The following is a 72,089-nucleotide window of genomic DNA, read 5'->3' on the forward strand; positions in this document are numbered from 1 at the left end:
GCTAGTCCTCCTGTCATGCAGAATCTTAAGGTCCTAGCTCATGTCCAAGGCAATAAAGCCAGCTAAAAAATAAATAATCAGTACCTAAAACTTGAATTGTACTACTTCTTACTGGCTACTACATCATCTTAGAAGCTTCTTCTGTGTTCTACTATGGTGCTTTTAGTGTCTCCGCATACCGCAGCACGTGACAAAGCTTTCCAGACGATAAGTACAACCGTTTCAGAAAGAAGAGCAGCCAATGTGACGATCTGGCTTTAAGTCGATTCGGTAACAAATGACGAAAACGGACGGATTTCTCAGGTTTTTACTACATATGAACACTTTTCACATTGTCCCGTTCAACTCGGCTGCTAGTCCGCTTTTGATGCAGAATCTTAAGGTCCTAGCTCATGTCCAAGGCACCAAAGCCAGCTAAAAAATCAATAATCGATACCTAAAACTTGTACTACTTCTTACTGGCTATTACATCAACTTAGAAGCTTCATCTGTGTTCTACTATGGTGCTTTTAGTGTCTCCGCATACCGCAGCACGCGACATAGCTTTAAAGACGATAAGTACAACCGTTTCAGGGAGAAGAGCAGCCAATGTGACGATCTGGCTTTAAGTCGATTCGGTAACAAATGACGAAAACGGACGGATTTCTCAGGTTTTTACTACATATGAACACATTTCACATTCTCCCGTGCAACGCGGCTGCTAGTCCTCCTTTCATGCAGAATCTTAAGGTCCTAGCTAATGTCCAAGGCTCCAAAGACAGCTAAAAAGTCAATAATCAGTACCTAAAACTTGAATTGTACTACTTCTTACTGGCTATTACATCAACTTAGAAGCTTCATCTGTGTTCTACTATGGTGCTTTTAGTGTCTCCGCATACCGCAGCACGCGACATAGCTTTGCAGACGATAAGTACAGCCGTTTCAGAGAGAAGAGCGGCCAAGTGACGATCTGGCTTTAAGTCGATTCGATAACAAATGACGAAAACGGACGGATTTCTCAGGTTTTTACTACATATGAACACTTTTCATATTGTCCCGTGCAACTCGGCTGCTAGTCCTCCTTTCATGCAGAATCTTAACATCCTAGCTCATGTCCAAGGCACCAAATCCATCTAAGAAGTCAATAATCGATACCTAAAACTTGAATTGTACTACTTCTTACTGGCTATTACATCGACTTAGAAGCTTCATCTGTGTTCTACTATGGTGATTTTATTGTCTCCGCATACCGCAGCACGCGACATAGCTTTGCAGACGATAAGTACAACCGTTTCAGAGAGAAGAGCGGCCATTGTGACGATCTGGCTTTAAGTCGATTCGATAACAAATGACGAAAACGGACGGATTTCTCAGGTTTTTACTACATATGAACACTTTTCACATTCTCCCGTGCAACTCGGCTGCTAGTCCTCCTTTCATGCAGAATCTTAAGGTCCTAGCTCATGTCCAAGGCACCAAAGCCAGCTAAAAAGTAAATAATCAGTACCTAAAACTTGAATTGTACTACTTCTTACTGGCTATTACATCAACTTAGAAGCTTCTTCTGTGTTCTACTATGGTGCTTTTAGTGTCTCCGCATACCGCAGCACGCGACATAGCTTTGCAGACGATAAGTAGAACCGTTTCAGAGAGAAGAGCGGCCAATGTGACGATCTGGCTTTAAGTCGATTCGATAACAAATGACGAAAACGGACGGATTTCTCAGGTTTTTACTACATATGAACACTTTTCACATTCTCCCGTGCAACTCGGCTGCTAGTCCTCCTTTCATGCAGAATCTTAAGGTCCTAGCTCATGTCCAAGGCACCAAAGCCAGCTAAAAAGTCAATAATCGATACCTAAAACTTGAATTGTACTACTTCTTACTGGCTATTACATCATCTTAGAAGCTTCATCTGTGTTCTACTATGGTGCTTTCAGTGTCTCCGCATACCGCAGCACGCGACAAAGCTTTCCAGACGATAAGTACAACCGTTTCAGAGAGAAGAGCAGCCAATGTGACGATCTGGCTTTAAGTCGATTCGATAACAAATGACGAAAACGGACGTATTTCTCAGGATTTTACTACATATGAACACATTTCACATTCTCCCGTACAACGCGGCTGCTAGTTCTCCTTTCATGCAGAATCTTAAGGTCCTAGCTCATGTCCAAGGCACCAAAGCCAGCTAAAAAGTCAATAATCGATACCTAAAACTTGAATTGTACTACTTCTTACTGGCTATTACATCAACTTAGAAGCTTCATCTGTGTTCTACTATGGTGCTTTTAGTGTTTCCGCATACCGCATCACGCGACATAGCTTTGCAGGCGATAAGTACAACCGTTTCAGAGAGAAGAGCGGCCAATGTGACGATCGGGCTTTAAGTCGATTCGATAACAAATGACGAAAACGGACGGATTTCTCAGGTTTTTACTACATATGAACACATTTCACATTCTCCCGTGCAACGCGGCTGCTAGTCCTCCTTTCATGCAGAATCTTAAGGTCCTAGCTCATGTCCAAGGCTCCAAAGCCAGCTAAAAAGTAAATAATCAGTACCTAAAACTTGAATTGTACTACTTCTTACTGGCTATTACATCGACTTAGAAGCTTCATCTGTGTTCTACTATGGTGATTTTATTGTCTCCGCATACCGCAGCACGCGACATAGCTTTGCAGACGATAAGTACAACCGTTTCAGAGAGAAGAGCGGCCAATGTGACGATCTGGCTTTAAGTCGATTCTATAACAAATGACGAAAACGGACGGATTTCTCAGGTTTTTACTACATTTGAACACTTTTCACATTCTCCCGTGCAACTCGGCTGCTAGTCCTCCTTTTATGCAGAATCTTAAGGTCCTAGCTCATGTCAAAGGCACCAAAGCCAGCTAAAAAGTAAATAATCAGTACCTAAAACTTGAATTGTACTACTTCTTACTGGCTATTACATCATCTTAGAAGCTTCTTCTGTGTTCTACTATGGTGCTTTTAGTGTCTCCGCATACCGCAGCACGCGACAAAGCTTTCCAGACGATAAGTACAACCGTTTCAGAGAGAAGAGCAGCCAATGTGACGATCTGGCGTTAAGTCGATTCGGTAAGAAATGACGAAAACGGACGGATTTCTCAGGTTTTTACTACATATGAACACTTTTCACATTCTCCCGTGCAACTCGGCTGCTAGTCCGCCTTTTGATGCAGAATCTTAAGGTCCTAGCTCATGTCCAAGGCACCAAAGCCAGCTAAAAAATCAATAATCGATACCTAAAACTTGAAATGTACTACTTCTTACTGGCTATTACATCAACTTAGAAGCTTCATCTGTGTTCTACTATGGTGCTTTTAGTGTCTCCGCATACCGCAGCACGCGACATAGCTTTAAAGACGATAAGTACAACCGTTTCAGAGAGAAGAGCAGCCAATGTGACGATCTGGCTTTAAGTCGATTCGGTAACAAATGACGAAAACGGACGGATTTCTCAGGTTTTTACTACATATGAACACATTTCACATTCTCCCGTGCAACGCGGCTGCTAGTCCTCCTTTCATGCAGAATCTTAAGGTACTAGCTCATGTCCAAGGCTCCAAAGCCAGCTAAAAAGTAAATAATCAGTACCTAAAACTTGAATTGTACTACTTCTTACTGGCTATTACATCAACTTAGAAGCTTCATCTGTGTTCTACTAAGGTGCTTTTAGAGTCTCCGCATACCGCAGCACGCGACATAGCTTTGCAGACGATAAGTACAACCGTTTCAGAGAGAAGAGCGGCCAATGTGACGATCTGGCTTTAAGTCGATTCGATAACAAATGACGAAAACGGACGGATTTCTCAGGTTTTTACTACATATGAACACTTTTCACATTCTTCCCAGCAACTCGGCTGCTAGTCCTCCTTTCATGCAGATTCTTAAGGTCCTAGCTCATGTCCAAGGCATCAAAGCCAGCTAAAAAGTCAATAATCGATACCTAAAACCTGAATTGTACTACTTCTTACTGGCTATTACATCAAATCATAAGCTTCATCTGTGTTCTACTGTGGTGGTTTCAGTGTCTCCGCCTACCGCAGCATACGACATAGCTTTGCAGACGATAAGTACAACCGTTTCAGAGAGAAGAGCGGCCAATGTGACGATCTGGCTTTAAGTCGATTCGATAACAAATGACGAAAACGGACGGATTTCTCAGGTTTTTACTACATATGAACACTTTTCATATTGTCCCAAGCAACTCGGCTGCTAGTCCTCCTTTCATGCAGAATCTTAAGGTCCTAGCTCATGTCCAAGGCACCAAAGCCAGCTAAAAAGTCAATAATCGATACCTAAAACTTGAATTATACTACTTCTTACTGGCTATTACATCAACTTAGAAGCTTCATCTGTGTTCTACTATGGTGCTTTTAGTGTCTCCGCATACCGCATCACGCGACATAGCTTTGCAGGCGATAAGTACAACCGTTTCAGAGAGAAGAGCGGCCAATGTGACGATCTGGCTTTAAGTCGATTCGATAACAAATGACGAAAACGGACAGATTTCTCAGGTTTTTACTACATATGAACACTATTCACATTCTCCCATCCAACGCGGATGCTAGTCCTCCTTTCATGCAGAATCTTAAGGTCCTAGCTCATGTTTAAGGCACCAAAGCCAGCTAAAAAGTCAATAATCGATACCTAAAACTCTAATTTTACTACTTCTTACTGGCTATTACATCATCTTAGAAGCTTCATCTGTGTTCTACTATGGTGCTTTTAGTGTCTCCGCATACCGCAGCACGCGACAAAGCTTTCCAGACGATAAGTACAACCGTTTCAGAGAGAAGAGCAGCCAATGTGACGATCTGGCTTTAAGTCGATTCGATAACAAATGACGAAAACGGACGGATTTCTCATTTTTTTACTACATATGAACACTTTTCATATTGTCCCGTGCAACTCGGCTGCTAGTCCTCCTTTCATGCAGAATCTTAACTTCCTAGCTCATGTCCAAGGCACCAAATCCATCTAAGAAGTGAATAATCGATACCTAAAACTTGAATTGTACTACTTCTTACTGGCTATTACATCGACTTAGAAGCTTCATCTGTGTTCTACTATGTTGATTTTATTGTCTCCGCATACCGCAGCACGCGACATAGCTTTGCAGACGATATGTCCAACCGTTTCAGAGAGAAGAGCGGCCAATGTGACGATCTGGCTTTAAGTCGATTCGATAACAAATGACGAAAACGGACGGATTTCTCAGGTTTTTACTACATATGAACACTTTTCACATTCTCCCGTGCAACTCGGCTGCTAGTCCTCCTTTCATGCAGAATCTTAAGGTCCTAGCTCATGTCCAAGGCACCAAAGCCAGCTAAAATGTAAATAATCAGTACCTAAAACTTGAATTGTACAACTTCTTACTGGCTATTACATCAACTTAGAAGCTTCATCTGTCTTCTACTATGGTGCTTTTAGTGTCTCCGTATACCGCAGCACGCGACATAGCTTTGCAGACGATAAGTAGAACCGTTTCAGAGAGAAGAGCGGCCAATGTGACGATCTGGCTTTAAGTCGATTCGATAACAAATGACGAAAACGGACGGATTTCTCAGGTTTTTACTACATATGAACACTTTTCACATTGTCCCGTGCAACTCGGCTGCTAGTCCTCCTTTCATGCAGAATCTTAAGGTCCTAGCTCATGTCCAAGGCACCAAAGCCAGCTAAGAAGTCAATAATCGATACCTAAAACTTGAATTGTACTACTTCTTACTGGCTATTACATCAACTTAGAAGCTTCATCTGTGTTCTACTATGGTGCTTTTAGTGTCTCCGCATACCGCAGCACGCGACATAGCTTTGAAGACGATAAGTACAACCGTTTCAGAGAGAAGAGCGGCCAATGTGACGATCTGGCTTTAAGTCGATTCGATAACAAATGACGAAAACGGACGGATTTCTCAGGTTTTTACTACATATGAACACTTTTCACATTCTCCCCTGCAACTCGGCTGCTAGTCCTCCTTTCATGCAGAATCTTAACATCCTAGCTCATGTCCAAGGCACCAAAGCCAGCTAAAAAGTCAATAATCGATACCTAAAACTTGAATTGTACTACTTCTTACTGGCTATTACATCAACTTAGAAGCTTCAACTGTGTTCTACTATGGTGCTTTTAGTGTCTCCGCATACCGCAGCACACGACATAGCTTTGCAGACGATAAGTACAGCCGTTTCAGAGAGAAGAGCGGCCAAGTGACGATCTGGCTTTAAGGCGATTCGATAACAAATGACGAAAACGGACGGATTTCTCATTTTTTTACTACATATGAACACTTTTCATATTGTCCCGTGCAACTCGGCTGCTAGTCCTCCTTTCATGCAGAATCTTAACTTCCTAGCTCATGTCCAAGGCACCAAATCCATCTAAGAAGTCAATAATCGATACCTAAAACTTGAATTGTACTACTTCTTACTGGCTATTACATCGACTTAGAAGCTTCATCTGTGTTCTACTATGGTGATTTTATTGTCTCCGCATACCGCAGCACGCGACATAGCTTTGCAGACGATAAGTACAACCGTTTCAGAGAGAAGAGCGGCCAATGTGACGATCTGGCTTTAAGTCGATTCGATAACAAATGACGAAAACGGACGGATTTCTCAGGTTTTTACTACATATGAACACTTTTCACATTCTCCCGTGCAACTCGGCTGCTAGTCCTCCTTTTATGCAGAATCTTAACATCCTAGCTCATGTCAAAGGCACCAAAGCCAGCTAAAAAGTAAATAATCAGTACCTAAAACTTGAATTGTACTACTTCTTACTGGCTATTACATCATCTTAGAAGCTTCTTCTGTGTTCTACTATGGTGCTTTTAGTGTCTCCGCATACCGCAGCACGCGACAAAGCTTTCCAGACGATAAGTACAACCGTTTCAGAGAGAAGAGCAGCCAATGTGACGATCTGGCTTTAAGTCGATTCGGTAACAAATGACGAAAACGGACGGATTTCTCAGGTTTTTACTACATATGAACTATTTTCACATTCTCCCGTGCAACTCGGCTGCTAGTCCGCCTTTTGATGCAGAATCTTAAGGTCCTAGCTCATGTCCAAGGCACCAAAGCCAGCTAAAAAATCAATAATCGATACCTAAAACTTGAATTGTACTACTTCTTTCTGGCTATTACATCAACTTAGAAGCTTCATCTGTGTTCTACTATGGTGCTTTTAGTGTCTCCGCATACCGCAGCACGCGACATAGCTTTAAAGACGATAAGTACAACCGTTTCAGAGAGAAGAGCAGCCAATGTGACGATCTGGCTTTAAGTCGATTCGGTAACAAATGACGAAAACGGACGGATTTCTCAGGTTTTTACTACATATGAACACATTTCACATTCTCCCGTGCAACGCGGCTGCTAGTCCTCCTTTCATGCAGAATCTTAAGGTCCTAGCTCATGTCCAAGGCTCCAAAGCCAGCTAAAAATAAATAATCAGTACCTAAAACTTGAATTGTACTACTTCTTACTGGCTATTACATCAACTTAGAAGCTTCATCTGTGTTCTACTAAGGTGCTTTTAGAGTCTCCGCATACCGCAGCACGCGACATAGCTTTGCAGACGATAAGTACAACCGTTTCAGAGAGAAGAGCGGCCAATGTGACGATCTGGCTTTAAGTCGATTCGATAACAAATGACGAAAACGGACGGATTTCTCAGGTTTTTACTACATATGAACACTTTTCACATTCTTCCCAGCAACTCGGCTGCTAGTCCTCCTTTCATGCAGATTCTTAAGGTCCTAGCTCATGTCCAAGGCATCAAAGCCAGCTAAAAAGTCAATAATCGATACCTAAAACCTGAATTGTACTACTTCTTACTGGCTATTACATCAAATTATAAGCTTCATCTGTGTTCTACTGTGGTGGTTTCAGTGTCTCCGCCTACCGCAGCATACGACATAGCTTTGCAGACGATAAGTACAACCGTTTCAGAGAGAAGAGCGGCCAATGTGACGATCTGGCTTTAAGTCGATTCGATAACAAATGACGAAAACGGACGGATTTCTCAGGTTTTTACTACATATGAACACTATTCACATTCTCCCATCCAACGCGGCTGCTAGTCCTCTTTTCATGCAGAATCTTAAGGTCCTAGCTCATGTCCAAGGCACCAAAGCCAGCTAAAAAGTCAATAATCGATACCTAAAACTTTAATTGTACTACTTCTTACTGGCTATTACATCATCTTAGAAGCTTCATCTGTGTTCTACTATGGTGCTTTTAGTGTCTCCGCATACCGCAGCACGCGACAAAGCTTTCCAGACGATAAGTACAACCGTTTCAGAGAGAAGAGCAGCCAATGTGACGATCTGGCTTTAAGTCGATTCGATAACAAATGACGAAAACGGACGGATTTCTCATTTTTTTACTACATATGAACACTTTTCATATTGTCCCGTGCAACTCGGCTGCTAGTCCTCCTTTCATGCAGAATCTTAACTTCCTAGCTCATGTCCAAGGCACCAAATCCATCTAAGAAGTGAATAATCGATACCTAAAACTTGAATTGTACTACTTCTTACTGGCTATTACATCGACTTAGAAGCTTCATCTGTGTTCTACTATGTTGATTTTATTGTCTCCGCATACCGCAGCACGCGACATAGCTTTGCAGACGATAAGTACAACCGTTTCAGAGAGAGGAGCGGCCAATGTGACGATCTGGCTTTAAGTCGATTCGATAACAAATGACGAAAACGGACGGATTTCTCAGGTTTTTACTACATATGAACACTTTTCACATTCTCCCGTGCAACTCGGCTGCTAGTCCTCCTTTCATGCAGAATCTTAAGGTCCTAGCTCATGTCCAAGGCACCAAAGCCAGCTAGGAAGTCAATAATCGATACCTAAAACTTGAATTGTACTACTTCTTACTGGCTATTACATCAACTTAGAAGCTTCATCTGTGTTCTACTATGGTGCTTTTAGTTTCTCCGCATACCGCAGCACGCGACATAGCTTTGAAGACGATAAGTACAACCGTTTCAGAGAGAAGAGCGGCCAATGTGACGATCTGGCTTTAAGTCGATTCGATAACAAATGACGAAAACGGACGGATTTCTCAGGTTTTTACTACATATGAACACTTTTCACATTCTTCCCAGCAACTCGGCTGCTAGTCCTCCTTTCATGCAGATTCTTAAGGTCCTAGCTCATGTCCAAGGCATCAAAGCCAGCTAAAAAGTCAATAATCGATACCTAAAACCTGAATTGTACTACTTCTTACTGGCTATTACATCAAATTATAAGCTTCATCTGTGTTCTACTGTGGTGGTTTCAGTGTCTCCGCCTACCGCAGCATACGACATAGCTTTGCAGACGATACGTACAACCGTTTCAGAGAGAAGAGCGGCCAATGTGACGATCTGGCTTTAAGTCGATTCGATAACAAATGACGAAAACGGACGGATTTCTCAGGTTTTTACTACATATGAACACTTTTCATATTGTCCCGTGCAACTCGGCTGCTAGTCCTCCTTTCATGCAGAATCTTAAGGTCCTAGCTCATGTCCAAGGCACCAAAGCCAGCTAAAAAGTCAATAATCGATACCTAAAACTTGAATTATACTACTTCTTACTGGCTATTACATCAACTTAGAAGCTTCATCTGTGTTCTACTATGGTGCTTTTAGTGTCTCCGCATACCGCATCACGCGACATAGCTTTGCAGGCGATAAGTACAACCGTTTCAGAGAGAAGAGCGGCCAATGTGACGATCTGGCTTTAAGTCGATTCGATAACAAATGACGAAAACGGACGGATTTCTCAGGTTTTTACTACATATGAACACTATTCACATTCTCCCATCCAACGCGGCTGCTAGTCCTCCTTTCATGCAGTATCTTAAGGTCCTAGCTCATGTCCAAGGCACCAAAGCCAGCTAAAAAGTCAATAATCGATACCTAAAACTTTAATTGTACTACTTCTTACTGGCTACTACATCATCTTAGAAGCTTCATCTGTGTTCTACTATGGTGCTTTTAGTGTCTCCGCATACCGCAGCACGCGACAAAGCTTTCCAGACGATAAGTACAACCGTTTCAGAGAGAAGAGCAGCCAATGTGACGATCTGGCTTTAAGTCGATTCGATAACAAATGACGAAAACGGACGGATTTCTCATTTTTTTACTACATATGAACACTTTTCATATTGTCCCGTGCAACTCGGCTGCTAGTCCTCCTTTCATGCAGAATCTTAACTTCCTAGCTCATGTCCAAGGCACCAAATCCATCTAAGAAGTGAATAATCGATACCTAAAACTTGAATTGTACTACTTCTTACTGGCTATTACATCAACTTAGAAACTTCATCTGTGTTCTACTATGGTGCTTTTAGTGTCTCCGCATACCGCAGCACGCGACATAGCTTTGAAGACGATAAGTACAACCGTTTCAGAGAGAAGAGCGGCCAATGTGACGATCTGGCTTTAAGTCGATTCGATAACAAATGACGAAAACGGACGGATTTCTCAGGTTTTTACTACATATGAACACTTTTCACATTCTCCCCTGCAACTCGGCTGCTAGTCCTCCTTTCATGCAGAATCTTAACATCCTAGCTCATGTCCAAGGCACCAAATCCATCTAAGAAGTCAATAATCGATACCTAAAACTTGAATTGTACTACTTCTTACTGGCTATTACATCGACTTAGAAGCTTCATCTGTGTTCTACTATGGTGATTTTATTGTCTCCGCATACCGCAGCAAGCGACATAGCTTTGCAGACGATAAGTAGAACCGTTTCAGAGAGAAGAGCGGCAAATGTGACGATCTGGCTTTAAGTCGATTCGATAACAAATGACGAAAACGGACGGATTTCTCAGGTTTTTACTACATATGAACACTTTTCACATTCTCACGTGCAACTCGGCTGCTTATCCTCCTTTCATGCAGAATCTTAAGGTCCTAGCTCATGTCCAAGGCACCAAAGCCAGCTAAAAAGTAAATAATCAGTACCTAAAACTTGAATTGTACTACTTCTTACTGGCTATTACATCAACTTAGAAGCTTCATCTGTGTTCTACTATGGTGCTTTTAGTGTCTCCGCATACCGCAGCATGCTACATAGCTTTGCAGACGATAAGTAGAACCGTTTCAGAGAGAAGAGCGGCAAATGTGACGATCTGGCTTTAAGTCGATTCGATAACAAATGACGAAAACGGACGGATTTCTCAGGTTTTTACTACATATGAACACTTTTCACATTCTCCCGTGCAACTCGGCTGCTAGTCCTCCTTTCATGCAGAATCTTAAGGTCCTAGCTCATGTCTAAGGCACCAAAGCCAGCTAAAAAGTCAATAATCGATACCTAAAACTTGAATTGTACTACTTCTTACTGGCTATTTCATCATCTTAGAAGCTTCATCTGTGTTCTACTAAGGTGCTTTTAGTGTCTCCGCATACCGCATCACGCGACATAGCTTTGCAGGCGATAAGTACAACCGTTTCAGAGAGAAGAGCGGCCAATGTGACGATCTGGCTTTAAGTCGATTCGATAACAAATGACGAAAACGGACGGATTTCTCAGGTTTTTACTACATATGAACACTATTCACATTCTCCCATCCAACGCGGCTGCTAGTCCTCCTTTCATGCAGAATCTTAAGGTCCTAGCTCATGTCCAAGGCACCAAAGCCAGCTAAAAAGTCAATAATCGATACCTAAAACTTGAATTGTACTACTTCTTACTGGCTATTACATCATCTTAGAAGCTTCATCTGTGTTCTACTATGGTGCTTTTAGTGTCTCCGCATACCGCAGCACGCGACAAAGCTTTCCAGACGATAAGTACAACCGTTTCAGAGAGAAGAGCAGCCAATGTGACGATCTGGCTTTAAGTCGATTCGATAACAAATGACGAAAACGGACGGATTTCTCATTTTTTTACTACATATGAACACTTTTCATATTGTCCCGTGCAACTCGGCTGCTAGTCCTCCTTTCATGCAGAATCTTAACTTCCTAGCTCATGTCCAAGGCACCAAATCCATCTAAGAAGTGAATAATCGATACCTAAAACTTGAATTGTACTACTTCTTACTGGCTATTACATCAACTTAGAAGCTTCATCTGTGTTCTACTATGGTGCTTTTAGTGTCTCCGCATACCGCAGCACGCGACATAGCTTTGAAGACGATAAGTACAACCGTTTCAGAGAGAAGAGCGGCCAATGTGACGATCTGGCTTTAAGTCGATTCGATAACAAATGACGAAAACGGACGGATTTCTCAGGTTTTTACTACATATGAACACTTTTCACATTCTCCCGTGCAACTCGGCTGCTAGTCCTCCTTTCATGCAGAATCTTAAGGTCCTAGCTCATGTCCAAGGCACCAAAGCCAGCTAAAAAGTAAATAATCAGTACCTAATACTTGAATAGTACTACTTCTTACTGGCTATTACATCAACTTAGAAGCTTCATCTGTCTTCTACTATGGTGCTTTTAGTGTCTCCGTATACCGCAGCACGCGACATAGCTTTGCAGACGATAAGTAGAACCGTTTCAGAGAGAAGAGCGGCCAATGTGACGATCTGGCTTTAAGTCGATTCGATAACAAATGACGAAAACGAACGGATTTCTCAGGTTTTTACTACATATGAACACTTTTCACATTGTCCCGTGCAAACTCGGCTGCTAGTCCTCCTTTCATGCAGAATCTTAAGGTCCTAGCTCATGTCCAAGGCACCAAAGCCAGCTAGGAAGTCAATAATCGATACCTAAAACTTGAATTGTACTACTTCTTACTGGCTATTACATCAACTTAGAAGCTTCATCTGTGTTCTACTATGGTGCTTTTAGTGTCTCCGCATACCGCAGCACGCGACATAGCTTTGAAGACGATAAGTACAACCGTTTCAGAGAGAAGAGCGGCCAATGTGACGATCTGGCTTTAAGTCGATTCGATAACAAATGACGAAAACGGACGGATTTCTCAGGTTTTTACTACATATGAACACTTTTCACATTCTTCCCAGCAACTCGGCTGCTAGTCCTCCTTTCATGCAGATTCTTAAGGTCCTAGCTCATGTCCAAGGCATCAAAGCCAGCTAAAAAGTCAATAATCGATACCTAAAACCTGAATTGTACTACTTCTTACTGGCTATTACATCAAATTATAAGCTTCATCTGTGTTCTACTGTGGTGGTTTCAGTGTCTCCGCCTACCGCAGCATACGACATAGCTTTGCAGACGATACGTACAACCGTTTCAGAGAGAAGAGCGGCCAATGTGACGATCTGGCTTTAAGTCGATTCGATAACAAATGACGAAAACGGACGGATTTCTCAGGTTTTTACTACATATGAACACTTTTCATATTGTCCCGTGCAACTCGGCTGCTAGTCCTCCTTTCATGCAGAATCTTAAGGTCCTAGCTCATGTCCAAGGCACCAAAGCCAGCTAAAAAGTCAATAATCGATACCTAAAACTTGAATTATACTACTTCTTACTGGCTATTACATCAACTTAGAAGCTTCATCTGTGTTCTACTATGGTGCTTTTAGTGTCTCCGCATACCGCATCACGCGACATAGCTTTGCAGGCGATAAGTACAACCGTTTCAGAGAGAAGAGCGGCCAATGTGACGATCTGGCTTTAAGTCGATTCGATAACAAATGACGAAAACGGACGGATTTCTCAGGTTTTTACTACATATGAACACTATTCACATTCTAACATCCAACGCGGCTGCTAGTCCTCCTTTCATGCAGAATCTTAAGGTCCTAGCTCATGTCCAAGGCACCAAAGCCAGCTAAAAAGTCAATAATCGATACCTAAAACTTTAATTGTACTACTTCTTACTGGCTATTACATCATCTTAGAAGCTTCATCTGTGTTCTACTATGGTGCTTTTAGTGTCTCCGCATACTGCAGCACGCGACAAAGCTTTCCAGACGATAAGTACAACCGTTTCAGAGAGAAGAGCAGCCAATGTGACGATCTGGCTTTAAGTCGATTCGATAACAAATGACGAAAACGGACGGATTTCTCATTTTTTTACTACATATGAACACTTTTCATATTGTCCCGTGCAACTCGGCTGCTAGTCCTCCTTTCATGCAGAATCTTAACTTCCTAGCTCATGTCCAAGGCACCAAATCCATCTAAGAAGTGAATAATCGATACCTAAAACTTGAATTGTACTACTTCTTACTGGCTATTACATCAACTTAGAAGCTTCATCTGTGTTCTACTATGGTGCTTTTAGTGTCTCCGCATACCGCAGCACGCGACATAGCTTTGAAGACGATAAGTACAACCGTTTAAGAGAGAAGAGCGGCCAATGTGACGATCTGGCTTTAAGTCGATTCGATAACAAATGACGAAAACGGACGGATTTCTCAGGTTTTTACTACATATGAACACTTTTCACATTCTCCCCTGCAACTCGGCTGCTAGTCCTCCTTTCATGCAGAATCTTAACATCCTAGCTCATGTCCAAGGCACCAAATCCATCTAAGAAGTCAATAATCGATACCTAAAACTTGAATTGTACTACTTCTTACTGGCTATTACATCGACTTAGAAGCTTCATCTGTGTTCTACTATGGTGATTTTATTGTCTCCGCATACCGCAGCAAGCGACATAGCTTTGCAGACGATAAGTACAACCGTTTCAGAGAGAAGAGCGGCCAATGTGACGATCTGCCTTTAAGTCGATTCGATAACAAATGACGAAAACGGACGGATTTCTCAGGTTTTTACTACATATGAACACTTTTCACATTCTCACGTGCAACTCGGCTGCTTATCCTCCTTTCATGCAGAATCTTAAGGTCCTAGCTCATGTCCAAGGCACCAAAGCCAGCTAAAAAGTAAATAATCAGTACCTAAAACTTTAATTGTACTACTTCTTACTGGCTATTACATCATCTTAGAAGCTTCATCTGTGTTCTACTATGGTGCTTTTAGTGTCTCCGCATACCGCAGCACGCGACAAAGCTTTCCAGACGATAAGTACAACCGTTTCAGAGAGAAGAGCAGCCAATGTGACGATCTGGCTTTAAGTCGATTCGATAACAAATGACGAAAACGGACGGATTTCTCATTTTTTTACTACATATGAACACTTTTCATATTGTCCCGTGCAACTCGGCTGCTAGTCCTCCTTTCATGCAGAATCTTAACTTCCTAGCTCATGTCCAAGGCACCAAATCCATCTAAGAAGTGAATAATCGATACCTAAAACTTGAATTGTACTACTTCTTACTGGCTATTACATCAACTTAGAAGCTTCATCTGTGTTCTACTATGGTGCTTTTAGTGTCTCCGCATACCGCAGCACGCGACATAGCTTTGCAGACGATAAGTAGAACCGTTTCAGAGAGAAGAGCGGCCAATGTGACGATCTGGCTTTAAGTCGATTCGATAACAAATGACGAAAACGGACGGATTTCTCAGGTTTTTACTACATATGAACACTTTTCACATTCTCCCCTGCAACTCGGCTGCTAGTCCTCCTTTCATGCAGAATCTTAACATCCTAGCTCATGTCCAAGGCACCAAATCCATCTAAGAAGTCAATAATCGATACCTAAAACTTGAATTGTACTACTTCTTACTGGCTATTACATCGACTTAGAAGCTTCATCTGTGTTCTACTATGGTGATTTTATTGTCTCCGCATACCGCAGCAAGCGACATAGCTTTGCAGACGATAAGTACAACCGTTTCAGAGAGAAGAGCGGCCAATGTGACGATCTGCCTTTAAGTCGATTCGATAACAAATGACGAAAACGGACGGATTTCTCAGGTTTTTACTACATATGAACACTTTTCACATTTTCACGTGCAACTCGGCTGCTTATCCTCCTTTCATGCAGAATCTTAAGGTCCTAGCTCATGTCCAAGGCACCAAAGCCAGCTAAAAAGTAAATAATCAGTACCTAAAACTTGAATTGTACTGCTTCTTACTGGCTATTACATCAACTTAGAAGCTTCATCTGTGTTCTACTATGGTGCTTTTAGTGTCTCCGCATACCGCAGCATGCTACATAGCTTTGCAGGCGATAAGTACAACCGTTTCAGAGAGAAGAGCGGCCAATGTGACGATCTGGCTTTAAGTCGATTCGATAACAAATGACGAAAACGGACGGATTTCTCAGGTTTTTACTACATATGAACACTTTTCACATTCTCCCGTGCAACTCGGCTGCTAGTCCTCCTTTCATGCAGAATCTTAAGGTCCTAGCTCATGTCCAAGGCACCAAAGCCAGCTAAAAAGTCAATAATCGATACCTAAAACTTGAATTGTACTACTTCTTACTGGCTATTTCATCATCTTAGAAGCTTCATCTGTGTCCTACTATGGTGCTTTCAGTGTCTCCGCATACCGCAGCACGCGACAAAGCTTTCCAGACGATAAGTACAACCGTTTCAGAGAGAAGAGCAGCCAATGTGACGATCTGGCTTTAAGTCGATTCGATAACAAATGACGAAAACGGACGTATTTTTCAGGATTTTACTACATATGAACACATTTCACATTCTCCCGTACAACGCGGCTGCTAGTCCTCCTTTCATGCAGAATCTTAAGGTCCTAGCTCATGTCCAAGGCACCAAAGCCAGCTAAAAAGTCAATAATCAGTACCTAAAACTTGAAATGTACTACTTCTTACTGGCTATTACATCAACTTAGAAGCTTCATCTGTGTTCTACTATGGTGCTTTTAGTGTCTCCGCATACCGCAGCATGCGACATAGCTTTGCAGACGATAAGTAGAACCGTTTCAGAGAGAAGAGCGGCCAATGTGACGATCTGGCTTTAAGTCGATTCGATAACAAATGACGAAAACGGACGGATTTCTCAGGTTTTTACTACATATGAACACTTTTCACATTCTCCCGTGCAACTCGGCTGCTAGTCCTCCTTTCATGCAGAATCTTAAGGTCCTAGCTCATGTCCAAGGCACCAAAGCCAGCTAAAAAGTCAATAATCGATACCTAAAACTTGAATTGTACTACTTCTTACTGGCTATTTCATCATCTTAGAAGCTTCATCTGTGTCCTACTATGGTGCTTTCAGTGTCTCCGCATACCGCAGCACGCGACAAAGCTTTCCAGACGATAAGTACAACCGTTTCAGAGAGAAGAGCAGCCAATGTGACGATCTGGCTTTAAGTCGATTCGATAACAAATGACGAAAACGGACGTATTTCTCAGGATTTTACTACATATGAACACATTTCACATTCTCCCGTACAACGCGGCTGCTAGTCCTCCTTTCATGCAGAATCTTAAGGTCCTAGCTCATGTCCAAGGCACCAAAGCCAGCTAAAAAGTCAATAATCGATACCTAAAACTTGAATTGTACTACTTCTTACAGGCTATTACATCAACTTAGAAGCTTCATCTGTGTTCTACTATGGTGCTTTTAGTGTCTCCGCATACCGCATCACGCGACATAGCTTTGCAGGCGATAAGTACAACCGTTTCAGAGAGAAGAGTGGCCAATGTGACGATCGGGCTTTAAGTCGATTCGATAACAAATGACGAAACCGGACGGATTTCTCAGGTTTTTACTACATATGAACACTTTTCACATTCTTCCCTGCAACTCGGCTGCTAGTCCTCCTTTCATGCAGATTCTTAAGGTCCTAGCTCATGTCCAAGGCATCAAAGCTAGCTAAAAAGTCAATAATCGATACCTAAAACTTGAATTGTACTACATGTTACTGGCTATTACATCAAATTATAAGCTTCATCTGTGTTCTACTGTGGTGGATTCAGTGTCTCCGCCTACCGCAGCATACGACATAGCTTTGCAGACGATAAGTACAACCGTTTCAGAGAGAAGAGCGGCCAATGTGACGATCTGGCTTTAAGTCGATTCGATAACAAATGACGAAAACGGACGGATTTCTCAGGTTTTTACTACATATGAACACTTTTCACATTCTCCCGTGCAACTCGGCTGCTAGTCCTCCTTTCATGCAGAATCTTAAGGTCCTAGCTCATGTCCAAGGCACCAAAGCCAGCTAAAAAGTCAATAATCGATACCTAAAACTTGAATTATACTACTTCTTACTGGCTATTACATCAACTTAGATGCTTCATCTGTGTTCTACTATGGTGCTTTTAGTGTCTCCGCATACCGCATCACGCGACATAGCTTTGCAGGCGATAAGTACAATCCTTTCAGAGAGAAGAGCGGCCAATGTGACGATCTGGCTTTAAGTCGATTCGATAACAAATGACGAAAACGGACGGATTTCTCAGGTTTTTACTACATATGAACACTATTCACATTCTCCCATACAACGCGGCTGCTAGTCCTCCTTCCATGCAGAATCTTAAGTTCCTAGCTCATGTCCAAGGCACCAAAGGAAGCTAAGAAGTCAATAATCGATACCTAAAACTTGAATTGTACTACTTCTTACTGGCTATTACATCAACTTAGAAGCTTCAACTGTGTTCTACTATGGTGCTTTTAGTGTCTCCGCATACCGCAGCACGCGACATAGCTTTCCAGACGATAAGTACAGCCGTTTCAGAGAGAAGAGCGGCCAAGTGACGATCTGGCTTTAAGGCGATTCGATAACAAATGACGAAAACGGACGGATTTCTCATTTTTTTACTACATATGAACACTTTTCATATTGTCCCGTGCAACTCGGCTGCTAGTCCGCCTTTTGATGCAGAATCTTAAGGTCCTAGCTCATGTCCAAGGCACCAAAGCCAGCTAAAAAATCAATAATCGATACCTAAAACTTGAATTGTACTACTTCTTACTGGCTATTACATCAACTTAGAAGCTTCATCTGTGTTCTACTATGGTGCTTTTAGTGTCTCCGCATACCGCAGCACGCGACATAGCTTTAAAGACGATAAGTACAACCGTTTCAGAGAGAAGAGCAGCCAATGTGACGATCTGGCTTTAAGTCGATTCGGTAACAAATGACGAAAACGGACGGATTTCTCAGGTTTTTACTACATATGAACACATTTCACATTCTCCCGTGCAACGCGGCTGCTAGTCCTCCTTTCATGCAGAATCTTAAGGTTCTAGCTCATGTCCAAGGCTCCAAACCCAGCTAAAAAGTAAATAATCAGTACCTAAAACTTGAATTGTACTACTTCTTACTGGCTATTACATCAACTTAGAAGCTTCATCTGTGTTCTACTATGGTGCTTTTAGAGTCTCCGCATACCGCAGCACGCGACATAGCTTTGCAGGCGATAAGTACAACCGTTTCAGAGAGAAGAGCGGCCAATGTGACGATCTGGCTTTAAGTCGATTCGATAACAAATGACGAAAACGGACGGATTTCTCAGGTTTTTACTACATATGAACACTTTTCACATTCTTCCCAGCAACTCGGCTGCTAGTCCTCCTTTCATGCAGATTCTTAAGGTCCTAGCTCATGTCCAAGGCACCAAAGCCAGCTAAAAAGTCAATAATCGATACCTAAAACTTGAATTGTACTACTTCTTACTGGCTATTACATCATCTTAGAAGCTTCATCTGTGTTCTACTATGGTGCTTTTAGTGTCTCCGCATACCGCAGCACGCGACAAAGCTTTTCAGACGATAAGTACAACCGTTTCAGAGAGAAGAGCAGCCAATGTGACGATCTGGCTTTAAGTCGATTCGATAACAAATGACGAAAACGGACGGATTTCTCATTTTTTTACTACATATGAACACTTTTCATATTGTCCCGTGCAACTCGGCTGCTAGTCCTCCTTTCATGCAGAATCTTAACTTCCTAGCTCATGTCCAAGGCACCAAATCCATCTAAGAAGTCAATAATCGATACCTAAAACTTGAATTGTACTACTTCTTACTGGCTATTACATCGACTTAGAAGCTTCATCTGTGTTCTACTATGGTGATTTTATTGTCTCCGCATACCGCAGCACGCGACATAGCTTTGCAGACGATAAGTAGAACCGTTTCAGAGAGAAGAGCGGCCAATGTGACGATCTGGCTTTAAGTCGATTCGATAACAAATGACGAAAACGGACGGATTTCTCAGGTTTTTACTACATATGAACACTTTTCACATTCTCCCGTGCAACTCGGCTGCTAGTCCTCCTTTCATGCAGAATCTTAAGGTCCTAGCTCATGTCCAAGGCACCAAAGCCAGCTAAGAAGTCAATAATCGATACGTAAAACTTGAATTGTACTACTTCTTACTGGCTATTACATCAGCTTAGAAGCTTCATCTGTGATCTACTATGGTGCTTTTAGTGTCTCCGCATACCGCAGCATGCGACATAGCTTTGAAGACGATAAGTACAACCGTTTCAGAGAGAAGAGCAGCCAATGTGACGATCTGGCTTTAAGTCGATTCGATAACAAATGACGAAAACGGACGGATTTCTCATTTTTTTACTACATATGAACACTTTTCATATTGTCCCGTGCAACTCGGCGGCTAGTCCTCCTTTCATGCAGAATCTTAACTTCCTAGCTCATGTCCAAGGCACCAAAGCCATCTAAGAAGTCAATAATCGATACCTAAAACTTGAATTGTACTACTTCTTACTGGCTATTACATCGACTTAGAAGCTTCATCTGTGTTCTACTATGGTTATTTTATTGTCTCCGCATACCGCAGCACGCGACATAGCTTTGCAGACGATAAGTACAACCGTTTCAGAGAGAAGAGCGGCCAATGTGACGATCTGGCTTTAAGTCGATTCGATAACAAATGACGAAAACGGACGGATTTCTCAGGTTTTTACTACATATGAACACTTTTCACATTCTCCCGTGCAACTCGGCTGCTAATCCTCCTTTCATGCAGAATCTTAAGGTCCTAGCTCATGTCCAAGGCACCAAAGCCAGCTAAAAAGTAAATAATCAGTACCTAAAACTTGAATTGTACTACTTCTTACTGGCTATTACATCAACTTAGAAGCTTCATATGTCTTCTACTATGGTGCTTTTAGTGTCTCCGCATACCGCAGCACGCGACATAGCTTTGCAGACGATAAGTAGAACCGTTTCAGAGAGAAGAGCGGCCAATGTGACGATCTGGCTTTAAGTCGATTCGATAACAAATGACGAAAACGGACGGATTTCTCAGGTTTTTACTACATATGAACACTTTTCACATTCTCCCGTGCAACTCGGCTGCTAGTCCTCCTTTCATGCAGAATCTTAAGGTCCTAGCTCATGTCCAAGGCACCAAAGCCACCTAAGAAGTCAATAAACGATACCTAAAACTTGAATTGTACTACTTCTTACTGGCTATTACATCAACTTAGAAGCTTCATCTGTGTTCTACTATGGTGCTTTTAGTGTCTCCGCATACCGCAGCACGCGACATAGCTTTGAAGACGATAAGTACCACCGTTTCAGAGAGAAGAGCGGCCAATGTGACGATCTGGCTTTAAGTCGATTCGATAACAAATGACGAAAACGGACGGATTTCTCAGGTTTTTACTACATATGAACACTTTTCACATTCTCCCGTGCAACTCGGCTGCTAGTCCTCCTTTCATGCAGAATCTTAAGGTCCTAGCTCATGTCCAAGGCACCAAAGCCAGCTAAAAAGTCAATAATCGATACCTAAAACTTGAATTGTACTACTTCTTACTGGCTATTTCATCATCTTAGAAGCTTCATCTGTGTTCTACTATGGTGCTTTCAGTGTCTCCGCATACCGCAGCACGCGACAAAGCTTTCCAGACGATAAGTACAACCGTTTCAGAGAGAAGAGCAGCCAATGTGACGATCTGGCTTTAAGTCGATTCGATAACAAATGACGAAAACGGACGTATTTCTCAGGATTTTACTACATATGAACACATTTCACATTCTCCCGTACAACGCGGCTGCTAGTCCTCCTTTCATGCAGAATCTTAACTTCCTAGCTCATGTCCAAGGCACCAAAGCCAGCTAAAAAGTCAATAATCGATACCTAAAACTTGAATTGTACTACTTCTTACTGGCTATTACATCAACTTAGAAGCTTCATCTGTGTTCTACTATGGTGGTTTTAGTGTCTCCGCATACCGCATCACGCGACATAGCTTTGCAGGCGATAAGTACAACCGTTTCAGAGAGAAGAGCGTCCAATGTGACGATCTGGCTTTAAGTCGATTCGATAACAAATGACGAAAACGGACGGATTTCTCAGGTTTTTACTACATATGAACACATTTCACATTCTCCCGTGCAACGCGGCTGCTAGTCCTCCTTTCATGCAGAATCTTAAGGTCGTAGCTCATGTCCAAGGCTCCAAAGCCAGCTAAAAAGTAAATAATCAGTACCTACAACTTGAATTGTACTACTTCTTACTGGCTATTACATCAACTTAGAAGCTTCATCTGTGTTCTACTATGGTGCTTTTAGAGTCTCCGCATACCGCAGCACACGACATAGCTTTGCAGACGATAAGTACAACCGTTTCAGAGAGAAGAGCGGCCAATGTAACGATCTGGCTTTAAGTCGATTCGATAACAAATGACGAAAACGGACGGATTTCTCAGGTTTTTACTACATATGAACACTTTTCACATTCTTCCCTGCAACTCGGCTGCTAGTCCTCCATTCATGCAGATTCTTAAGGTCCTAGCTCATGTCCAAGGCATCAAAGCCAGCTAAAAAGTCAATAATCGATACCTAAAACCTGAATTGTACTACATCTTACTGGCTATTACATCAAATTATAAGCTTCATCTGTGTTCTACTGTGGTGGTTTCAGTGTCTCCGCCTACCGCAGCATACGACATAGCTTTGCAGACGATAAGTACAACCGTTTCAGAGAGAAGAGCGGCCAATGTGACGATCTGGCTTTAAGTCGATTCGATAACAAATGACGAAAACGGACGGATTTCTCAGGTTTTTACTACATATGAACACTTTTCACATTCTCCCGTGCAACTCGGCTGCTGGTCCTCCTTTCATGCAGAATCTTAAGGTCCTAGCTCATGTCCAAGGCACCAAAGCCAGCTAAAAAGTCAATAATCGATACCTAAAACTTGAATTATACTACTTCTTACTGGCTATTACATCAACTTAGAAGCTTCATCTGTGTTCTACTATGGTGCTTTTAGTGTCTCCGCATACCGCATCACGCGGCATAGCTTTGCAGGCGATAAGTACAATCGTTTCAGAGAGAAGAGCGGCCAATGTGACGATCTGGCTTTAAGTCGATTCGATAACAAATGACGAAAACGGACGGATTTCTCAGGTTTTTACTACATATGAACACTTTTCACATTCTCCCGTGCAACTCGGCTGCTAGTCCTCCTTTCATGCAGAATCTTAAGGTCCTAGCTCATGTCCAAGGCTCCAAAGCCAGCTAAGAAGTCAATAATCGATACCTAAAACTTGAATTGTACTACTTCTTACTGGCTATTACATCAACTTAGAAGCTTCATCTGTGTTCTACTATGGTGCTTTTAGTGTCTCCGCATACCGCAGCACGCGACATAGCTTTGAAGACGATAAGTACAACCGTTTCAGAGAGAAGAGCGGCCAATGTGACGATCTGGCTTTAAGTCGATTCGATAACAAATGACGAAAACGGACGGATTTCTCAGGTTTTTACTACATATGAACACTTTTCACATTCTCCCGTGCAACTCGGCTGCTGGTCCTCCTTTCATGCAGAATCTTAAGGTCCTAGCTCATGTCCAAGGCACCAAAGCCAGCTAAAAAGTCAATAATCGATACCTAAAACTTGAATTATACTACTTCTTACTGGCTATTACATCAACTTAGAAGCTTCATCTGTGTTCTACTATGGTGCTTTTAGTGTCTCCGCATACCGCATCACGCGGCATAGCTTTGCAGGGGATAAGTACAATCGTTTCAGAGAGAAGAGCGGCCAATGTGACGATCTGGCTTTAAGTCGATTCGATAACAAATGACGAAAACGGACGGATTTCTCAGGTTTTTACTACATATGAACACTTTTCACATTCTCCCCTGCAACTCGGCTGCTAGTCCTCCATTCATGCAGATTCTTAAGGTCCTAGCTCATGTCCAAGGCATCAAAGCCAGCTAAAAAGTCAATAATCGATACCTAAAACCTGAATTGTACTACATCTTACTGGCTATTACATCAAATTATAAGCTTCATCTGTGTTCTACTGTGGTGGTTTCAGTGTCTCCGCCTACCGCAGCATACGACATAGCTTTGCAGACGATAAGTACAACCGTTTCAGAGAGAAGAGCGGCCAATGTGACGATCTGGCTTTAAGTCGATTCGATAACAAATGACGAAAACGGACGGATTTCTCAGGTTTTTACTACATATGAACACTTTTCACATTCTCCCGTGCAACTCGGCTGCTGGTCCTCCTTTCATGCAGAATCTTAAGGTCCTAGCTCATGTCCAAGGCACCAAAGCCAGCTAAAAAGTCAATAATCGATACCTAAAACTTGAATTATACTACTTCTTACTGGCTATTACATCAACTTAGAAGCTTCATCTGTGTTCTACTATGGTGCTTTTAGTGTCTCCGCATACCGCATCACGCGGCATAGCTTTGCAGGCGATAAGTACAATCGTTTCAGAGAGAAGAGCGGCCAATGTGACGATCTGGCTTTAAGTCGATTCGATAACAAATGACGAAAACGGACGGATTTCTCAGGTTTTTACTACATATGAACACTTTTCACATTCTCCCGTGCAACTCGGCTGCTAGTCCTCCTTTCATGCAGAATCTTAAGGTCCTAGCTCATGTCCAAGGCTCCAAAGCCAGCTAAGAAGTCAATAATCGATACCTAAAACTTGAATTGTACTACTTCTTACTGGCTATTACATCAACTTAGAAGCTTCATCTGTGTTCTACTATGGTGCTTTTAGTGTCTCCGCATACCGCAGCACGCGACATAGCTTTGAAGACGATAAGTACAACCGTTTCAGAGAGAAGAGCGGCCAATGTGACGATCTGGCTTTAAGTCGATTCGATAACAAATGACGAAAACGGACGGATTTCTCAGGTTTTTACTACATATGAACACTTTTCACATTCTCCCCTGCAACTCGGCTGCTAGTCCTCCTTTCATGCAGAATCTTAACATCCTAGCTCATGTCCAAGGCACCAAATCCATCTAAGAAGTCACTAATCGATACCTAAAACTTGAATTGTACTACTTCTTACTGGCTATTACATCGACTTAGAAGCTTCATCTGTGTTCTACTATGGTGATTTTATTGTCTCCGCATACCGCAGCACGCGACATAGCTTTGCAGACGATAAGTACAACCGTTTCAGAGAGAAGAGCGGCCAATGTGACGATCTGCCTTTAAGTCGATTCGATAACAAATGACGAAAACGGACGGATTTCTTAGGTTTTTACTACATATGAACACTTTTCACATTCTCCCGTGCAACTCGGCTGCTAGTCCTCCTTTCATGCAGAATCTTAAGGTCCTAGCTCATGTCCAAGGCACCAAAGCCAGCTAAAAAGTAAATAATCAGTACCTAAAACTTAAATTGTACTACTTCTTACTGGCTATTACATCAACTTAGAAGCTTCATCTGTGTTCTACTATGGTGCTTTTAGTGTCTCCGCATACCGCAGCACGCGACATAGCTTTGCAGACGATAAGTACAACCGTTTCAGAGAGAAGAGCGGCCAATGTGACGATCTGGCTTTAAGTCGATACGATAACAAATGACGAAAACGGACGGATTTCTCAGGTTTTTACTACATATGAACACTTTTCACATTCTCCCGTGCAACTCGGCTGCTAGTCCTCCTTTCATGCAGAATCTTAAGGTCCTAGCTCATGTCCAAGGCACCAAAGCCAGCAAAAAAGTCAATAATCGATACCTAAAACTTGAATTGTACTACTTCTTACTGGCTATTTCATCATCTTAGAAGCTTCATCTGTGTTCTACTAAGGTGCTTTTAGAGTCTCCGCATACCGCAGCACCCGACATAGCTTTGCAGACGATAAGTACAACCGTTTCAGAGAGAAGAGCGGCCAATGTAACGATCTGGCTTTAAGTCGATTCGATAACAAATGACGAAAACGGACGGATTTCTCAGGTTTTTACTACATATGAACACTTTTCACATTCTCCCGTGCAACTCGGCTGCTAGTCCTCCTTTCATGCAGAATCTTAAGGTCCTAGCTCATGTCCAAGGCACCAAAGCCAGCTAAGAAGTCAATAATCGATACCTAAAACTTGAATTGTACTACTTCTTACTGGCTATTACATCAACTTAGAAGCTTCATCTGTGTTCTACTATGGTGCTTTTAGTGTCTCCGCATACCGCAGCACGCGACATAGCTTTGAAGACGATAAGTACAACCGTTTCAGAGAGAAGAGCGGCCAATGTGACGATCTGGCTTTAAGTCGATTCGATAACAAATGACGAAAACGGACGGATTTCTCAGGTTTTTACTACATATGAACACTTTTCACATTCTCCCCTGCAACTCGGCTGCTAGTCCTCCTTTCATGCAGAATCTTAACATCCTAGCTCATGTCCAAGGCACCAAATCCATCTAAGAAGTCAATAATCGATACCTAAAACTTGAATTGTACTACTTCTTACTGGCTATTACATCGACTTAGAAGCTTCATCTGTGTTCTACTATGGTGATTTTATTGTCTCCGCATACCGCAGCACGCGACATAGCTTTGCAGACGATAAGTACAACCGTTTCAGAGAGAAGAGCGGCCAATGTGACGATCTGGCTTTAAGTCGATTCGATAACAAATGACGAAAACGGACGGATTTCTCAGGTTTTTACTACATATGAACACTTTTCACATTCTCCCGTGCAACTCGGCTGCTAGTCCTCCTTTCATGCAGAATCTTAAGGTCCTAGCTCATGTCCAAGGCACCAAAGCCAGCTAAAAAGTCAATAATCGATACCTAAAACTTGAATTGTACTACTTCTTACTGGCTATTTCATCATCTTAGAAGCTTCATCTGTGTTCTACTATGGTGCTTTCAGTGTCTCCGCATACCGCAGCACGCGACAAAGCTTTCCAGACGATAAGTACAACCGTTTCAGAGAGAAGAGCAGCCAATGTGACGATCTGGCTTTAAGTCGATTCGATAACAAATGACGAAAACGGACGTATTTCTCAGGATTTTACTACATATGAACACATTTCACATTCTCCCGTACAACGCGGCTGCTAGTCCTCCTTTCATGCAGAATCTTAACTTCCTAGCTCATGTCCAAGGCACCAAAGCCAGCTAAAAAGTCAATAATCGATACCTAAAACTTGAATTGTACTACTTCTTACTGGCTATTACATCAACTTAGAAGCTTCATCTGTGTTCTACTATGGTGGTTTTAGTGTCTCCGCATACCGCATCACGCGACATAGCTTTGCAGGCGATAAGTACAACCGTTTCAGAGAGAAGAGCGGCCAATGTGACGATCTGGCTTTAAGTCGATTCGATAACAAATGACGAAAACGGACGGATTTCTCAGGTTTTTACTACATATGAACACATTTCACATTCTCCCGTGCAACGCGGCTGCTAGTCCTCCTTTCATGCAGAATCTTAAGGTCGTAGCTCATGTCCAAGGCTCCAAAGCCAGCTAAAAAGTAAATAATCAGTACCTACAACTTGAATTGTACTACTTCTTACTGGCTATTACATCAACTTAGAAGCTTCATCTGTGTTCTACTATGGTGCTTTTAGAGTCTCCGCATACCGCAGCACACGACATAGCTTTGCAGACGATAAGTACAACCGTTTCAGAGAGAAGAGCGGCCAATGTAACGATCTGGCTTTAAGTCGATTCGATAACAAATGACGAAAACGGACGGATTTCTCAGGTTTTTACTACATATGAACACTTTTCACATTCTTCCCTGCAACTCGGCTGCTAGTCCTCCATTCATGCAGATTCTTAAGGTCCTAGCTCATGTCCAAGGCATCAAAGCCAGCTAAAAAGTCAATAATCGATACCTAAAACCTGAATTGTACTACATCTTACTGGCTATTACATCAAATTATAAGCTTCATCTGTGTTCTACTGTGGTGGTTTCAGTGTCTCCGCCTACCGCAGCATACGACATAGCTTTGCAGACGATAAGTACAACCGTTTCAGAGAGAAGAGCGGCCAATGTGACGATCTGGCTTTAAGTCGATTCGATAACAAATGACGAAAACGGACGGATTTCTCAGGTTTTTACTACATATGAACACTTTTCACATTCTCCCGTGCAACTCGGCTGCTGGTCCTCCTTTCATGCAGAATCTTAAGGTCCTAGCTCATGTCCAAGGCACCAAAGCCAGCTAAAAAGTCAATAATCGATACCTAAAAGTTGAATTATACTACTTCTTACTGGCTATTACATCAACTTAGAAGCTTCATCTGTGTTCTACTATGGTGCTTTTAGTGTCTCCGCATACCGCATCACGCGGCATAGCTTTGCAGGCGATAAGTACAATCGTTTCAGAGAGAAGAGCGGCCAATGTGACGATCTGGCTTTAAGTCGATTCGATAACAAATGACGAAAACGGACGGATTTCTCAGGTTTTTACTACATATGAACACTTTTCACATTCTCCCGTGCAACTCGGCTGCTAGTCCTCCTTTCATGCAGAATCTTAAGGTCCTAGCTCATGTCCAAGGCTCCAAAGCCAGCTAAGAAGTCAATAATCGATACCTAAAACTTGAATTGTACTACTTCTTACTGGCTATTACATCAACTTAGAAGCTTCATCTGTGTTCTACTATGGTGCTTTTAGTGTCTCCGCATACCGCAGCACGCGACATAGCTTTGAAGACGATAAGTACAACCGTTTCAGAGAGAAGAGCGGCCAATGTGACGATCTGGCTTTAAGTCGATTCGATAACAAATGACGAAAACGGACGGATTTCTCAGGTTTTTACTACATATGAACACTTTTCACATTCTCCCCTGCAACTCGGCTGCTAGTCCTCCTTTCATGCAGAATCTTAACATCCTAGCTCATGTCCAAGGCACCAAATCCATCTAAGAAGTCACTAATCGATACCTAAAACTTGAATTGTACTACTTCTTACTGGCTATTACATCGACTTAGAAGCTTCATCTGTGTTCTACTATGGTGATTTTATTGTCTCCGCATACCGCAGCACGCGACATAGCTTTGCAGACGATAAGTACAACCGTTTCAGAGAGAAGAGCGGCCAATGTGACGATCTGCCTTTAAGTCGATTCGATAACAAATGACGAAAACGGACGGATTTCTTAGGTTTTTACTACATATGAACACTTTTCACATTCTCCCGTGCAACTCGGCTGCTAGTCCTCCTTTCATGCAGAATCTTAAGGTCCTAGCTCATGTCCAAGGCACCAAAGCCAGCTAAAAAGTAAATAATCAGTACCTAAAACTTAAATTGTACTACTTCTTACTGGCTATTACATCAACTTAGAAGCTTCATCTGTGTTCTACTATGGTGCTTTTAGTGTCTCCGCATACCGCAGCACGCGACATAGCTTTGCAGACGATAAGTACAACCGTTTCAGAGAGAAGAGCGGCCAATGTGACGATCTGGCTTTAAGTCGATACGATAACAAATGACGAAAACGGACGGATTTCTCAGGTTTTTACTACATATGAACACTTTTCACATTCTCCCGTGCAACTCGGCTGCTAGTCCTCCTTTCATGCAGAATCTTAAGGTCCTAGCTCATGTCCAAGGCACCAAAGCCAGCAAAAAAGTCAATAATCGATACCTAAAACTTGAATTGTACTACTTCTTACTGGCTATTTCATCATCTTAGAAGCTTCATCTGTGTTCTACTAAGGTGCTTTTAGAGTCTCCGCATACCGCAGCACCCGACATAGCTTTGCAGACGATAAGTACAACCGTTTCAGAGAGAAGAGCGGCCAATGTAACGATCTGGCTTTAAGTCGATTCGATAACAAATGACGAAAACGGACGGATTTCTCAGGTTTTTACTACATATGAACACTTTTCACATTCTCCCGTGCAACTCGGCTGCTAGTCCTCCTTTCATGCAGAATCTTAAGGTCCTAGCTCATGTCCAAGGCACCAAAGCCAGCTAAGAAGTCAATAATCGATACCTAAAACTTGAATTGTACTACTTCTTACTGGCTATTACATCAACTTAGAAGCTTCATCTGTGTTCTACTATGGTGCTTTTAGTGTCTCCGCATACCGCAGCACGCGACATAGCTTTGAAGACGATAAGTACAACCGTTTCAGAGAGAAGAGCGGCCAATGTGACGATCTGGCTTTAAGTCGATTCGATAACAAATGACGAAAACGGACGGATTTCTCAGGTTTTTACTACATATGAACACTTTTCACATTCTCCCCTGCAACTCGGCTGCTAGTCCTCCTTTCATGCAGAATCTTACCATCCTAGCTCATGTCCAAGGCACCAAATCCATCTAAGAAGTCAATAATCGATACCTAAAACTTGAATTGTACTACTTCTTACTGGCTATTACATCGACTTAGAAGCTTCATCTGTGTTCTACTATGGTGATTTTATTGTCTCCGCATACCGCAGCACGCGACATAGCTTTGCAGACGATAAGTAGAACCGTTTCAGAGAGAAGAGCGGCCAATGTGACGATCTGGCTTTAAGTCGATTCGATAACAAATGACGAAAACGGACGGATTTCTCATTTTTTTACTACATATGAACACTTTTCACATTCTCCCGTGCAACTCGGCTGCTAGTCCTCCTTTGATGCAGAATCTTAAGGTCCTAGCTCATGTCCAAGGCACCAAAGCCAGCTAAAAAGTCAATAATCGATACCTAAAACTTGAATTGTACTACTTCTTACTGGCTATTTCATCATCTTAGAAGCTTCATCTGTGTTCTACTAAGGTGCTTTCAGTGTCTCCGCATACCGCAGCACGCGACAAAGCTTTCCAGACGATAAGTACAACCGTTTCAGAGAGAAGAGCAGCCAATGTGACGATCTGGCTTTAAGTCGATTCGATAACAAATGACGAAAACGGACGTATTTCTCAGGATTTTACTACATATGAACACATTTCACATTCTCCCGTACAACGCGGCTGCTAGTCCTCCTTTCATGCAGAATCTTAAGGTCCTAGCTCATGTCCAAGGCTCCAAAGCCAGCTAAAAAGTAAATAATCAGTACCTAAAACTTGAATTGTACTACTTCTTACTGGCTATTACATCAACTTAGAAGCTTCATCTGTGTTCTACTATGGTGCTTTTAGAGTCTCCACATACCGCAGCACCCGACATAGCTTTGCAGACGATAAGTACAACCGTTTCAGAGAGAAGAGCGGCCAATGTAACGATCTGGCTTTAAGTCGATTCGATAACAAATGACGAAAACGGACGGATTTCTCAGGTTTTTACTACATATGAACACTTTTCACATTCTCCCCTGCAACTCGGCTGCTAGTCCTCCTTTCATGCAGATTCTTAAGGTCCTAGCTCATGTCCAAGGCATCAAAGCCAGCTAAAAAGTCAATAATCGATACCTAAAACCTAAATTGTACTACATCTTACTGGCTATTACATCAAATTATAAGCTTCATCTGTGTTCTACTGTGGTGGTTTCAGTGTCTCCGCCTACCGCAGCATACGACATAGCTTTGCAGACGATAAGTACAACCGTTTCAGAGAGAAGAGCGGCCAAGTGACGATCTGGCTTTAACTCGATTCGTTAACAAATGACGAAAACGGACGGATTTCTCAGGTTTTTACTACATATGAACACTTTTCACATTCTTCCCAGCAACTCGGCTGCTAGTCCTCCTTTCATGCAGATTCTTAAGGTCCTAGCTCATGTCCAAGGCATCAAAGCCAGCTAAAAAGTCAATAATCGATACCTAAAACCTGAATTGTACTACTTCTTACTGGCTATTACTTCAAATTATAAGCTTCATCTGTGTTCTACTGTGGTGGTTTCAGTGTCTCCGCCTACCGCAGCATACGACATAGCTTTGCAGACGATAAGTACAACCGTTTCAGGGAGAAGAGCGGCCAATGTGACGATCTGGCTTTAAGTCGATTCGATAACAAATGACGAAAACGGACGGATTTCTCAGGTTTTTACTACATATGAACACTTTTCACATTCTCCCGTGCAACTCGGCTGCTAGTCCTCCTTTCATGCAGAATCTTAAGGTCCTAGCTCATGTCCAAGGCACCAAAGCCAGCTAAAAAGTCAATAATCGATACCTAAAACTTGAATTATACTACTTCTTACTGGCTATTACATCATCTTAGAAGCTTCATCTGTGTTCTACTATGGTGCTTTTAGTGTCTCCGCATACCGCAGCACGCGACAAAGCTTTCCAGACGATAAGTACAACCGTTTCAGAGAGAAGAGCAGCCAATGTGACGATCTGGCTTTAAGTCGATTCGATAACAAATGACGAAAACGGACGGATTTCTCATTTTTTTACTACATATGAACACTTTTCATATTGTCCCGTGCAACTCGGGTGCTAGTCCTCCTTTCATGCAGAATCTTAACTTCCTAGCTCATGTCCAAGGCACCAAATCCATCTAAGAAGTCAATAATCGATACCTAAAACTTGAATTGTACTACTTCTTACTGACTATTACATAGACTTAGAAGCTTCATCTGTGTTCTACTATGGTGATTTTATTGTCTCCGCATACCGCAGCACGCGACATAGCTTTGCAGACGATAAGTACAACCGTTTCAGAGAGAAGAGCGGCCAATGTGACGATCTGGCTTTAAGTCGATTCGATAACAAATGACGAAAACGGACGGATTTCTCAAGTTTTTACTACATATGAACACTTTTCACATTCTCCCGTGCAACTCGGCTGCTAGTCCTCCTTTCATGCAGAATCTTAAGGTCCTAGCTCATGTCCAAGGCACCAAAGCCAGCTAAAAAGTAAATAATCAGTACCTAAAACTTGAATTGTACTACTTCTTACTGGCTATTACATCAACTTAGAAGCTTCATCTGTCTTCTACTATGGTGCTTTTAGTGTCTCCGCATACCGCAGCACGCGACATAGCTTTGCAGACGATAAGTAGAACCGTTTCAGAGAGAAGAGCGGCCAATGTGACGATCTGGCTTTAAGTCGATTCGATAACAAATGACGAAAACGGACGGATTTCTCAGGTTTTTACTACATATGAATACTTTTCACATTCTCCCCTGCAACTCGGCTGCTAGTCCTCCTTTAATGCAGATTCTTAAGGTCCTAGCTCATGTCCAAGGCATCAAAGCCAGCTAAAAAGTCAATAATCGATACCTAAAACCTGCATTGTACTACTTCTTACTGGCTATTACATCAAATTATAAGCTTCATCTGTGTTCTACTGTGGTGGTTTCAGTGTCTCCGCCTACCGCAGCATACGACATAGCTTTGCAGACGATAAGTACAACCGTTTCAGAGAGAAGAGCGGCCAATGTGACGATCTGGCTTTAAGTCGATTCGATAACAAATGACGAAAACGGACGGATTTCTCAGGTTTTTACTACATATGAACACTTTTCACATTCTCCCGTGCAACTCGGCTGCTAGTCGTCCTTTCATGCAGAATCTTAAGGTCCTAGCTCATGTCCAAGGCACCAAAGCCAGCTAAAAAGTCAATAATCGATACCTAAAACTTGAATTATACTACTTCTTACTGGCTATTACATCATCTTAGAAGCTTCATCTGTGTTCTACTATGGTGCTTTTAGTGTCTCCGCATACCGCAGCACGCGACAAAGCTTTCCAGACGATAAGTACAATCGTTTCAGAGAGAAGAGCAGCCAATGTGACGATCTGGCTTTAAGTCGATTCGATAACAAATGACGAAAACGGACGGATTTCTCATTTTTTTACTACATATGAACACTTTTCATATTGTCCCGTGCAACTCGGCTGCTAGTCCTCCTTTCATGCAGAATCTTAACTTCCTAGCTCATGTCCAAGGCACCAAATCCATCTAAGAAATCAATAATCGATACCTAAAACTTGAATTGTACTACTTCTTACTGGCTATTACATCGACTTAGAAGCTTCATCTGTGTTCTACTATGGTGATTTTATTGTCTCCGCATACCGCAGCACGCGACATAGCTTTGCAGACGATAAGTACAACCGTTTCAGAGAGAAGAGCGGCCAATGTGACGATCTGGCTTTAAGTCGATTCGATAACAAATGACGAAAACGGACGGATTTATCAGGTTTTTACTACATATGAACACTTTTCACATTCTCCCGTGCAACTCGGCTGCTAGTCCTCCTTTCATGCAGAATCTTAAGGTCCTAGCTCATGTCCAAGGCACCAAAGCCAGCTAAAAAGTAAATAATCAGTACCTAAAACTTGAATTGTACTACTTCTTACTGGCTATTACATCAACTTAGAAGCTTCATCTGTCTTCTACTATGGTGCTTTTAGTGTCTCCGCATACCGCAGCACGCGACATAGCTTTGCAGACGATAAGTAGAACCGTTTCAGAGAGAAGAGCGGCCAATGTGACGATCTGGCTTTAAGTCGATTCGATAACAAATGACGAAAACGGACGCATTTCTCAGGTTTTTACTACATATGAACACTTTTCACATTCTCCCCTGCAACTCGGCTGCTAGTCCTCCTTTCATGCAGAATCTTAAGGTCCTAGCTCATGTCCAAGGCACCAAAGCCAGCTAAAAAGTCAATAATCGATACCTAAAACTTGAATTGTACTGATTCTTACTGGCTATTACATCATCTTAGAAGCTTCATCTGTGTTCTACTATGGTGCTTTTAGTGTCTCCGCATACCGCAGCACGCGACAAAGCTTTCCAGACGATAAGTACAACCGTTTCAGAGAGAAGAGCAGCCAATGCGACGATCTGGCTTTAAGTCGATTCGGTAACAAATGACGAAAACCGACGGATTTCTCAGGTTTTTACTACATATGAACACTTTTCACATTCTCCTATCCAACGCGGCTGCTAGTCCTCCTTTCATGCAGAATCTTAAGGTCCTAGCTCATGTCCAAGGCACCAAAGCCAGCTAAGAAGTCAATAATCAATACCTAAAACTTGAATTGTACTACTTCTTACTGGCTATTACATCAACTTAGAAGCTTCATCTGTGTTCTACTATGGTGCTTTTAGTGTCTCCGCATACCGCAGCACGCGACATAGCTTTGAAGACGATAAGTACAACCGTTTCAGAGAGAAGAGCGGCCAATGTGACGATCTGGCTTTAAGTCGATTCGATAACAAATGACGAAAACGGACGGATTTCTCAGGTTTTTACTACAAATGAACACTTTTCACATTCTCCCCTGCAACTCGGCTGCTAGTCCTCCTTTCATGCAGAATCTCAAGGTCCTAGCTCATGCCCAAGGCACCAAAGCCAGCTAAAAAGTCAATAATCGATACCTAAAACTTGAATTGTACTACTTCTTACTGGCTATTACATCATCTTAGAAGCTTCTTCTGTGTTCTACTATGGTGCTTTTAGTGTCTCCGCATACCGCAGCACGCGACAAAGCTTTCCAGACGATAAGTACAACCGTTTCAGAGAGAAGAGCAGCCAATGTGACGATCTGGCTTTAAGTCGATTCGGTAACAAATGACGAAAACGGACGGATTTCTCAGGTTTTTACTACATATGAACACTTTTCACATTGTCCCGTGCAACTCGGCTGCTAGTCCGCCTTTTGGTGCAGAATCTTAAGGTCCTAGCTCATGTCCAAGGCACCAAATCCATCTAAGAAGTCAATAATCGATACCTAAAACTTGAATTGTACTACTTCTTACTGACTATTACATAGACTTAGAAGCTTCATCTGTGTTCTACTATGGTGATTTTATTGTCTCCGCATACCGCAGCACGCGACATAGCTTTGCAGACGATAAGTACAACCGTTTCAGAGAGAAGAGCGGCCAATGTGACGATCTGGCTTTAAGTCGATTCGATAACAAATGACGAAAACGGACGGATTTCTCAAGTTTTTACTACATATGAACACTTTTCACATTCTCCCGTGCAACTCGGCTGCTAGTCCTCCTTTCATGCAGAATCTTAAGGTCCTAGCTCATGTCCAAGGCACCAAAGCCAGCTAAAAAGTAAATAATCAGTACCTAAAACTTGAATTGTACTACTTCTTACTGGCTATTACATCAACTTAGAAGCTTCATCTGTCTTCTACTATGGTGCTTTTAGTGTCTCCGCATACCGCAGCACGCGACATAGCTTTGCAGACGATAAGTACAACCGTTTCAGAGAGAAGAGCGGCCAATGTGACGATCTGGCTTTAAGTCGATTGGATAACAAATGACGAAAACGGACGGATTTCTCAGGTTTTTACTACATATGAACACTTTTCACATTCTCCCCTGCAACTCGGCTGCTAGTCCTCCTTTGATGCAGAATCTTAAGGTCCTAGCTCATGTCCAAGGCACCAAAGCCAGCTAAAAAGTCAATAATCGATACCTAAAACTTGAATTGTACTACTTCTTACTGGCTATTACATCATCTTAGAAGCTTCATCTGTGTTCTACTATGGTGCTTTTAGTGTCTCCGCATACCGCAGCACGCGACAAAGCTTTCCAGACGATAAGTACAACCGTTTCAGAGAGAAGAGCAGCCAATGCGACGATCTGGCTTTAAGTCGATTCGATAACAAATGACGAAAACCGACGGATTTCTCAGGTTTTTACTACATATGAACACTTTTCACATTCTCCTATCCAACGCGGCTGCTAGTCCTCCTTTAATGCAGAATCTTAAGGTCCTAGCTCATGTCCAAGGCACCAAAGCCAGCTAAGAAGTCAATAATCAATACCTAAAACTTGAATTGTACTACTTCTTACTGGCTATTACATCAACTTAGAAGCTTCATCTGTGTTCTACTATGGTGCTTGTAGTGTCTCCGCATACCGCAGCACGCGACATAGCTTTGAAGACGATAAGTACAACCGTTTCAGAGAGAAGAGCGGCCAATGTGACGATCTGGCTTTAAGTCGATTCGATAACAAATGACGAAAACGGACGGATTTCTCAGGTTTTTACTACAAATGAACACTTTTCACATTCTCCCCTGCAACTCAGCTGCTAGTCCTCCTTTCATGCAGAATCTCAAGGTCCTAGCTCATGCCCAAGGCACCAAAGCCAGCTAAAAAGTCAATAATCGATACCTAAAACTTGAATTGTACTACTTCTTACTGGCTATTGCATCATCTTAGAAGCTTCTTCTGTGTTCTACTATGGTGCTTTTAGTGTCTCCGCATACCGCAGCACGCGACAAAGCTTTCCAGACGATAAGTACAACCGTTTCAGAGAGAAGAGCAGCCAATGTGACGATCTGGCTTTAAGTCGATTCGGTAACAAATGACGAAAACGGACGGATTTCTCAGGTTTTTACTACATATGAACACTTTTCACATTGTCCCGTGCAACTCGGCTGCTAGTCCGCCTTTTGATGCAGAATCTTAAGGTCCTAGCTCATGTCCAAGGCACCAAAGCCAGCTAAAAAATCAATAATCGATACCTAAAACTTGAATTGTACTACTTCTTACTGGCTATTACATCAACTTGGAAGCTTCATCTGAGTTCTACTATGGTGCTTTTAGTGTCTCCGCATACCGCAGCACGCGACATAGCTTTGAAGACGATAAGTACAACCGTTTCAGAGAGAAGAGCGGCCAATGTGACGATCTGGCTTTAAGTCGATTGATAACAAAATGACGAAAACTGACGGATTTCTCAGGTTTTTACTACATATGAACACTATTCACATTCTCCCATACAACGCGGCTGCTAGTCCTCCTTTCATGCAGAATCTTAAGTTCCTAGCTCATGTCCAAGGCACCAAAGCCAGCTAAAAAGTCAATAATCGATACCTAAAACTTGAATTGTACTACTTCTTACTGGCTATTACATCAACTTAGAAGCTTCAACTGTGTCTCTACTATGGTGCTTTTAGTGTCTCCGCATACCGCAGCACGCGACATAGCTTTGCAGACGATAAGTACAGCCGTTTCAGAGAGAAGAGCGGCCAAGTGACGATCTGGCTTTAAGGCGATTCGATAACAAATGACGAAAACGGACGGATTTCTCATTTTTTTTACTACATATGAACACTTTTCATATTGTCCCGTGCAACTCGGCTGCTAGTCCTCCTTTCATGCAGAATCTTAACTTCCTAGCTCATGTCCAATGCACCAAATCCATCAAAGAAGTCAATAATCGATACCTAAAACTTGAATTGTACTACTTCTTACTGGCTATTACATCAACTTAGAAGCTTCATCTGTGTTCTACTATGGTGCTTTTAGTGTCTCCGCATACCGCAGCACGCGACATAGCTTTAAAGACGATAAGTACAGCCGTTTCAGAGAGAAGAGCGGCCAATGTGACGATCTGGCTTTAAGTCGATTCGGTAACAAATGACGAAAACGGACGGATTTCTCAGATTTTTACTACATATGAACACATTTCACATTCTCCCGTGCAACGCGGCTGCTAGTCCTCCTTTCATGCAGAATCTTAAGGTCCTAGCTCATGTCCAAGGCTCCAAAGCCAGCTAAAAAGTAAATAATCAGTACCTAAAACTTGAATTGTACTACTTCTTACTGGCTATTACATCAACTTAGAAGCTTCATCTGTGTTCTACTATGGTGCTTTTAGTGTCTCCGCATACCGCAGCACGCGACATAGCTTTGCAGACGATAAGTACAACCGTTGCAGAGAGAAGAGCGGCCAATGTGACGATCTGGCTTTAAGTCGATTCGATAACAAATGACGAAAACGGACGGATTTCTCAGGTTTTTACTACATATGAACACTTTTCACATTCTTCCCAGCAACTCGGCTGCTAGTCCTCCTTTCATGCAGATTCTTAAGGTCCTAGCTCATGTCCAAGGCATCAAAGCCAGCTAAAAAGTCAATAATCGATACCTAAAACCTGAATTGTACTACTTCTTACTGGCTATTACATCAAATTATAAGCTTCATCTGTGTTCTACTGTGGTGGTTTCAGTGTCTCCGCCTACCGCAGCATACGACATAGCTTTGCAGACGATAAGTACAACCGTTTCAGAGAGAAGAGCGGCCAATGTGACGATCTGGCTTTAAGTCGATTCGATAACAAATGACGAAAACGGACGGATTTCTCAGGTTTTTACTACATATGAACACTTTTCACAGTCTCCCGTGCAACTCGGCTGCTAGTCCTCCTTTCATGCAGAATCTTAAGGTCCTAGCTCATGTCCAAGGCACCAAAGCCAGCTAAAAAGTCAATAATCGATACCTAAAACTTGAATTATACTACTTCTTACTGGCTATTACATCATCTTAGAAGCTTCATCTGTGTTCTACTATGGTGCTTTTAGTGTCTCCGCATACCGCAGCACGCGACAAAGCTTTCCAGACGATAAGTACAACCGTTTCAGAGAGAAGAGCGGCCAATGTGACGATCTGGCTTTAAGTCGATTTGATAACAAATGACGAAAACTGACGGATTTCTCAGGTTTTTACTACATATGAACACTATTCACATTCTCCCATACAACGCGGCTGCTAGTCCTCCTTTCATGCAGAATCTTAAGTTCCTAGCTCATGTCCAAGGCACCAAAGCCAGCTAAAAAGTCAATAATCGATACCTAAAACTTGAATTGTACTACTTCTTACTGGCTATTACATCAACTTAGAAGCTTCAACTGTGTTCTACTATGGTGCTTTTAGTGTCTCCGCATACCGCAGCACGCGACATAGCTTTGCAGACGATAAGTACAGCCGTTTCAGAGAGAAGAGCGGCCAAGTGACGATCTGGCTTTAAGGCGATTCGATAACAAATGACGAAAACGGACGGATTTCTCATTTTTTTACTACATATGAACACTTTTCATATTGTCCCGTGCAACTCGGCTGCTAGTCCTCCTTTCATGCAGAATCTTAACTTCCTAGCTCATGTCCAATGCACCAAATCCATCAAAGAAGTCAATAATCGATACCTAAAACTTGAATTGTACTACTTCTTACTGGCTATTACATCAACTTAGAAGCTTCATCTGTGTTCTACTATGGTGCTTTTAGTGTCTCCGCATACCGCAGCACGCGACATAGCTTTAAAGACGATAAGTACAGCCGTTTCAGAGAGAAGAGCGGCCAATGTGACGATCTGGCTTTAAGTCGATTCGGTAACAAATGACGAAAACGGACGGATTTCTCAGATTTTTACTACATATGAACACATTTCACATTCTCCCGTGCAACGCGGCTGCTAGTCCTCCTTTCATGCAGAATCTTAAGGTCCTAGCTCATGTCCAAGGCTCCAAAGCCAGCTAAAAAGTAAATAATCAGTACCTAAAACTTGAATTGTACTACTTCTTACTGGCTATTACATCAACTTAGAAGCTTCATCTGTGTTCCACTATGGTGCTTTTAGTGTCTCCGCATACCGCAGCACGCGACATAGCTTTGCAGACGATAAGTACAACCGTTGCAGAGAGAAGAGCGGCCAATGTGACGATCTGGCTTTAAGTCGATTCGATAACAAATGACGAAAACGGACGGATTTCTCAGGTTTTTACTACATATGAACACTTTTCACATTCTTCCCAGCAACTCGGCTGCTAGTCCTCCTTTCATGCAGATTCTTAAGGTCCTAGCTCATGTCCAAGGCATCAAAGCCAGCTAAAAAGTCAATAATCGATACCTAAAACCTGAATTGTACTACTTCTTACTGGCTATTACATCAAATTATAAGCTTCATCTGTGTTCTACTGTGGTGGTTTCAGTGTCTCCGCCTACCGCAGCATACGACATAGCTTTGCAGACGATAAGTACAACCGTTTCAGAGAGAAGAGCGGCCAATGTGACGATCTGGCTTTAAGTCGATTCGATAACAAATGACGAAAACGGACGGATTTCTCAGGTTTTTACTACATATGAACACTTTTCACAGTCTCCCGTGCAACTCGGCTGCTAGTCCTCCTTTCATGCAGAATCTTAAGGTCCTAGCTCATGTCCAAGGCACCAAAGCCAGCTAAAAAGTCAATAATCGATACCTAAAACTTGAATTATACTACTTCTTACTGGCTATTACATCATCTTAGAAGCTTCATCTGTGTTATACTATGGTGCTTTTAGTGTCTCCGCATACCGCAGCACGCGACAAAGCTTTCCAGACGATAAGTACAACCCATTCAGAGAGAAGAGCAGCCAATGTGACGATCTGGCTTTAAGTCGATTCGATAACAAATGACGAAAACGGACGGAATTCTCATTTTTTTACTACATATGAACACTTTTCATATTGTCCCGTGCAACTCGGCTGCTAGTCCTCCTTTCATGCAGAATCTTAACTTCCTAGCTCATGTCCAAGGCACCAAATCCATCTAAGAAGTCAATAATCGATACCTAAAACTTGAATTGTACTACTTCTTACTGGCTATTACATCGACTTAGAAGCTTCATCTGTGTTCTACTATGGTGATTTTATTGTCTCCGCATACCGCAGCACGCGACATAGCTTTGCAGACGATAAGTACAACCGTTTCAGAGAGAAGAGCGGCCAATGTGACGATCTGGCTTTCAGTCGATTCGATAACAAATGACGAAAACGGACGGATTTCTCAGGTTTATACTACATATGAACACTTTTCACATTCTCCTATCCAACGCGGCTGCTAGTCCTCCTTTGATGCAGAATCTTAAGGTCCTAGCTCATGTCCAAGGCACCAAAGCCAGCTAAAAAGTCAATAATCGATACCTAAAACTTGAATTGTACTACTTCTTACTGGCTATTACATCATCTTAGAAGCTTCATCTGTGTTCTACTATGGTGCTTTTAGTGTCTCCGCATACCGCAGCACGCGACAAAGCTTTCCAGACGATAAGTACAACCGTTTCAGAGAGAAGAGCAGCCAATGCGACGATCTGGCTTTAAGTCGATTCGATAACAAATGACGAAAACGGACGGATTTCTCAGGTTTTTACTACATATGAACACATTTCACATTCTCCCGTGCAACGCGGCTGCTAGTCCTCCTTTCATGCAGAATCTTAAGGTCCTAGCTCATGTCCAAGGCTCCAAAGCCAGCTAAAAAGTAAATAATCAGTACCTACAACTTGAATTGTACTTCTTCTTACTGGCTATTACATCAACTTAGAAGCTTCATCTGTGTTCTACTATGGTGCTTTTAGAGTCTCCGCATACCGCAGCACACGACATAGCTTTGCAGACGATAAGTACAACCGTTTCAGAGAGAAGAGCGGCCAATGTAACGATCTGACTTTAAGTCGATTCGATAACAAATGACGAAAACGGACGGATTTCTTAGGTTTTTACTACATATGAACACTTTTCACATTCTTCCCTGCAACTCGGCTGCTAGTCCTCCATTCATGCAGATTGTTAAGGTCCTAGCTCATGTCCAAGGCATCAAAGCCAGCTAAAAAGTCAATAATCGATACCTAAAACCTGAATTGTACTACATCTTACTGGCTATTACATCAAATTATAAGCTTCATCTGTGTTCTGCTGTGGTGGTTTCAGTGTCTCCGCCTACCGCAGCATACGACATAGCTTTGCAGACGATAAGTACAACCGTTTCAGAGAGAAGAGCGGCCAATGTGACGATCTGGCTTTAAGTCGATTCGATAACAAATGACGAAAACGGACGGATTTATCAGGTTTTTACTACATATGAACACTTTTCACATTCTCCCGTGCAACTCGGCTGCTAGTCCTCCTTTCATGCAGAATCTTAAGGTCCTAGCTCATGTCCAAGGCACCAAAGCCAGCTAAGAAGTCAATAATCGATACCTAAAACTTGAATTGTACTACTTCTTACTGGCTATTACATCAACATAGAAGCTTCATCTGTGTTCTACTATGGTGCTTTTAGTGTCTCCGCATACCGCAGCACGCGACATTGCTTTGAAGACGATAAGTACAACCGTTTCAGAGAGAAGAGCGGCCAATGTGGCGATCTGGCTTTAAGTCGATTCGATAACAAATGACGAAAACGGACGGATTTCTCAGGTTTTTACTACATATGAACACTTTTCACATTCTCCCCTGCAACTCGGCTGCTAGTCCTCCTTTCATGCAGATTCTTAAGGTCCTAGCTCATGTCCAAGGCATCAAAGCCAGCTAAAAAGTCAATAATCGATACCTAAAACCTGCATTGTACTACTTCTTACTGGCTATTACATCAAATTATAAGCTTCATCTGTGTTCTACTGTGGTGGTTTCAGTGTCTCCGCCTACCGCAGCATACGACATAGCTTTGCAGACGATAAGTACAACCGTTTCAGAGAGAAGAGCGGCCAATGTGACGATCTGGCTTTAAGTCGATTCGATAACAAATGACGAAAACGGACGGATTTCTCAGGTTTTTACTACATATGAACACTTTTCACATTCTCCCGTGCAACTCGGCTGCTAGTCCTCCTTTCATGCACAATCTTAAGGTCCTAGCTCATGTCCAAGGCACCAAAGCCAGCTAAAAAGTCAATAATCGATACCTAAAACTTGAATTATACTACTTCTTACTGGCTATTACATCATCTTAGAAGCTTCATCTGTGTTCTACTATGGTGCTTTTAGTGTCTCCGCATACCGCAGCACGCGACAAAACTTTCCAGACGATAAGTACAATCGTTTCAGAGAGAAGAGCAGCCAATGTGACGATCTGGCTTTAAGTCGGTTCGATAACAAATGACGAAAACGGACGGATTTCTCATTTTTTTACTACATATGAACACTTTTCATATTGTCCCGTGCAACTCGGCTGCTAGTCCTCCTTTAATGCAGAATCTTAACTTCCTAGCTCATGTCCAAGGCACCAAATCCATCTAAGAAGTCAATAATCGATACCTAAAACTTGAATCGTACTACTTCTTACTGGCTATTACATCGACTTAGAAGCTTCATCTGTGTTCTACTATGGTGATTTTATTGTCTCCGCATACCGCAGCACGCGACATAGCTTTGCAGACGATAAGTACAACCGTTTCAGAGAGAAGAGCGGCCAATGTGACGATCTGGCTTTAAGTCGATTCGATAACAAATGACGAAAACGGACGGATTTCTCAGGTTTTTACTACATATGAACACTTTTCACATTCTCCCGTGCAACTCGGCTGCTAGTCCTCCTTTCATGCAGAATCTTAAGGTCCTAGCTCATGTCCAAGGCACCAAAGCCAGCTAAAAAGTAAATAATCAGTACCTAAAACTTGAATTGTACTACTTCTTACTGGCTATTACATCAACTTAGAAGCTTCATCTGTCTTCTACTATGGTGCTTTTAGTGTCTCCGCATACCGCAGCACGCGACATAGCTTTGCAGACGATAAGTAGAACCGTTTCAGAGAGAAGAGCGTCCAATGTGACGATCTGGCTTTAAGTCGATTCGATAACAAATGACGAAAACGGACGGATTTCTCAGGTTTTTACTACATATGAACACTTTTCACATTCTCCCGTGCAACTCGGCTGCTAGTCCTCCTTTCATGCAGAACCTTAAGGTCCTAGCTCATGTCCAAGGCACCAAAGCCAGCTAAGAAGTCAATAATCGATACCTAAAACTTGAATTGTACTACTTCTTACTGGCTATTACATCAACTTAGAAGCTTCATCTGTGTTCTACTATGGTGCTTTTAGTGTCTCCGCATACCGCAGCACGCGACATTGCTTTGCAGACGATAAGTACAACCGTTTCAGAGAGAAGAGCGGCCAATGTGACGATCTGGCTTTAAGTCGATTGGATAACAAATGACGAAAACGGACGGATTTCTCAGGTTTTTACTACATATGAACACTTTTCACATTCTCCTATCCAACGCGGCTGCTAGTCCTCCTTTCATGCAGAATCTTAAGGTCCTAGCTCATGTCCAAGGCACCAAAGCCAGCTAAAAAGTCAATAATCGATACCTAAAACTTGAATTGTACTACTTCTTACTGGCTATTACATCATCTTAGAAGCTTCATCTGTGTTCTACTATGGTGCTTTTAGTGTCTCCGCATACCGCAGCACGCGACAAAGCTTTCCAGACGATAAGTACAACCGTTTCAGAGAGAAGAGCAGCCAATGCGACGATCTGGCTTTAAGTCGATTCGATAACAAATGACGAAAACGGACGGATTTCTCAGGTTTTTACTACATATGAACACTTTTCACATTCTCCTATCCAACGCGGCTGCTAGTCCTCCTTTCATGCAGAATCTTAAGGTCCTAGCTCATGTCCAAGGCACCAAAGCCAGCTAAGAAGTCAATAATCGATACCTAAAACTTGAATTGTACTACTTCTTACTGGCTATTACATCAACTTAGAAGCTTCATCTGTGTTCTACTATGGTGCTTTTAGTGTCTCCGCATACCGCAGCACGCGAAATAGCTTTAAAGACGATAAGTACAGCCGTTTCAGAGAGAAGAGCAGCCAATGTGACGATCTGGCTTTAAGTCGATTCGGTAACAAATGACGAAAACGGACGGATTTCTCAGGTTTTTACTACATATGAACACATTTCACATTCTCCCGTGCAACGCGGCTGCTAGTCCTCCTTTCATGCAGAATCTTAAGGTCCTAGCTCATGTCCAAGGCTCCAAAGCCAGCTAAAAAGTAAATAATCAGTACCTAAAACTTGAATTGTACTACTTCTTACTGGCTATTACATCAACTTAGAAGCTTCATCTGTGTTCTACTATGGTGCTTTTAGTGTCTCCGCATACCGCAGCACGCGACATAGCTTTGCAGACGATAAGTACAACCGTTGCAGAGAGAAGAGCGGCCAATGTGACGATCTGGCTTTAAGTCGATTCGATAACAAGTGACGAAAACGGACGGATTTCTCAGGTTTTTACTACATATGAACACTTTTCACATTCTTCCCAGCAACTCGGCTGCTAGTCCTCCTTTCATGCAGATTCTTAAGGTCCTAGCTCATGTCCAAGGCATCAAAGCCAGCTAAAAAGTCAATAATCGATACCTAAAACCTGAATTGTACTACTTCTTACTGGCTATTACATCAAATTATAAGCTTCATCTGTGTTCTACTGTGGTGGTTTCAGTGTCTCCGCCTACCGCAGCATACGACATAGCTTTGCAGACGATAAGTACAACCGTTTCAGAGAGAAGAGCGGCCAATGTGACGATCTGGCTTTAAGTCGATTCGATAACAAATGACGAAAACGGACGGATTTCTCAGGTTTTTACTACATATGAACACATTTCACATTCTCCCGTGCAACGCGGCTGCTAGTCCTCCTTTCATGCAGAATCTTAAGGTCCTAGCTCATGTCCAAGGCTCCAAAGCCAGCTAAAAAGTAAATAATCAGTACCTAAAACTTGAATTGTACTACTTCTTACTGGCTATTACATCAACTTAGAAGCTTCATCTGTGTTCTACTATGGTGCTTTTAGTGTCTCCGCATACCGCAGCACGCGACATAGCTTTGCAGACGATAAGTACAACCGTTGCAGAGAGAAGAGCGGCCAATGTGACGATCCGGCTTTAAGTCGATTCGATAACAAATGACGAAAACGGACGGATTTCTCATGTTTTTACTACATATGAACACTTTTCACATTCTTCCCAGCAACTCGGCTGCTAGTCCTCCTTTCATGCAGATTCTTAAGGTCCTAGCTCATGTCCAAGTCATCAAAGCCAGCTAAAAAGTCAATAATCGATACCTAAAACCTGAATTGTACTACTTCTTACTGGCTATTACATCAAATTATAAGCTTCATCTGTGTTCTACTGTGGTGGTTTCAGTGTCTCCGCCTACCGCAGCATACGACATAGCTTTGCAGACGATAAGTACAACCGTTTCAGAGAGAAGAGCGGCCAATGTGACGATCTGGCTTTAAGTCGATTCGATAACAAATGACGAAAACGGACGGATTTCTCAGGTTTTTACTACATATGAACACTTTTCACAGTCTCCCGTGCAACTCGGCTGCTAGTCCTCCTTTCATGCAGAATCTTAAGGTCCTAGCTCATGTCCAAGGCACCAAAGCCAGCTAAAAAGTCAATAATCGATACCTAAAACTTGAATTGTACTACTTCTTACTGGCTATTACATCAACTTAGAAGCTTCATCTGTCTTCTACTATGGTGCTTTTAGTGTCTCCGCATACCGCAGCACGCGACATAGCTTTGCAGACGATAAGTAGAACCGTTTCAGAGAGAAGAGCGGCCAATGTGACGATCTGGCTTTAAGTCGATTCGATAACAAATGACGAAAACGGACGGATTTCTCAGGTTTTTACTACATATGAACACTTTTCACATTCTCCCGTGCAACTCGGCTGCTAGTCCTCCTTTCATGCAGAACCTTAAGGTCCTAGCTCATGTCCAAGTCAATAAATCCATCTAAGAAGTCAATAATCGATACCTAAAACTTGAATTGTACTACTTCTTACTGGCTATTACATCAACTTAGAAGCTTCATCTGTGTTCTACTATGGTGCTTTTAGTGTCTCCGCATACCGCAGCACGCGACATTGCTTTGCAGACGATAAGTACAACCGTTTCAGAGAGAAGAGCGGCCAATGTGACGATCTGGCTTTAAGTCGATTGGATAACAAATGACGAAAACGGACGGATTTCTCAGGTTTTTACTACATATGAACACTTTTCACATTCTCCTATCCAACGCGGCTGCTAGTCCTCCTTTGATGCAGAATCTTAAGGTCCTAGCTCATGTCCAAGGCACCAAAGCCAGCTAAAAAGTCAATAATCGATACCTAACTTGAATTGTACTACTTCTTACTGGCTATTACATCATCTTAGAAGCTTCATCTGTGTTCTACTATGGTGCTTTTAGTGTCTCCGCATACCGCAGCACGCGACAAAGCTTTCCAGACGATAAGTACAACCGTTTCAGAGAGAAGAGCAGCCAATGCGACGATCTGGCTTTATGTCGATTCGATAACAAATGACGAAAACGGACGGATTTCTCAGGTTTTTACTACATATGAACACTTTTCACATTCTCCTATACAACGCGGCTGCTAGTCCTCCTTTCATGCAGAATCTTAAGGTCCTAGCTCATGTCCAAGGCACCAAAGCCAGCTAAGAAGTCAATAATCGATACCTAAAACTTGAATTGTACTACTTCTTACTGGCTATTACATCAACTTAGAAGCTTCATCTGTGTTCTACTATGGTGCTTTTAGTGTCTCCGCATACCGCAGCACGCGACATAGCTTTGAAGACGATAAGTACAACCGTTTCAGAGAGAAGAGCAGCCAATGTGACGATCTGGCTTTAAGTCGATTCGGTAACAAATGACGAAAACGGACGGATTTCTCAGGTTTTTACTACATATGAACACTTTTCACATTGTCCCGTGCAACTCGGCTGCTAGTCCGCCTTTTGATGCAGAATCTTAAGGTCCTAGCTCATGTCCAAGGCACCAAAGCCAGCTAAAAAATCAATAATCGATACCTAAAACTTGAATTGTACTACTTCTTACTGGCTATTACATCAACTTAGAAGCTTCATCTGTGTTCTACTATGGTGCTTTTAGTGTCTCCGCATACCGCAGCACGCGACATAGCTTTGAAGGCGATAAGTACAACCGTTTCAGAGAGAAGAGCGGCCAATGTGACGATCTGGCTTTAAGTCGATTCGATAACAAATGACGAAAACTGACGGATTTCTCAGGTTTTTACTACATATGAACACTATTCACATTCTCCCATACAACGCGGCTGCTAGTCCTCCTTTCATGCAGATTCTTAAGTTCCTAGCTCATGTCCAAGGCACCAAAGCCAGCTAAAAAGTCAATAATCGATACCTAAAACTTGAATTGTACTACTTCTTACTGGCTATTACATCAACTTAGAAGCTTCAACTGTGTTCTACTATGGTGCTTTTAGTGTCTCCGCATACCGCAGCACGCGACATAGCTTTGCAGACGATAAGTACAGCCGTTTCAGAGAGAATAGCGGCCAAGTGACGATCTGGCTTTAAGGCGATTCGATAACAAATGACGAAAACGGACGGATTTCTCATTTTTTTACTACATATGAACACTTTTCATATTGTCCCGTGCAACTCGGCTGCTAGTCCTCCTTTCATGCAGAATCTTAACTTCCTAGCTCATGTCCAAGGCACCAAATCCATCAAAGAAGTCAATAATCGATACCTAAAACTTGAATTGTACTACTTCTTACTGGCTATTACATCAACTTAGAAGCTTCATCTGTGTTCTACTATGGTGCTTTTAGTGTCTCCGCATACCGCAGCACGCGAAATAGCTTTAAAGACGATAAGTACAGCCGTTTCAGAGAGAAGAGCAGCCAATGTGACGATCTGGCTTTAAGTCGATTCGGTAACAAATGACGAAAACGGACGGATTTCTCAGGTTTTTACTACATATGAACACATTTCACATTCTTCCGTGCAACGCGGCTGCTAGTCCTCCTTTCATGCAGAATCTTAAGGTCCTAGCTCATGTCCAAGGCTCCAAAGCCAGCTAAAAAGTAAATAATCAGTAGCTAAAACTTGAATTGTACTACTTCTTACTGGCTATTACATCAACTTAGAAGCTTCATCTGTGTTCTACTATGGTGCTTTTAGTGTCTCCGCATACCGCAGCACGCGACATAGCTTTGCAGACGATAAGTACAACCGTTGCAGAGAGAAGAGCGGCCAATGTGACGATCTGGCTTTAAGTCGATTCGATAACAAATGACGAAAACGGACGGATTTCTCAGGTTTTTACTACATATGAACACTTTTCACATTCTTCCCAGCAACTCGGCTGCTAGTCCTCCTTTCATGCAGATTCTTAAGGTCCTAGCTCATGTCCAAGGCATCAAAGCCAGCTAAAAAGTCAATAATCGATACCTAAAACCTGAATTGTACTACTTCTTACTGGCTATTACATCAAATTATAAGCTTCATCTGTGTTCTACTGTGGTGGTTTCAGTGTCTCCGCCTACCGCAGCATACGACATAGCTTTGCAGACGATAAGTACAACCGTTTCAGAGAGAAGAGCGGCCAATGTGACGATCTGGCTTTAAGTCGATTCGATAACAAATGACGAAAACGGACGGATTTCTCAGGTTTTTACTACATATGAACACTTTTCACAGTCTCCCGTGCAACTCGGCTGCTAGTCCTCCTTTCATGCAGAATCTTAAGGTCCTAGCTCATGTCCAAGGCACCAAAGCCAGCTAAAAAGTCAATAATCGATACGTAAAACTTGAATTATACTACTTCTTACTGGCTATTACATCATCTTAGAAGCTTCATCTGTGTTCTACTATGGTGCTTTTAGTGTCTCCGCATACCGCAGCACGCGACATAGCTTTGCAGACGATAAGTACAACCGTTTCGGAGGGAAGAGTGGCCAATGTGACGATCTGGCTTTAAGTCGATTCGATAACAAATGACGAAAACGGACGGATTTCTCAGGTTTTTACTACATATGAACACTTTTCACATTCTTCCCAGCAACTCGGCTGCTAGTCCTCCTTTCATGCAGATTGTTAAGGTCCTAGCTCATGTCCAAGGCATCAAAGCCAGCTAAAAAGTCAATAATCGATACCTAAAACTTGAATTGTACTACTTCTTACTGGCTATTACATCATCATAGAAGCTTCATCTGTGTTCTACTATGGTGCTTTTAGTGTCTCCGCATACCGCAGCACGCGACATAGCTTTGCAGACGATAAGTACAACCGTTTCAGAGAGAAGAGCGGCCAATGTGGCGATCTGGCGAGTCGATAACAAATGACGAAAACGGACGGATTTCTCAGGTTTTTACTACATATGAACACTTTTCACATTCTCCCGTGCAACTCGGCTGCTAGTCCTCCTTTCATGCAGAATCTTAAGGTCCTAGCTCATGTCCAAGGCACCAAATCCATCTAAGAAGTCAATAATCGATACCTTAAACTTGAATTGTACTACTTCTTACTGGCTATTACATCAACTTAGAAGCTTCATCTGTGTTCTACTATGGTGCTTTTAGTGTCTCCGCATACCGCAGCACGCGACATAGCTTTGAAGACGATAAGTACAACCGTTTCCAAGAGAAGAGCGGCCAATGTGACGATCTGGCTTTAAGTCGATTCGATAACAAATGACGAAAACGGACGGATTTCTCAAGTTTGTACTACGTATGAACACTTTTCACATTCTCCCGTGCAACTCGGCTGCTACTCCTCCTTTCATGCAGAATCTTAAAGTCCTAGCTCGTCTCCAAAGCACCAAAGCCAGCTAAAAAGTCAATAATCGATACCTAAAACTTGAATTGTACTACTTCCTACTGGCCATTACATCTTCTTAGAAGCTTCATATGTGTTCTACTATGGTGTTTTTAGTGTCTCCGCATACCGCAGCACGCGACATAGCTTTGCAGACGATAAGTACAACCGTTTCAGAGAGAAGAGCGGCCAATGTGACGATCTGGCTTTAAGTCGATTCGATAACAAATGACGAAAACGGACGGATTTCTCAGGTTTTTACTACATATAAACACTTTTCACATTCTCCTGTGTAACTCGGCTGCTAGTCCTCCTTTCATGGAGAATCTTAAGGTCCTAGCTCATGTCCAAGGCTCCAAAGCCAGCTAAAAAGTCAATAATCAGTAGATAAAACTTGAATTGTACTACATCTTACTGGCTATTACATCAACTTAGAAGCTTCATCTGTGTTCTACTATGGTGCTTTTAGTGTCTCCGCATACCGCAGCATGCGACATAGCTTTGCAGACGATAAGTACAACCGTTTCGGAGGGAAGAGCGGCCAATGTGACGATCTGGCTTTAAGTCGATTCGATAACAAATGACGAAAACGAACGGGTTTCTCAGGTTTTTACTACATGTGACCACTTTTCACATTCTCCCGTGCAACTCGGCTGCTAGTCCTCCTTTCATGCAGAATCTTAAGGTCCTAGCTTATGTCCAAGGCACCAAAGCCAGCTAAAAAGTCAATAATCAATACCTAAAACTTGAATTGTACTACTTCTTACTGGCTATTACATCAAATTAGAAGCTTCATCTGTGTACTAGTGTGGTGGTTTTAGTGTCTCCGCATACCGCAGCACGCGACATAGCTTTGAAGACGATAAGTACAACCGTTTCCGAGATAAGAGCGGCCAATGTGACGATCTGGCTTTAAGTCGATTCGATAACAAATGACGAAAACGGACGGATTTCTCAAGTTTGTACTACGTATGAACACTTTTCACATTCTCCCGTGCAACTCGGCTGCTACTCCTCCTTTTATGCAGAATCTTATGGTCCAAGCTCATCTCCAAGGCACCAAAGCCAGCTAAAAAGTCAATAATCGATACCTAAAACTTGAATTGTACTACTTCTTACTGGCTATTACATCTTCTTAGAAGCTTCATATGTGTTCTACTATGGTGCTTTTAGTGTCTCCGCATACCGCAGCATGCGACATAGCTTTGCAGACGATAAGTACAACCGTTTCGGAGGGAAGAGCGGCCAATGTGACGATCTGGCTTTAAGTCGATTCGATAACAAATGACGAAAACGGACGGATTTCTCAGGTTTTTACTACATATGAACACTTTTCACATTCTCCCGTGCAACTCGGCTGCAAGTCCTCCTTTCATGCAGAATCTTAAGGTAATAGCTCATGTCCAAGGCACCAAAGCCAACTAAGAAGTCAGTAATCCATACCTAAAACTTGAATTGTTCTACTTCTTACTGGCTATTACATCAAATTAGAAGCTTCATCGGTGTTTTACTATGGTGCTTTTACTGTCTTCGCATACCGCAGCATGCGACATAGCTTTGCAGACGATAAGTACTACCGTTTCAGAGAGAAGAGTGGCCAGTGTGACGATCTGGCTTTAAGTCGATACGATAACAAATGACAAAAACGGACGGATTTCTCACGTTTTTACTACATATGAACACTTTTCACATTCTCCCGTGCAACGCGGCTGTTAGTCCTCCTTTCATGCAGAATCTTAAGGTCCTAGCTCATGTCCAAGGCACCAAAGCCAGCTAAAAAGTCAATAATCGATATCTAAAACTTGAATTGTACTACTTTTTACTGGCTATTACATCAACTTAGAAGCTTCATCTGTGTTCTACTATGGTGCTTTTAGTTACTCCGCATACCGCAGCACGCGACACAGCTTTGCAGACGATAAGTACAACCGTTTCAGAGAGAAGAGCGGCCAATGTGACAATCAGGCTTTAAGTCGATTCGATAACAAATGACGTAAACGGACGGATTTCTCACGTTTTTACTACATATGAACACTTTACACATTCTCCCGTGCAACTCGTCTGCTAGTCCTCCTGCATGTAAAATCTTAAGTTCCTAGCTCATGTCCAAGGCACCAAACAAGGGTAAAAAGTCAATAACCGATTCCTAAAACTTGAATGGTACTATTTCTTACTGGCTATTACATCATCTTAGACGCTACATCTGTGTTCTACTATGGTGCTTTTAGTGTCTCCGAATACCGCAGTACGCGACATAGCTTTGCAGGCGATAAGTACAACCGTTTCAGAGAGCAGAGCGGCCAATGTGACGATTTGGCTTTAAGTCGATTCGATAAAAATGACGAAAACGGACGGATTTCTCAGGTTTTTACTCTATTTGAACACTTTTCACATTCTCCCGTGCAACTCGGCTTTTAGTCCTCCTTTCATGCAGAATCTTAAGGTCCTAGCTCATGTCCAAGGCACAAAGCCAGCTAAAAAGTCAATAATCGATACCTAAAACTTGAATTGTACTACTTCTTACTGGCTATTACATCAACTTAGAAGCTTCATCTGTGTTCTACTATGGTGACTTTAGTGTCTCCACATAGCGCAGCACGCGACATAGCATTGCAGACGATAAGTACAACCGTTTCAGAGAGAAGAGCGGTCAATAAGACAATCTGGCTTTATGTCGATTCGATAACAAATGACGAAAACGGACGGATTTCTCAGGTTTTTACTACATATGAACACTTTTCAAATTCTCCCGTGCAACTCGGCTGCTAGTCCTCCTTTCATGCAGAATCTTAAGGTCCTAGCTCATGTCCAAGGCATCAAAGCCAGCTAAAAAGTCAATAATCGATACCTAAAACTTGAATTATACTACTTCTTACTGGCTATTACATCAACTTAGAAGCCTCATCTGTGTTCCACTATGGTGATTTTAGTGTCTCCGCATACCGCATCACGCGACATAGCTTTGCAGACGATAAGTACAACCGTTTCGGATTGAACAGCGGCCAATGTGACGATCTGGCTTTAAGTCGATTCGATAACAAATGACGAAAACGGACGGATTTCTCAGGTTTTTACTACATATGAACACTTTTCACATTCTCCTGGGCAACGCGGCTGCTAGTCCTCCTTTCATGCAGAATCTTAAGGTCCTAGCTCATGTCCAAGGCACCAAAGCCAGCTAAAAAGTAAATAATCAGTAACTAAAACTGGAATTGTACTACTTCTTACTGGCTATTACATCATCATAGAAGCTTCATATGTGTTCTACTATGGTGCTTTTAGTGTCTCTGCATACCGCAGCACGCGACATAGCTTTGCAGACGATAAGTACAACCGTTTCAGAGAGAAGAGCGGCCAATGTGACGATCTGGCTTGAAGTCGATTCGATAACAAATGACGAAAACGAACGGATTTCTCAGGTTTTTACTACATATAAACACTTTTCACATTCTCCTGTGTAACTCGTTTGCTAGTCCTCCTTTCATGCAGAATCTTAAGGTCCTAGCTCATGTCCAAGGCTCCAAGGCCAGCTAAAAAGTCAATAATCAGTAGCTAAAACTTGAATTTTACTACATCTTACTGGCTATTACATCAACTTAGAAGCTTCATCTGTGTTCTACTATGGTGCTTTTAGTGTCTCCGCATACCGCATCACGCGACATAGCTTTGCAGACCATAAGTACAACCGTTTCAGACAGAAGAGCAGCCAATGTGACGATCTGGATTTCAGTCGATTCGATAACAAATGACGAAAACGGACCGATTTCTCAGGTTTTTACTACATATGAACACTTTTCACATTCTCCCGTGCAACTCGGCTGCTAGTCCTCATTTCATGCAGAATCTTAAGGTAACAGCTCATGTCCAAGGCACCAAAGCCAGCTAAAAAGTCAATAATCGATACCTAAAACTTGAATTGTACTACTTCTTACTGGCTATTACGTCATCATAGAAGCTTCATCTGTGTTCTACTATGGTGCTTTTAGTGTCTCCGCATACCGCAGCACGCGACATAGCTTTGCAGACGATAAGTACAACGGATTCAGAGAGAAGAACGGCAAATGTGACGATCTGGCATTAAGTTGATTCGATAACAAATGACGAAAACGGACGGATTTCTGAGGTTTTTACTACATATGAACACTTTTCACATTCTCCCGTGCAACTCGAGTGCTAGTCCTCTTTTCATGCAGAATCTTAAGGTCATAGCTCATGTCCAAGGTACCAAAGCCAGCTAAAAAGTCAATAACTATACCTAAAACTTCAATTGTACTATTTCTTACTGGCTATTATATCATCTTAGAAGCTTCATCTGTGTTCTACTATGGTGCGTTTAGTGTCTCCGAATACCGCAGTACGCGACGTAGCTTTGCAGACGATAAGTACAACCGTTTCGGAGGGAAGAGCGGCCAATGTGACGATCTGGCTTTAAGTCGATTCGATAACAAATGACGAAATCGGACGGATTTCTCAGGTTTTTACTACATATGAACACTTTTCACATTCTCCTGGGCAACTCGGCTGCTAGTCCTCCTTTCATGCAGAATCTTAAGGTCCTAGCTCATGTCCAAGGTACCAAATCCATCTAAGAAGTCAATAATCGATACCTTAAACTTGAAGTGTACTACTTCTTACTGGCTATTACATCAACTTAGAAGCTTCATCTGTGTTCTAGTATGGTGATTTTAGTGTCCCCGCATACCGCAGCACGCGACATAGCTTTGCAGACGATAAGTACAACCGTTTCAGAGAGAAGAGCGGCCAATGTGACGATCTGGCTTTAAGTCGATTCGATAACAAATGACGAAAACGGACGGATTTCTCAGGTTTTTACTACATATAAACACTTTTCACATTCTCCTGTGTAATTCGGCTGCTAGTCCTCCTTCTATGCAGAATCTTAAGGTCCTAGCTCATGTCCAAGGCATCAAAGCCAGCTAAAAAGTCAATAATCAATACCTAAAACTTGAATTGTACTACTTCTTACTGGCTATTACATCAAATTAGAAGCTTCATCTGTGTTCTACTGTGGTGCTTTTAGTGTCTCCGCATACCGGAGCAAGAGACATAGCTTTGCAGACGATAATTAGGACCATTTCAGAGAGAAGAGCGGCCAATGTGATGATCTGGCTTTAAGTCGAGTAAATAACAAATGACGAAAACGGACCGATTTCTCAGGTTTTTGCTACATATGAACACTTTTCAAATTCTCCCGTGCAACTCGGCTGCTAGTCCTCCTTTCATGCAGAATCTTAAGGTCCTAGCTCATGTCCAAGGCATCAAAGCCAGCTAAAAAGTCAATAATCGATACCTAAAACTTGAATTGTACTAGTTCTTACTGGCTATTACATCTACTTAGAAGCTTCATCTGTGTTCCAATATGGTGCTTGTAGTGTCTCCGCATACCGCAGCACGCGACATAGCTTTGCAGACGATAAGTACAACCGTTTCAGAGTTTAGAGCGGCCAATGTGACGATCTGGCTTTAAGTCGATTCGATAACAAATGACGAAAACGGACGGATTTCTCAGGTTTTTACTACATATGAACACTTTTCACATTGTCCCGTGCAACTCGGCTGCTAGTCCTCCTTTCATGCAGAATCTTAAGGTAATAGCTCATGTCCAAGGCACCAAAGCCGGCTAAAAAGTCAATAATCAGAAGCTAAAACTTGAATTGTACTACATCTTACCGGCTATTACATCAACTTAGAAGCTTCATCGGTGTTCTACTATGGTGCTTTTAGTGTCTCCGCACACCGCAGCACGCGACATAGCTTTGCAGACGATAAGTACAACCGTTTCAGAGAAAAGAGGGGCCAATGTGACGATCTGGCTTTAAGTCAATTCGATAACAAATGACGAAAACGGACGGATTTCTCAGGTTTTTACTACATATGAACACTTTTCACATTCTCCCGTGCAACTCGGCTGCTAGTCCTCCTTTCATGCAGAATCATAAGGTAATAGCTCATGTCCAAGGCACCAAAGCCGGCTAAAAAGTCAATAATCAGAAGCTAAAACTTGAATTGTACTACATCTTACCGGCTATTACATCAACTTAGAAGCTTCATCGGTGTTCTACTATGGTGCTTTTAGTGTCTCCGCATACCGCAGCATGCGACATAGCTTTGCAGACGATAAGTACAACCATTTCGGAGGGAAGAGCGGCCAATGTGACGATCTGGCTTTAAGTCGATTCGATAACAAATGACGAAAACGGACGGATTTCTCAGGTTTTTACTACATATGAACACTTTTCACATTCTCCCGTGCAACTCGGCTGCTAGTCCTCCTTTCATGCAGAATCTTAAGGTAATAGCTCATGTCCAAGGCACCAAAGCCAACTAAGAAGTCAAAAATCGATACCTAAAACTTGAATTGTACTACTTCTTACTGGCTATTACATCAACTTAGAAGATTCATCTGTGTTCTAGTATGGTGATTTTAGTGTCCCCGCATACCGCAGCACGCGACATAGCTTTACAGACGATAAGTACAACCGTTTCAGAGAGAAGAGCGGCCAATGTGACGATTTGGCTTTAAGTCGATTCGATAACAAATGACCAAAACGGACGGATTTCTCAGGTTTTTACTACATATGAACACTTTTCACATTCTCCTGTGCAACTCGGCTGCTAGTCCTCCTTTCATGCAGAATCTTAAGGTCCTAGCCCATGTCCAAGGCTCCAAACCCAGCTAAAAATTCAATAATCAGTAGCTAAAACTTGAACTGTACTACATCTTACTGGCTATTACATCAACTTAGAAGCTTCATCGGTGTTTTACTATGGTGCTTTTACTGTCTCCGCATACCGCAGCATGCGACATAGCTTTGCAGACGATAAGTACAACCGTTTCAGAGAGAAGAGTGGCCAGTGTGACGATCTGGCTTTAAGTCGCTACGATAACAAATGTCAAAAACGGACGGATTTCTCACGTTTTTACTACATATGAACACTCTTCACATTCTCCCGTGCAACTTGGCTGTTAGTCCTCCTTTCATGCAGAATCTTAAGGTCCTAGCTCATGTCCAAGGCACCAAAGCCAGCTAAAAAGTCAATGATCGATACCTAAAACGTGAATTGTACTACTTCTTACTGGCTATTACATCAACTTAGAAGCTTCATCTGTGTTCTACTATGGTGCTTTTAGTTTCTCCGCATACCGCAGCACGCGACACAGCTTTGCAGACGATAAGTACAACTGTTTCAGAGAGAAGAGCGGCCAATGTGACAATCAGGCTTTAAGACGATTCGATAACAAATGACGTAAACGGACGGATTTCTCAGGTTTTTACTACATATGAACACTTTTCAAATTCTCCCGTGCAACTCGGATGCTAGTCCACCCTTTCATGCAGAATCTTAAGGTCCTAGCTCATGTCCAAGTCACCAAAGCTAGCTAAAAAGTCAATAATCGATACCTAAAACTTGAATTGTACTACACCCTACTGGCTATTACATCAACTTAGAAGCTTCATCTGTGTTCTACTATGGTGCTTTTAGTGTCTCCGCATAGCGCAGCTCGCGACATAGCATTACAGACGATAAGTACAACCGTTTCAGAGAGAAGAGCGGCCAATGTGAAGATCGGGCTTTAAGTCGATTCGATAACAAATGACGAAAACGGACGGATTTCTCAGGTTTTTACTACATATGAACACTTTTCACATTCTTTCGTGCAACTCGGCTGCTAGTCCTCCTTTCATGCAGATTCTTAAGGTAATAGCTCATGTCCAAGGCACCAAAGCCAACTAAGAAGTCAATAATCGATACCTAAAACTTGAATTGTACTACTTCTTACTGGCTATTACATCAACTTAGAAGCTTCATCTGTGTTCTACTATGGAGTTTTTAGTGTCTCCGCATACCGCAGCACGCGACATAGCATTGCAGACGATAAGTACAACCGTTTCAGAGAGAAGAGCGGCCAATGTGACGATCGGGCTTTAAGTCGATTCGATAACAAATGACGAAAACGGACGGATTTCTCAGGTTTTTACTACATATGAACACTTTTCACATTATCCCGTGCAACTCGGCTGCTAGTCCTCCTTTCATGCAGAATCTTATGGTAATAGCTCATGTCCAAGGCACCAAAGCCAACTAAGAAGTCAATAATCGATACATAAAACTTGAATTGTACTACTTCTTACTGGCTATTACATCAACTTAGAAGCTTCATCTGTGTTCTACTATGGAGATTTTAGTGTCTCCGCATACCGCAGCACGCGACATAGCATTGCAGACGATAAGTACAACCGTTTCAGAGAGAAGAGCGGCCAATGTGACGATCGGGCTTTAAGTCTATTCGATAACAAATGACGAAAACGGACGGATTTCTCAGGTTTTTACTACATATGAACACTTTGCACATTCTCCCGTGCAAATCGGCTGCTAGTCCTCCTTTCATGCAGAATCTTAAGGTAATAGCTCATGTCCAAGGCACCAAAGCCAACTAAGAAGTCAATAATCGATACCTAAAACTTGAATTCCACTACTTTTTAGTGGCTATTACATCAACTTAGAAGCTTCATCTGTGTTCTAGTATGGTGATTTTAGTGTCCCCGCATACCGCAGCACGCGACATAGCTTTGCAGTCGATAAGTACAACCGATTCAGAGAGAAAAGTGGCCAGTGTGACGATCTGCATTTAAGTCGATTCGATAACAAATGACTAAAACGGACGGATTTCACACGTTTTTACTACATATGAACACTTTTCACATTCTCCCGTGCAACTCGGCTGCTAGTCAGCCTTTCATGCAGAATCTTAAGGTCCTAGCTCATGTCCAAGGCACCAAAGCCAGCTAAAAAGTCAATAATCAGTACATAAAAATTTAATTTTACTACTTCTTACTGGCTATTACTTCAACTTGGAAGTATCATCTGTGTTCTACAATGATGCTTTTAGTGTCTCTGCATACCGCAGCACGCGACATAGCTCTGCAGACGGTAAGTACAACCGTTTCAGAGAGAAGAGCGGCCGATGTGACCATCTGGCTTTAAGTCGATTCGATAACAAATGACGAAAACGAACGGATTTCTCAGGTTTTTACTACATATGAACACTTTACACATTCTCCCGTGCAACTCGGCTGCTAGTCCTCCTTTCATGCAGAATCTTAAGGTGCTAGCTCATGTCCAAGTCACCAAACAAGGGTAAAAAGTCAATAACCGATTCCTAAAACTTGAATTGTACTATTTCTTACTGCCTATTACATCATCTTAGAAGCTTCATCTGTGTTCTACTATGGTGCTTTTAGTGTCTCTGAATACCGCAGTACGCGACATAGCTTTGCAGACGATAAGTACAACCGTTTCAGAGAGAAGAGCGGCCAATGTGACGATTTGGCTTTAAGTCGATTCGATAACAAATGACGAAAACGAACGGATTTCTCAGGTTTTTACTCTATATGAACACTTTTCACATTCTCCCGTGCAATTTGGCTGCTAGTCCTCCTTTCATGCAGAATTTTAAGGTCCTAGCTCATGTCCAAGGCACCAAAGCCAGCTAAAAAGGCAATAATCAGTACCTAAAACTTGAATTTTACTACTTCTTACTGGCTATTACACCAACTTGGAAGTATCATCTGTGTTCTACTATGGTGCTTTTAGTGTCTCTGCATACCGCAGCGCGCGACATAGCTCTGCAGACGGTAAGTACAACCGTTTCAGAGAGAAGAGCGGCCAATGTGACCATCTGGCTTTAAGTCGATTCGATAACAAATGACGAAAACGAACGGATTTCTCAGGTTTTTACTACATATGAACACTTTACACATTCTCCCGTGCAACTCGCCTGCTAGTCCTCCTTTCATGCAGAATCTTAAGGTGCTAGCTCATGTCCAAGTCACCAAACAAGGGTAAAAAGACAATAACCGATTCCTAAAACTTGAATTGTACTATTCCTTACTGCCTATTACATCATCTTAGAAGCTTCATCTGCGTTCTACTATGGTGCTTTTAGTGTCTCCGAATACCGCAGTACGCGACATAGCTTTGCAGACGATAAGTACAACCGTTTCAAAAAGAAGAGCGGCCAATGTGACGATTTGGCTTTAAGTCGATTCGATAACAAATGACGAAAACGAACGGATTTCTCAGGTTTTTACTCTATATGAACACTTTTCACATTCTCCCGTGCAATTAGGCTGCTAGTCGTCCTTTCATGCAGAATCTGAAGGTCCTAGCTCATGTCCAAGGCACCAAAGCCAGCTAAATAGTCAATAATCAGTACCTAAAAGTTGAATTTTACTATTTCTTACTGGCTATTACATTAACTGGGACGTATCATCTGTGTTCTACTATGGTGCTTTTAGTGTCTCTGCATACCGCAGTACGCGACATAGCTCTGCAGACGGTAAGTACAACCGTTTCAGAGAGAAGAGCGGCTAATGTGACCATTTGGCTTTAAGTCGATTCGATAACAAATGACGAAAACGAACGGATTTCTCAGGTTTTTACTACATATGAACACTTTTCTCATTCTCCCGTGCAACTCGGCTGCTAGTCCTCCATTCATGTAGAAACTTAAGGTCCTAGCTCATGTCCAAGGCACCAAAGCCAGCTAAAAATTCAATAATCGATACCTAAAACTTGAATTGTACTACTTCTTACTGGCTATTACATCAACTTAGAAGCTTCATCTGTGTTCTACTATGGAGATTTTAGTGTCTCCGCATACCGCAGCACGCGACATAGCATTGCAGACGATAAGTACAACCGTTTCAGAGAGAAGAGCGGCCAATGTGACGATCGGGCTTTAAGTCGATTCGATAACAAATGACGAAAACGGACGGATTTCTCAGGTTTTTACTACATATGAACACTTTTCACATTCTCCCGTGCAACTCGGCTGCTAGTCCTCCTTTCATGCAGAGTCTTAAGGTAATAGCTCATGTCCAAGGCACCAAAGCCAACTAAGAAGTCAATAATCGATACCTAAAACTTGAATTGAACTACTTCTTACTGGCTAGTACATCATCTTAGAAGCTTCATCTGTGTTCTAGTATGGTGATTTTAGTGTCCCCGCATACCGCAGCACGCGACATAGCTTTGCAGACGATAAGTACAACCGTTTCAGAGAGAAGAGCGGCCAATGTGACGATTTGGCTTTAAGTCAATTCGATAACAAATGACGAAAACTGACGGATGTCTCAGGTTTTTATTACATATGAACACTTTTCACATTCTCCCGTGCAACTCGGCTGCTAGTCCTCCTTTTATGCAGAATCTTAAGGTCCTAGCTCATGTCCAAGGCACCAAAGCCAGCTAAAAAGTCAATAATCGATACCTAAAACTTGAATTGGACTACTTCTTACTGGCTATTACATCAACTTAGAAGCTTCATCTGTGTTCTACTATGGTGCGTTTAGTGTCTAAGCATACCGCAGCACGCGACATAGCTTTGCAGACGATAAGTACAACGGTTTCAGAGAGAAGAGCGTCCAATGTGACGATCTGGCTTTAAGTCGATTAGATAACAAATGACGAAAACGGACGGATTTCTCAGGTTTTTACTACATATGAACACTTTTCACATTCTCCCGTGCAACTCGGGTGCTAGTCCTCCTATCATGCAGAATCTTAAGGTCATAGCTCATGTCCAAGGCACCAAAGCCAGCTAAAAAGACAATAAGTATACCTAAAACTTGAATTCTACTATTTCTTACTGGCTATTATATCATCTTAGAAGCTTCATCTGTGTTCTACTATGGTTCGTTTAGTGTCTCCGAATACAACAGTACGCGACATAGCTTTGCAGACGATAAGTACAACCGTTTCAGAGAGAAGAGCGGCCAATGTGACGATCGGGCTTTAAGTCGATTCGATAACAAATGACGAAAACTGACGGATTTCTCAGGTTTTTACTACATATGAACACTTTTCACATTCTCCCGTGCAACTCGGCTGCTAGTCCTCCTTTCATGCCGAATCTCAAGGTCCTAGCTCATGTCCAAGGCACCAAAGCCAGCTAAAAAGGCAATAATCAGTACCTAAAACTTGAATTTTACTACTTCTTACTGGCTATTACACCAACTTGGAAGTATCATCTGTGTTCTACTATGGTGCTTTTAGTGTCTCTGCATACCGCAGCGCGCGACATAGCTCTGCAGACGGTAAGTACAACCGTTTCAGAGAGAAGAGCGGCCAATGTGACCATCTGGCTTTAAGTCGATTCGATAACAAATGACGAAAACGAACGGATTTCTCAGGTTTTTACTACATATGAACACTTTACACATTCTCCCGTGCAACTCGCCTGCTAGTCCTCCTTTCATGCAGAATCTTAAGGTGCTAGCTCATGTCCAAGTCACCAAACAAGGGTAAAAAGACAATAACCGATTCCTAAAACTTGAATTGTACTATTCCTTACTGCCTATTACATCATCTTAGAAGCTTCATCTGTGTTCTACTATGGTGCTTTTAGTGTCTCCGAATACCGCAGTATGCGACATAGCTTTGCAGACGATAAGTACAACCGTTTCAAAAAGAAGAGCGGCCAATGTGACGATTTGGCTTTAAGTCGATTCGATAACAAATGACGAAAACGAACGGATTTCTCAGGTTTTTACTCTATATGAACACTTTTCACATTCTCCCGTGCAATTAGGCTGCTAGTCGTCCTTTCATGCAGAATCTGAAGGTCCTAGCTCATGTCCAAGGCACCAAAGCCAGCTAAATAGTCAATAATCAGTACCTAAAAGTTGAATTTTACTATTTCTTACTGGCTATTACATTAACTGGGACGTATCATCTGTGTTCTACTATGGTGCTTTTAGTGTCTCTGCATACCGCAGTACGCTACATAGCTCTGCAGACGGTAAGTACAACCGTTTCAGAGAGAAGAGCGGCTAATGTGACCATTTGGCTTTAAGTCAATTCGATAACAAATGACGAAAACGAACGGATTTCTCAGGTTTTTACTACATATGAACACTTTTCTCATTCTCCCGTGCAACTCGGCTGCTAGTCCTCCATTCATGTAGAAACTTAAGGTCCTAGCTCATGTCCAAGGCACCAAAGCCAGCTAAAAATTCAATAATCGATACCTAAAACTTGAATTGTACTACTTCTTACTGGCTATTACATCAACTTAGAAGCTTCATCTGTGTTCTACTATGGAGATTTTAGTGTCTCCGCATACCGCAGCACGCGACATAGCATTGCAGACGATAAGTACAACCGTTTCAGAGAGAAGAGCGGCCAATGTGACGATCGGGCTTTAAGTCGATTCGATAACAAATGACGAAAACGGACGGATTTCTCAGGTTTTTACTACATATGAACACTTTTCACATTCTCCCGTGCAACTCGGCTGCTAGTCCTCCTTTCATGCAGAGTCTTAAGGTAATAGCTCATGTCCAAGGCACCAAAGCCAACTAAGAAGTCAATAATCGATACCTAAAACTTGAATTGAACTACTTCTTACTGGCTAGTACATCATCTTAGAAGCTTCATCTGTGTTCTAGTATGGTGATTTTAGTGTCCCCGCATACCGCAGCACGCGACATAGCTTTGCAGACGATAAGTACAACCGTTTCAGAGAGAAGAGCGGCCAATGTGACGATTTGGCTTTAAGTCAATTCGATAACAAATGACGAAAACTGACGGATGTCTCAGGTTTTTATTACATATGAACACTTTTCACATTCTCCCGTGCAACTCGGCTGCTAGTCCTCCTTTTATGCAGAATCTTAAGGTCCTAGCTCATGTCCAAGGCACCAAAGCCAGCTAAAAAGTCAATAATCGATACCTAAAACTTGAATTGGACTACTTCTTACTGGCTATTACATCAACTTAGAAGCTTCATCTGTGTTCTACTATGGTGCGTTTAGTGTCTAAGCATACCGCAGCACGCGACATAGCTTTGCAGACGATAAGTACAACGGTTTCAGAGAGAAGAGCGTCCAATGTGACGATCTGGCTTTAAGTCGATTAGATAACAAATGACGAAAACGGACGGATTTCTCAGGTTTTTACTACATATGAACACTTTTCACATTCTCCCGTGCAACTCGGGTGCTAGTCCTCCTATCATGCAGAATCTTAAGGTCATAGCTCATGTCCAAGGCACCAAAGCCAGCTAAAAAGACAATAAGTATACCTAAAACTTGAATTCTACTATTTCTTACTGGCTATTATATCATCTTAGAAGCTTCATCTGTGTTCTACTATGGTTCGTTTAGTGTCTCCGAATACAACAGTACGCGACATAGCTTTGCAGACGATAAGTACAACCGTTTCAGAGAGAAGAGCGGCCAATGTGACGATCGGGCTTTAAGTCGATTCGATAACAAATGACGAAAACTGACGGATTTCTCAGGTTTTTACTACATATGAACACTTTTCACATTCTCCCGTGCAACTCGGCTGCTAGTCCTCCTTTCATGCCGAATCTCAAGGTCCTAGCTCATGTCCAAGGCACCAAAGCCAGCTAAAAAGTCAATAATCGATACCTAAAACTTGAATTGTACTATTTCTTAGTGGCTATTACATCAACTTAGAAGCTTCATCTGTGTTCTACTATGGTGATTTTAGTGTCTCCACATACCGCAGCACGCGACATAGCTCTGCAGACGATAAGTACAACCGTTTAAGAGAGAAGAGCGGCCAATGTGTCCATCTGGCTTTAAGTCGATTCGATAACAAATGACGAAAACGGACGGATTTCTCAGGTTTTTACTACATATGAACACTTTTCACATTCTCCCGTGCAACTCGGCTGCTAGTCCTCCTTTCATGCAGAATCTTAAGGTCCTAGCTCATGTCCAAGGCACCCAAGCCAGCTAAAAAGTCAACAATCGATACCTGAAACTTGAATTCTACTACTTCTTACTGGCTATTACATCAACTTAAAAGCTTCATCTGTGTTCTACTATGGTGCTTTTAGTGTCTCCGCATACCGCAGCACGCGACATAGCTTTGCAGACGATAAGTACAACGGTTTCAGAGAGAAGAGCGGCCAATGTGACGATCTGGCTTTAAGTCGATTCGATAACAAATGACGAAAACGGACAGATTTCTCAGGTTTTTACTACATATGAACGCTTTTCACATTCTCCCGTGCAACTCGGCTGCTAGTCCTCCTCTCATGCAGAATCTTAAGGTCATGGCTCATGTCCAAGGCACCAAAGCCAGCTAAAAAGTCAATAATCGATACCTAAAACTTGAATTGTACTATTTCTTACTGGCTATTACATCAACTTAGAAGCTTCATCTGTGTTCTACTATGGTGCTTTTAGTGTCTCGGCACACCGCAGCACGCGACATACCTTTGCAGACCATAAGTACAACCGTTTCAGAGAGAAGAGCGGTCAATGTGACCATCTGGTTTTAAGTCAATTCGATAACAAATGACGAAAACTGACGGATGTCTCAGGTTTTTATTACATATGAACACTTTTCACATTCTCCCGTGCAACTCGGCTGCTAGTTCTCCTTTTATGCAGAATCTTAAGGTCCTAGCTCATGTCCAAGGCACCAAAGCCAGCTAAAAAGTCAATAATCCATACCTAAAACTTGAATTTGACTACTTCTTACTGGCTATTACATCAACTTAGAAGCTTCATCTGTGTTCTACTATGGTGCTTTTAGTGTCTCCGCATACCGCAGCACGCGACATAGCTTTGCAGACGATAAGTACAACCGTTTCAGAGAGAAGAGCGGCCAATGTGACCATCTGGCTTTAAGTCGATTCGATAACAAATGACGAAAACGAACGGATTTCTCAGGTTTTTACTACATGTGAACACTTTACACATTCTCCCGTGCAACTCGCCTGCTAGTCCTCCTTTCATGCAGAATCTTAAGGTGCTAGCTCATGTCCAAGTCACCAAACAAGGGTAAAAAGACAATAACCGATTCCTAAAACTTGAATTGTACTATTCCTTACTGCCTATTACATCATCTTAGAAGCTTCATCTGTGTTCTACTATGGTGCTTTTAGTGTCTCCGAATACCGCAGTACGCGACATAGCTTTGCAGACGATAAGTACAACCGTTTCAGAGAGAAGAGCGGCCAATGTGACGATTTGGCTTTAAGTCGATTCGATAACAAATGACGAAAACGAACGGATTTCTCAGGTTTTTACTCTATATGAACACTTTTCACATTCTCCCGTGCAATTAGGCTGCTAGTCGTCCTTTCATGCAGAATCTGAAGGTCCTAGCTCATGTCCAAGGCACCAAAGCCAGCTAAATAGTCAATAATCAGTACCTAAAAGTTGAATTTTACTATTTCTTACTGGCTAGTACATTAACTGGGAAGTATCATCTGTGTTCTACTATGGTGCTTTTAGTGTCTCTGCATACCGCAGTACGCGACATAGCTCTGCAGACGGTAAGTACAACCGTTTCAGAGAGAAGAGCGGCTAATGTGACCATTTGGCTTTAAGTCGATTCGATAACAAATGACGAAAACGAACGGATTTCTCAGGTTTTTACTACATATGAACACTTTTCTCATTCTCCCGTGCAACTCGGCTGCTAGTCCTCCATTCATGTAGAAACTTAAGGTCCTAGCTCATGTCCAAGGCACCAAAGCCAGCTAAAAATTCAATAATCGATACCTAAAACTTGAATTGTACTACTTCTTACTGGCTATTACATCAACTTAGAAGCTTCATCTGTGTTCTACTATGGAGATTTTAGTGTCTCCGCATACCGCAGCACGCGACATAGCATTGCAGACGATAAGTACAACCGTTTCAGAGAGAAGAGCGGCCAATGTGACGATCGGGCTTTAAGTCGATTCGATAACAAATGACGAAAACGGACGGATTTCTCAGGTTTTTACTACATATGAACACTTTTCACATTCTCCCGTGCAACTCGGCTGCTAGTCCTCCTTTCATGCAGAGTCTTAAGGTAATAGCTCATGTCCAAGGCACCAAAGCCAACTAAGAAGTCAATAATCGATACCTAAAACTTGAATTGAACTACTTCTTACTGGCTAGTACATCATCTTAGAAGCTTCATCTGTGTTCTAGTATGGTGATTTTAGTGTCCCCGCATACCGCAGCACGCGACATAGCTTTGCAGACGATAAGTACAACCGTTTCAGAGAGAAGAGCGGCCAATGTGACGATTTGGCTTTAAGTCGATTCGATAACAAATGACGAAAACGAACGGATTTCTCAGGTTTTTACTACATATGAACACTTTTCACATTCTCCTGTGCAACTCGGCTGCTAGTCCTCCTTTCATGCAGAATCTTAAGGTCCCAGCTCGTGTCCAAGGCTCCAAAGCCAGCTAAAAAGTCAATAATCGATACCTAAAACTTGAATTGTACTACTTCTTACTGGCTATTACATCAACTTAGTAGCTTCATCTGTGTTCTAGTATGGTGATTTTAGTGTCCCCGCATACCGCAGCACGCGACATAGCTCTGCAGACGGTAAGTACAACCGTTTCAGAGAGAAGAGCGGCCAATGTGACCATCTGGCTTTAAGTCGATTCGATAACAAATGACGAAAACAAACGGATTTCTCAGGTTTTTACTCTATATTAACACTTTTCACATTCTCCCGTGCAATTAGGCAGCTAGTCCTCCTTTCATGCAGAATCGTAAGGTCCTAGCTCATGTCCAAGGCACCAAAGCCAGCTAAAAAGTCAATAATCGATAACTAAAACTTGAATTGTACTAGTTCTTACTGGCTATTACATCAACTTAGAAGTTTCATCTGTGTTCTACTATGATGATTATCGTGTCTCCGCATACCGCAGCACGCGACATAGTTTTGCAGACGATAAGTACAACCGTTTCAGAGAGAAGAGCGGCCAATGTGACGATCTGGCTTTAAGTCGATTCGATAACAAATGACGAAAACGGACAGATTTCTCAGGTTTTTACTACATATGAACACTTTTCACATTCTCCCGTGCAACTCGGCTGCTAGTCCTCCTTTCATGCAGAATCGTAAGGTCATAGCTCATGTCCAAGGCACCAAAGCCAGCTAAAAAGTCAATAATCGATACCTAAAACTTGAATTGTACTATTTCTTACTGGCTATTACATTAACTTAGAAGCTTCATCTGTGTTCTACTATGGTGCTTTTAGTGTCTAAGCATACCGCAGCACGCGACATAGCTTTGCAGACGATAAGTACAACGGTTTCAGAGAGAAGAGCGTCCAATGTGACGATCTGGCTTTAAGTCGATTAGATAACAAATGACGAAAACGGACGGATTTCTCAGGTTTTTACTACATATGAACACTTTTCACATTCTCCCGTGCAACTCGGCTGCTAGTCCTCCTATCATGCAGAATCTTAAGGTCATAGCTCATGTCCAAGGCACCAAAGCCAGCTAAAAAGACAATAAGTATACCTAAAACTTGAATTCTACTATTTCTTACTGGCTATTATATCATCTTAGAAGCTTCATCTGTGTTCTACTATGGTTCGTTTAGTGTCTCCGAATACAACAGTACGCGACATAGCTTTGCAGACGATAAGTACAACCGTTTCAGAGAGAAGAGCGGCCAATGTGACGATCGGGCTTTAAGTCGATTCGATAACAAATGACGAAAACTGACGGATTTCTCAGGTTTTTACTACATATGAACACTTTTCACATTCTCCCGTGCAACTCGGCTGCTAGTCCTCCTTTCATGCCGAATCTCAAGGTCCTAGCTCATGTCCAAGGCACCAAAGCCAGCTAAAAAGTCAATAATCGATACCTAAAACTTGAATTGTACTATTTCTTAGTGGCTATTACATCAACTTAGAAGCTTCATCTGTGTTCTACTATGGTGATTTTAGTGTCTCCACATACCGCAGCACGCGACATAGCTCTGCAGACGATAAGTACAACCGTTTAAGAGAGAAGAGCGGCCAATGTGTCCATCTGGCTTTAAGTCGATTCGATAACAAATGACGAAAACGGACGGATTTCTCAGGTTTTTACTACATATGAACACTTTTCACATTCTCCCGTGCAACTCGGCTGCTAGTCCTCCTTTCATGCAGAATCTTAAGGTCCTAGCTCATGTCCAAGGCACCCAAGCCAGCTAAAAAGTCAACAATCGATACCTGAAACTTGAATTCTACTACTTCTTACTGGCTATTACATCAACTTAAAAGCTTCATCTGTGTTCTACTATGGTGCTTTTAGTGTCTCCGCATACCGCAGCACGCGACATAGCTTTGCAGACGATAAGTACAACGGTTTCAGAGAGAAGAGCGGCCAATGTGACGATCTGGCTTTAAGTCGATTCGATAACAAATGACGAAAACGGACAGATTTCTCAGGTTTTTACTACATATGAACACTTTTCACATTCTCCCGTGCAACTCGGCTGCTAGTCCTCCTCTCATGCAGAATCTTAAGGTCATGGCTCATGTCCAAGGCACCAAAGCCAGCTAAAAAGTCAATAATCGATACCTAAAACTTGAATTGTACTATTTCTTACTGGCTATTACATCAACTTAGAAGCTTCATCTGTGTTCTACTATGGTGCTTTTAGTGTCTCGGCACACCGCAGCACGCGACATAGCTTTGCAGACCATAAGTACAACCGTTTCAGAGAGAAGAGCGGTCAATGTGACCATCTGGTTTTAAGTCAATTCGATAACAAATGACGAAAACTGACGGATGTCTCAGGTTTTTATTACATATGAACACTTTTCACATTCTCCCGTGCAACTCGGCTGCTAGTTCTCCTTTTATGCAGAATCTTAAGGTCCTAGCTCATGTCCAAGGCACCAAAGCCAGCTAAAAAGTCAATAATCGATACCTAAAACTTGAATTGGACTACTTCTTACTGGCTATTACATCAACTTAGAAGCTTCATCTGTGTTCTACTATGGTGCTTTTAGTGTCTCCGCATACCGCAGCACGCGACATAGCTTTGCAGACGTTAAGTACAACGGTTTCAGAGGGAAGAACGGCAAATGTGACGATCTGGCTTTAAGTCGATTAGATAACAAATGACGAAAACGGACGGATTTCTCAGGTTTTTACTACATATGAACACTTTTCACATTCTCCCGTGCTACTCGGGTGCTAGTCCTCCTTTCATGCAGAATCTTAAGGTCATAGCTCATGTCCAAGGCACCAAAGCCAGCTAAAAAGACAATAAGTATACCTAAAACTTGAATTGTACTATTTCTTACTGGCTATTATATCATCTTAGAAGCTTCATCTGTGTTCTACTATGGTTCGTTTAGTGTCTCCGAATACAACAGTACGCGACATAGCTTTGCAGACGATAAGTACAACCGTTTCAGAGAGAAGAGCGGCCAATGTGACGATCGGGCTTTAAGTCGATTCGATAACAAATGACGAAAACTGACGGATTTCTCAGGTTTTTACTACATATGAACACTTTTCACATTCTCCCGTGCAACTCGGCTGCTAGTCCTCCTTTCATGCCGAATCTCAAGGTCCTAGCTCATGTCCAAGGCACCAAAGCCAGCTAAAAAGTCAATAATCGATACCTAAAACTTGAATTGTACTATTTCTTAGTGGCTATTACATCAACTTAGAAGCTTCATCTGTGTTCTACTATGGTGATTTTATTGTCTCCACATACCGAAGCACGCGACATAGCTCTGCAGACGATAAGTACAACCGTTTAAGAGAGAAGAGCGGCCAATGTGTCCATCTGGCTTTAAGTCGATTCGATAACAAATGACGAAAACGGACGGATTTCTCAGGTTTTTACTACATATGAACACTTTTCACATTCTCCCGTGCAACTCGGCTGCTAGTCCTCCTTTCATGCAGAATCTTAAGGTCCTAGCTCATGTCCAAGGCACCGAAGCCAGCTAAAAAGTCAACAATCGATACCTGAAACTTGAATTCTACTACTTCTTACTGGCTATTACATCAACTTAAAAGCTTCATCTGTGTTCTACTATGGTGCTTTTAGTGTCTCGGCACACCGCAGCACGCGACATAGCTTTGCAGACCATAAGTACAACCGTTTCAGAGAGAAGAGCGGTCAATGTGACCATCTGGCTTTAAGTCAATTCGATAACAAATGACGAAAACTGACGGATGTCTCA

The sequence above is a fragment of the Schistocerca gregaria genome, unplaced genomic scaffold (assembly GCF_023897955.1).
Source record: "Schistocerca gregaria isolate iqSchGreg1 unplaced genomic scaffold, iqSchGreg1.2 ptg000317l, whole genome shotgun sequence".
Lineage (NCBI taxonomy): Eukaryota > Metazoa > Arthropoda > Insecta > Orthoptera > Acrididae > Schistocerca > Schistocerca gregaria.